At 37.8% G+C, this 71,275-nt stretch overlaps 6 protein-coding genes across 7 annotated transcripts; 3 read left to right on the top strand and 3 right to left on the bottom strand.

Moving 5' to 3' along the window:
* The first annotated feature begins 25,284 nt into the window (after positions 1 to 25,284).
* LOC138888327 (uncharacterized) lies at positions 25,285 to 25,935 on the top strand. Its single transcript, XM_070170178.1, has one exon. It carries the CDS (start codon positions 25,285 to 25,287, stop codon positions 25,933 to 25,935), a length of 651 nt encoding a protein of 216 aa, XP_070026279.1.
* Positions 25,936 to 25,956: 21 nt separating this feature from the next.
* Positions 25,957 to 26,738, top strand: LOC104211562 (uncharacterized). The gene is made up of 2 exons (XM_070170177.1): positions 25,957 to 25,974; positions 26,070 to 26,738. Exons 1-2 carry the CDS (start codon positions 25,957 to 25,959, stop codon positions 26,736 to 26,738), a joined length of 687 nt encoding a protein of 228 aa, XP_070026278.1.
* Positions 26,739 to 29,604: 2,866 nt separating this feature from the next.
* LOC104211557 (transcription factor GTE10-like) lies at positions 29,605 to 37,864 on the top strand. Of its 2 annotated transcripts, none has more exons than XM_009760631.2 (10): positions 29,605 to 31,660; positions 31,769 to 31,817; positions 31,957 to 32,112; positions 35,171 to 35,238; positions 36,413 to 36,476; positions 36,606 to 36,674; positions 36,758 to 36,873; positions 36,979 to 37,045; positions 37,129 to 37,259; positions 37,336 to 37,864. In XM_009760631.2, exons 1-10 carry the CDS (start codon positions 30,323 to 30,325, stop codon positions 37,606 to 37,608), a joined length of 2,331 nt encoding a protein of 776 aa, XP_009758933.1. In that variant the 5' UTR covers positions 29,605 to 30,322; the 3' UTR covers positions 37,609 to 37,864. The 2 variants fall into 2 exon arrangements, with proteins under 2 accessions (XP_009758933.1, XP_009758932.1); XM_009760630.2 differs by having other exon boundaries at positions 30,184 to 31,669.
* A 56-nt stretch (positions 37,865 to 37,920) lies between these two features.
* Positions 37,921 to 46,324, bottom strand: LOC104211558 (3-oxoacyl-[acyl-carrier-protein] reductase 4-like). Its single transcript, XM_009760634.2, has 11 exons — positions 46,013 to 46,324; positions 45,787 to 45,929; positions 45,516 to 45,569; positions 40,139 to 40,219; positions 39,999 to 40,044; positions 39,829 to 39,923; positions 39,707 to 39,739; positions 39,350 to 39,484; positions 39,098 to 39,191; positions 38,333 to 38,415; positions 37,921 to 38,224 (listed from the first exon to the last, which is right to left on the bottom strand). The coding sequence occupies exons 1-11, from the start codon at positions 46,179 to 46,181 to the stop codon at positions 38,192 to 38,194; spliced, it is 966 nt and encodes a 321-aa protein (XP_009758936.1). The 5' UTR covers positions 46,182 to 46,324; the 3' UTR covers positions 37,921 to 38,191.
* Positions 46,325 to 48,088: 1,764 nt separating this feature from the next.
* On the bottom strand, positions 48,089 to 55,914 carry LOC104211559 (protein PLASTID TRANSCRIPTIONALLY ACTIVE 10). Its single transcript, XM_009760635.2, has 12 exons — positions 55,105 to 55,914; positions 54,727 to 54,786; positions 54,590 to 54,619; positions 53,714 to 53,787; positions 53,534 to 53,615; positions 52,753 to 52,826; positions 52,518 to 52,584; positions 52,276 to 52,368; positions 51,713 to 51,889; positions 51,593 to 51,643; positions 50,726 to 50,877; positions 48,089 to 48,713 (listed from the first exon to the last, which is right to left on the bottom strand). Exons 1-12 carry the CDS (start codon positions 55,846 to 55,848, stop codon positions 48,269 to 48,271), a joined length of 2,049 nt encoding a protein of 682 aa, XP_009758937.1. The 5' UTR covers positions 55,849 to 55,914; the 3' UTR covers positions 48,089 to 48,268.
* Positions 55,915 to 58,479: 2,565 nt separating this feature from the next.
* On the bottom strand, positions 58,480 to 62,852 carry LOC104211560 (lysine histidine transporter 2-like). Its single transcript, XM_009760636.2, has 7 exons — positions 62,405 to 62,852; positions 60,977 to 61,360; positions 59,791 to 60,184; positions 59,305 to 59,410; positions 59,116 to 59,207; positions 58,905 to 58,973; positions 58,480 to 58,820 (listed from the first exon to the last, which is right to left on the bottom strand). The coding sequence occupies exons 1-7, from the start codon at positions 62,590 to 62,592 to the stop codon at positions 58,722 to 58,724; spliced, it is 1,332 nt and encodes a 443-aa protein (XP_009758938.1). The 5' UTR covers positions 62,593 to 62,852; the 3' UTR covers positions 58,480 to 58,721.
* Between the last annotated feature and the right edge of the window lie 8,423 nt (positions 62,853 to 71,275).

Raw genomic sequence — 71,275 nt, 5'->3', positions numbered from 1 at the left:
CGGTGACCTCGTCTCTGAGGTGAGAGCGTGAGGTGAGAGAGACGATTGAGGGGGTGGGGGGGATCGTTCGGACATATTAATACAAAACATCATAGGATGATCTCAACTGTCTGATAAAAAACCAACGGTTGAGATCACTCCCCAAAACGACGTCGTTTGGGTTCTGACGAGGGCGGACCGGGTTAAGGGGAAGAGACTTGGGCCGACTGAGTGGGTTTGGGCTGGGAATTTGGTCACAACTGAGCCCAATTGGCTTTTAAAAGAGACAGCCCTCTTCTTTGTCATTTCTTTTAAATCAATTGTTCCCTCTTGCTTTATTTTTTCCTTTTTCCTTACTTTGTAATTTGTATATTTTTTGTTTTAACATGACAAATAAAATTTATGGACTAGATTAATACTAAAATTATTACTTGATTTTCCAAAATGAACTAAATTCTATTTTGTAAAACTAAAATTAAAACAATTTTCTACAAATTAAAAAGTGCGCAAATATTTTTTTTTTTTGACATTTTCTTTATATGAAACAACTTTAAATTACCAATTAATCACTAAAATATGAAAATAAATCCTAAATGCAAATGCGTATTTTTGTATTTTCATATAAATAAAAATGCACAAATAAAATGCAAACAAATATCATAAAATGATACCAAAATGCACAAAAAATTATAAAAATAAAGAAAAATTATTTTGTTTGAATTTTTGGGAATTATTCATATATAGGGCAAAAATCACGTGCTCACATTATGTTATGGGACTGAGTTGTGCGATTGGACGGGGTTCCGGGGGCCTCGGTTGAGTTTCGGACGTGCGGGAGGGGTTGAAAACACACCAGATTTTCTGGTGTTCGTGGCAGCAGTTGCAGGTCTCGCAAATGCAAGAAATTGTTCGCATTTGCGAGTAAGGCTTCACATTTGTGATGGAGCCTGGCCTGAGGCAGAGTTCGCATTTGCGATGTTTTGGTCACATTTGCGACCTCAGAAGAGTCCGCGTTTGCGACCTTGGCAGGGGAGGCCCATGTTCGCATTTGCGATAGTTTTGTCACATTTGCGAACCAGGTGTCGCAAATGCGACATCTGAGGCCTGTGCACAACTATTAATTTCGAGACATAGTCCATTTAGCTCATTTCCTTTCATCTCTTGGGAGATTTTGGAGCTTTTGGAAGAGGGCTCTCACCTAGCACTTTGAGGTAAGTAATTTCTACACAACATGAGTTAAATACATAGGTATGAGTAGATTAACATGCGAAAATTAGGGAAAATCAAGGGTTTAGATGAAAAACCTAGGGTTTTGATAAAAACAAGATTTAACCCCGAAATTTATTATGGAATGGAGTAAAAATCATATATTCTTGATCCTTAGGTTATGGGTAATGACTTTCTTCAAAAAAAATCGGAATACGGCCACATGGGCCCGGGGATAAATTTTAGGAACCCTGCATTTAGGGTTGGGAAATTGGTTTAATAATTAAAAACTTTTGAGCATGTATTGACTAGTTCTTACCCTATTTGAATAGTTTTGGATCGTTCGGCTCCAATTTGGAGGTTTGAGCGCGTTCTTGAATCGGAATATAAACTTCGGAGCGAGGTGAGTCTTCTTTCTAACCTTGTAAGAGAGAATTATCCCCATAGATGAATTAATTGGATATGTGCTCCTATTTGTGGGGGATACGTACGCACGAGGTGATGAGAGTCCGTGCGTAGCTACTATTATGCTTAATTACGGTTAGTTTAGGGCCCAAAAGCATGCTTTACTTGTAATATTGCAACCTTATTGTAAACTTAAAAATGCTTAAAACATATCGAACGTACAAATAAATTTCTTAAAGGCTAGACATCATTTCTTGACTTTTAAAAGAGAAGCTTGCCTTTTTTCTGAATAATTGATCCTTGATGAATTCTTGATTTAACTGTTTGAATGTGTTTATCTATTGTAGAACAGGCCGAACGCCTCGGTAGATTAAATAGATGCATCTATGGTTCGCGCCATTCGACCCTCTAGTAGTACACAATTTAAATATTATTGAATCGGGTTGTACGACCTCAGCATGATTTGCACATGCTTGTATTGTTTGGTTGGTGAATTTATAAATAATGACATTGCCTCCCTGGCTTGAGATATATGCATAAAGGATGAAAATGAACTTGGAAATTTCCTATTAATAAAAGAATTGATTACTTGCTTCATGTTATTGAATTACAACCATTTTTATGAAAATCCTCGATTTACTATATTATTGGTATATTATTATTGGACCACTAGTAAGTGTCGAAGCCGACCTCTCGTCTCTACTTCTTCGAGATTAGGCGAGATACTTACTGGGTACACGTTGTTTTTGTACTCATACTACACTTGATGTGCATTTTGTTGCACAAGTTCATGTGTGTCTAGTGGCCTAGTTTGGCGCAGTGGCATGGTTGATATGGAGACTTAGTGAGCTGCATTTATCGAGACGACCCGCAGCCAGCAGAGTCTCCTTCAGAGTATTGTATTGTATTTTCATTTCTGTCCAATTTGTATTCCAGATAGTTACTGTATTTTATTTCATTCCCTAGTAAATACTCATGCACTTGTGACACCGGGTTCTGGGATGATATGGGGTATTTTGCATTAACTTCTTAGCAGTTATATTTAATTTGAAATGGTTATCTTTTACTAGTAAAATTGAAGAAAAATTATAGTTTTCAGAAGTATTAAAACGAGAATTTAATTAGGTATTTTTGGTTGGCTTGCCGGACAGCGGTGTCCGGCGCCATCAAGACCCTTTGTGGATTTTGGGTCGTGATATCATACCTAAGGTAAATTGTTGCAAAGTAGAATTAAAACACAGAAAGAATAGATAAGGTAATGAACACGAATATGGCTTAGACATATTTGAACTCCCGAAGTGGGATATAAGTCATAGTAAGAGCTAGGTTACATAAATTCAGTAAGATTACTAAATAATGACCATTGTAATTTTAATAATGAGGATGATAACCTTTCTTAAGGAGGTGTGAGATAGAATGCTCAATAAGTAAGGTTATAAGGATCCTGAGTTTGAGGGCCATGAGGGAGCCGAATTTATAGATATTAAACCGTATTATGACGTATTGAATAGGATTAAATCAGAGGAACGTGAGTATCGGATAAAAGAAATATCCATAAGGTTGTAATGTCCCTATATGAAGGCTCTAGTATAAGTAAAACAACAATCACGAGGAAGATGATAATATATGGTTTAAGATGTCGACCTTTTTCCATAGTTAGATATTATTTACAACCCTGCCAGCATAAACGGTGAATGCTAAAATGAACTTGTATTTATATCTTGCTCTATTCATGAAAAATGGTTGCATAGTGTGAGTCCAAGTGTTTCCATTTACAGATATTGTACCTGTGTGGCATGTGTAGTGTATTTCCTGGTTGCATGCAAGTTGGTTTTAGTCAAGTGTTCAAAGAAGACTTTGGCAAACTTTTCGCAAGTCTCTAAGAGTTAACATTAGAGGAAAAATTTTTCTAAGGGGGGAGAATGTAACACCCCATACTCTCATGCTACAATGCATCTCAAGTGAATCAAAGTAAACTGGAGAGCTTAAGGAACTATACAAAGATAATGATGGGTTAAAACAAGTGTTAAGGAAGTATCATGAGGATTGGAGGTTAAACGAATCACAGATGTTATAAACCATACTTTCAGAGTAAACTAGGAGTGCTTAATATCCTAAGGAGGTTATGTTTTAAGGTAATTGAATCATATAATTTTGTATGTTTAGTTTTTAATCAAACAAGTTGTAAAACAAAACATGACAAAAGTTGTCGCAAGTTACATTTATAATTTGACCTAAATTTGGGTCTAATGCCACTGAGCTTTTCTCTAAATATACTTTGAGTTATGGGTTGATACACCCATCAAACTGAAGATCTATGAATCTACTTTCCAACACATTAAATCGTTCATCGACACGACATCGGAATAAAGAGATATTCACATTTTTGTGAGACTGCGCAAGCAGCTTCCTTGGGACCCACAAGTCGGTGGAAGCTTACCTTGTTATATAAAGTGATAACTTTCGTCTCTAAATATCATTTTCGACCAAATCAGACCTCCAAGTATCTCTAAACTCTCTCCAATCATATCCTAAAGCTTCATACACAAATCCAAGGCCAAACCACCTAAGTTATTCATCAAAAGTGTTGTAGAAGTGGTGGAGATCACTTATATATTGTTGTTGATGTATTGTGAGTTATTTAAAATTTAAGGAGAGTTGTTCTTGGAGTTTTTCTTGGTGTTTAAAGGTAAGCTCTTCTTCTTCTACACGAGTTTGATCATATCTAAGACCTAGCTAAGTTTTGGGAGATTCTCTCTCTCTCTCTCTCTCTCTCTCTCTCTCTCTATATATATATATATATATATATATATATATATATATATATGTGTGTGTGTGTGTGTGTGTGTGTGTGTGTGTGTGTGTTGTTGTTGTTGTTGTTGTTGTTAATATGTAACTTGAACATAAGAAGACGTGTAGATTAGTGTTTTGTTGCTAGTTAAGGACCGAGCTTATTGCTCGATGTATCGTAAGCTAGCTATTCCTAAGCTTAACCTTGTCCCTATAGTTATTGTTATATTGTGTTGTTGGGAAGTTCTCATATTGTTAAGGTGTTGGATATATGGATTAAGGGTGGCCTGTTATTGTTGATGTTGTGACCTTGAGGGAGGTGGAATAAATGGGGGGAGATGTTGTCCGATTCGCTGTAGAACAAGCTTGCCGCGTGGTAGCTAGTCGATGTGTTACTATTGTTGATAGTAGTGTTATTTTCATTGGTGAAGATTATATTGAAGAGGATACTTTTCCCCCATCTTTGTCGAAGGATCGACTTAAAGGTATGTAAGGCTTTCCCTTTCTTCTTCCAGCATGATTTCGTAGTGACGAAACCCTTATAAGAGGTTCAAGGGTACGAGTCCTAGCGTATGTTCTATGTTGATGGGATAAGAGCTCTAATAGTTCAATAGTTAATATAGATAAGAAATGAGTTACTAGCAGTTGTAATCCAAGGACAATTCCTAGAAATAAGTAGAGACCTCAGGGAACTTATGTTGAGTCTACGACAAGAAGTATAACCTTCGTTTAATGGTAAATTATAAATGGCTCACTAGTAGAAATTACATATAGAGCTTATGATATTATGAAACGGCAGAAGTAGTTTTCATTGGTTAGTGAAGGTAGCTATAGAAGATCCTTAATGCTAATAAGAGAGAAAGATGTAAATTAAGAGATGTGATAAGTTGCTTAATAAGAACCTCCCCGTAACTTTAAAGGTTGTGAATGAGTAAACTAACGAATGAAGAATACATCGAGGTCACATAAGTTATGCAACACAATATACTACCTAACTAGAATAATAGTGCACATGCGGAAATAGTAATGATATTCCATACATTAAAGGAAGTAGAGATTGAGTTAACGAATGTGATGAGTCGCTTGAAACAATATAAAATACGAGGCCTACGATATACCAAATGAATTTGTAAAGGTAAGATTATACGAATCTCGAAAGCCATTTACTAGTATGTCACGACGAATGTGTAAATTTGATAGTAGTTCTTAGTTTCCTTAAAGCTAATGAGTAGGGATTATAAGTTGACGAATACGAACTAAGAGTTACTGAAAGTACTAGAAGAAGTTATACGTTATAGGCACGAGTACCTAGCTTGTAAGATAGTGACTGTTATATGTTGTTGTAACATTATGTATGCATAAGTATGTTCCCTGTGAACGGTCTATGAACACGTAGGAGGATAATGAAGATTAACCTATGGACGGCCTATAAAACACATAGGTAATATAAAGGTTGGCTATGGACGGTCCCATGTGTACGTATAGTCTGACCCGAATATTTTGAGCTGTATGGATAGTCTGCTTTGCTATGCGTACGTGCCACCAAATAGTAATGTTGTAGTGTGCCTTACAGATGGTCTACCTTGATATGCATAAGAGCCACATTGTGTTCTTATAATAAGCAACAACGACAATACAACAAGAGATCACTGAGCAACGGTTGATTGAAATAGTTTACAATCTTATGATAGGTTGAGTTGTTCAATTAGATTGAAGGACCAAGTAGTCCAAATGATAGCAATCTAGCATGTCGATCTACAGTACGTGGTAAGCTCACTATTATTCTTATTTTTGAACAGACTATTTTTGTATTCATTCATGTTTTTCAGTTTTCAGAATTTATTTATATGTATTGCTTTCAGCCTTACATACTTGGTACATCTAATTGTACTAACATCCCATTGTTAGGGCGCTGTACTTCATGCTTGCAGGCGCAAGTAATTAGTTTGACTAGCCCTCAAAGTAGACATGATTGATATTCAACGGAAATCGGTAAGACTCCATCTCTTCCGGAGTATAGCTGAGTCTGGAGGTCATGATATAAGATTTTGTTATAGACTGACGGGTAGGTCGAGGCCATGTCCTGATGATATTTTGATGTTAGATATTCTTAAAGGCTTTGTAGACACAGGTTCAGTATGTACAATATTTTAGTGGCCTTATTGCCCTCATTTATGTTTTCTTTATGGATTGTCCAATATTGATACTCATAGTGGCCTCCTTGGCTCGAAAATGTATTGATGTTTTGAGTATGATGGCTAGTTGATATGGCGCTTGGCGGCCTACGATATATTAAGAGTTGCGGCCATGTTGGCTTATGTATGTTCAGGGTTACGTCCAGCATTCAAGATTTGCACAGTAGTTTGCTCGGGCCAGGCACTGGGTGCCAGCCACACCTCACCTAGGTTGGGGTGTGACAAGAGTTATAGAGAAAAATAAAAAAATTTAACTCCACTGTTCGTGACCTTGATGTCAGCCTCCCGACCGTTAGATCGAGCGGGATAACCATTCGACCGAGGTTTACCATCTTAATGAAGAACTTCAGCGTCGAGCGGCTTCCCTCACTATTGAAAAAATATATTCTATATAGCATGAGGAGTAAAACCTTGAAAGAGGCCAAAACGGGCGTTGTTGATTTTGATGCCGAAATCGCCAAGGCCCGTGAGCAGGAGACAACTATCCGGATGGGTCTTCCGGTCCGACCTAATGCCTCTGACTCTTCTGGATCCGGTTCTAAGTTCTCAGACCCGAAGGAGATGATAGAGAAGGCTAAGATGATGAAGGAAAAGTCTTGAGCCGGCAGTGGATCTGCCTACCTCTCTTGTAGGTGCAAATATTTCTCTTCCTCCAGATTTCGGGGATGCAATAGCTTAGCGTTTGCTTTCTTTTCATTTTTCTTTTCTTTTCATACTTTTGTACTTGTGCTGCTTAGCACATTTGTTGTATATAGAAGTATTTTTTCGTTTAAGTATTGCATAAGTTTTTATTTTTTGCGTCGAGTTATGCGAGGCTTCAGGTGTATTCTCCCCGATAGCATTTGGATTTCAGGTATAAGTTCTTCTGGAATCAACCCTTTACCATGAGGGTTTCATAAGAGAGGGACCTCTTATGTTTAAGGTGCTCTTGAAGAGGACGTCTCCTTTTCATTACGGCACTAGCATTTGAAGTACTTATTTAACTTTTAAATGATAAAATTAATTCATCGTTCAGATAGGAAATAAGATAAAAATAAACAGACTTTACTTATTTCTTCCATTTTCAAAAGTACATAAGCATTCGTTGTGCTAAAAAGAAATCGACATTACTTGTGGCTAACTTGTACAACTTGTTTATACGGGGCTGGTCGCGCAGTCCCCGGTCTAGATGATAAAACTTTGTTCCTGAATTTTGCAGTCCTGGTCAATGTGGCAGTTCTTGCCGTATTCTCATATATTCCCCCCCCCCCCAATGTTTGAATGCAAAAAATGCGAATTTGAACACTGGAAGTCTTGCGGCTTTGAAGATTCCACTAGTGGATTGTTAGATAATCTTTAGTTCGATAGCAAGCTTCACTTCCCTTTAGGAACTTTGTTATCGAGCCAAAGACTATCTAACAACCCCTAGTGGCTTTCACTCGTGAACGTTCAGGTAACCTTTGGCCCGATTGAAAATCTTACTTTCCGGTAGGAGCTTTGCTACCGAGCAAAAGATTATCTAACCGCCACGTAGTGATCCGTTGTCTGCATGCCATGTCATTTTAATGTCTTATTTCTGCCGATGAAGCTTCTTTCTTAGTATGATTTTCATTGTTGCCTCATTAAAAACCTTTACAAAACCCAATTGGGACAAAAACTGGACGAAGGGAAAAAGAGTGCATCACATATTATCAGTATAGGCGATGTTCGTCAACAATAGTACCTTTTGAGGTGTGCCACGTTCCAGTTGCTCGTCAACTTTACTCCGTCTTGATTTTTCAATTCGTATGACCCTTTTCCGGTAACATCTGAAACTCGGTAGGGTCCTTCTTACGTCGGACCTAACTTTCCTGTGTTGAGCTTATGGATGTTCTGAGTTACTTTTCTTAAGACCAAGTCTCCTACTTTGAAATAGCGGAGGTTGGCTCTTCGATTGTAATATCTTTCCATTCTCTATTTTTTGGATGTCATCTTTATATGTGCCAAGTCTCTACGTTCGTCAAGTAACTCCAATTTGACCAACAATGTTTGATTATTTGTTTCTTCATCCGCCCGGAAATACCTCAAGGTAGGTTCTACTACGTTCACTTGGATCAAGGCTTCTGCTCCGTATACAAGAGAAAAAGGAGTCTCTCTTGTGCTTGATTTGGCTGTTGTTCGGTACGCCCATAGTACTCCTGGTAGCTCTTCGGGCCATTTGCCTTTAGCTACTTCCATTCTCTTTTTGAGATTTTGGATAATCACCTTGTTTGTTAATTCCGCTTGACCGTTTACACTCGGGTCATAGGGTGATGATGCGATTCTTTTGATTTTCAAGTCTTCAAGGAATTTTGTGACCTTTGCGCCTATAAATCGTGGTCCGTTGTCGCAGGCTCTCTCTTTTGGTATCCTGAATATGCAAATTATATTCTCCCACAAGAAATCTACCACTTCGCATTCGCCGATTTTCAGGTAAGGACCTGCTTCAACCCACTTAGAAAAATAGTCAATTAAAATTAAAAAAAACTTACCTTACCTGGGGCTGGTGGCAATGGGCCGACTATATCCATTCCCCACTTCATGAATGGCCAGGGCAACAAAATCGAGTAGAGTAGTTCTGCTAGTTGATGTACCAATGGTGCATGGCATTGGCATTTATCACATTTCTGTATATAAGCCTTAGCATCTTGTTCTATCCGGGGCTAGTAGTATCCCGCTCAGATTAGCTTTAACACTAAGGAATTTGCGCCCGAGTGGTTTCTACATAGCCCTTCGTGGACTTCTCTCATGACATAGTTAACTTCGGAAGCCCCCAAATATCGGGCCAATGGGCCTTGGAAAGATCTTCTATACAATTGACCTCCCTTGAAGCTGTACCGAGCTACTTTAGTGCGCAGCACCCATGATGCCTTGGGATCTTCAGGAAATTTTGTGTGCTCAAGATAGTCAATAATCTCATTTCTCCAGTCCCAGACCAAGTTGGTCGCGTTTACCTCGTAATATTTGTCTGTGTCCAATACTGGATGCATAAGCTCTACGACGGTACCAGAGTCCGACCTTCATTTTCGTGGACGATCCTAGATTGGCTAGTGCATCTGCTTCCGCATTCTCTTCCCTCTGGATGTGCGTAATTGACCATTCCCTAGACCGTGCGAGCAGAGCATGGACTTTCACACATATTGTTACATGTGTCATCTTTGGCTTCGAAGATCACGTAGACCTGATTTACTACCAATTGGGAGTCGCATTTGATGTTTATGACCTCAGAGTCCAGTCCCCGGGCCAGCTCGAGTTCTGCAATCAAAGCTTTATACTTTGTTTCATTGTTAGTCAGAAGAACGGTCCTGATGGCCTGCCCTAGTGTTTCTCTCGAGGGCGTGGTTAGCACTATGCCGAGCCTGGACCCTTTCACATTAGAAGCTCCGTCCGTGAACAAGGTCCAAACTCCTGATGTTGATTCTGACACCATCACTGCTTTTTTTGGTATCCAAAGGGTAACAGTCCCAGACTGAAATCAGCCACAAAGTCTGTCACGATCCATTTCCATAATAGGTCATGATGGCGCCCAACACCATTGTCGGGCAAGCCAATGTGAAAAATACTAAATAAACTTTCATTTACCTTTACCCAAAAATAATTGAAATAATTCTTTAAGTTGAAATAAAAATCAGAAATGATTAATAAAGTCATAGTAATCATACAACACCAAAATGATACAGTCTACTAATGTGTGTGCCAAGACCTGGTGTCACAAGCTATGACAACTAGTAGAATATACAAAAGAATCACACTATCCTACTGTCCGAAACAGAATAGACAGCAAAAATACATAAGAAAGATTTCTTCGGGCTGTTGAACGGCATGGGAGGGAAGCAGCTCACCGTAGAAATCTCGGGTCCACTCAGGGATGCGCTCCAGACTGATAGCCAGATACACCTGCCTCAGATCCTGTACAATTAAGTGCAGAAGTGTAGTATGAATACATAAACAATATGTACCCAGTAAGTATCTCGTCTTATATCGAAGAAGTAGAGACGAGAGGTCGACTTGATACTTACTAGGGTCAAATAATATGGGAAGAATTTATAATAAGCATGGATAGCACAATTTATTAACGTTTTATAGTAATGAGCAACAGTTCTTTTTCCAAATGATGTCATGGTATCCATTTACATTTTTAAGGCATATATAAAGTTCAGTCCACCGAGAAATACTAAGTAAAGCATGCGCAAATAACACCGAAGGACGTACGGCCCGATCCAACATAAAAGTAAGGTGTGCACTGCCGAGGGTCGAACGGCTCGAACCATAGATGCATCTATTACCCCGCTCGCGAATCACACGTGCGACGTGGTCAAATATAAATAAGCTCATCAACAAGCAGACAAGAATATATATATATATATATTTGAGGGGTAGTTATTCACAGGAATATCCAAATTCTCTTTTAAAAGACCATACAGGATAAGGTTCCTCCACTAGTCTCATTTACCTTAATCAAAATAATTTATACGAATCTGAATTTATCATCAAGTTACAAGAATATCACGTAGAGCATGCTTTTGGTTCCAAGACTACCCGGATTTAACATAGTAGTAGCTACGCACGGACTCTCGTCACCTAGTGCGTACGTAGCCCCCGCATATAATACCAATTAATTCCATTATTACACTTATGGGGAGAATTCTCTCTTACAAGGTTAGAAAAGAGATTCACCTCGCTCCAAAGTGCACTTCCAATACCAAGAGCGAGTCCAAGCCCTCAATTCGGAGCCGAACGATCCCAAACTAGTTAAATGAGGAACTAGTCAATATAGGTTCACAAGATCGAATTCTAGCTATTTAAGCAATTTCCCAACCTTTAACACAAGTTTCCTAAAATCTGACCTTGGGCCCATGGGCCCGGATTTCGAAATTTTTCGAAGGAAGTTGTTCTCTATAACCTAAGGATCGATAATATATGAGTTCTAATTTATTCCATAGCAAATTTCATGGTTAAATCTAACTTTTACTAAAAATCCTAGGTTTTTGCTCTAACCCCATGATTTCACTTTAATACTAGTGTTTAATCTACCCAAGACAAAATCACTAAACTAGAAATAGGTAGAACACACTTACCTCAAGATGCTAGGTGAAGATCTTCTCTCAAAAGCTCTAAAATCGCTAATGGAAGAGTGAAAAAGTGATAAAAATGATTTAGAACCCGTATTAAATTAACCTCACCGCCTCAGCGATTTTCGCATCTACGGTCTGGTGCGGTCCCGCATCTGCGAGAAGAGGACCACATCTGTGAAAGGGGCTAAAATGGCTGGGACCGCCTCTGCAGTCATGAGGCCGCATTTGCGGCTTGGGAGCCGCTTCTGCGGTTCCTGGCCTGGCCTGCCCTGGGCTGTATCTGCGATGAAAGGACCGCTTCTGCAGTCTCGCACCTCCGGTCCACCAACTGCATGTGCGGTTATGACAGAAGCAGCAGCTTCAGCTCTTCTCAAAAATTTCCACTTCACTCGAGCCTCGTCCGATTGACGCTTGGGGCTTCCGGGGCCCGCCCGAACATACCGACAAGTATGAAAACACGAGATGGACCTACTCGAACCTTCGGAACACCAAAAACAATGCTAAATCTAGAAATCACCCCCTAAACCAAATGAATCAAACTTATGAACTTCAAGTTCTTAATTTTCCTCTAACGGGCCAAAACGCCCTTAAACTACTCGGATTGACTCCAAATTTTACAGGAAAGTCTTAAATAATATTTCGGACCTATACCGAGCTTTGGACCAACATACGAGCCCGATACCTATGAAATCAATCATTAATTATAAATCCTTAAAACTTCAGATTAACAATTTCAAATAAAAATTCATTACTCGGGCTAGGGACCTCGGAATTCGATTCCATGCATATGCCCAGGTCCCATATTTTCGCACGGACCCTCCAGGACCGTCAAATCACAAATCCGGGCACGTTTGCTCAAAATATTGACCAAAGTCAAACTTAGTCTTTTAAGAAAATTCTAAGGAATCAAATGAGCATATTTCACTCCAAACTCTTCCAAATCCTGAACCAACCGTCCCCGCAGGTCAAAAATTAGCTAAAGCAAGCAAGGGAAGTTTATTTAATGGAACAGGTTTCTAAAAGGCAAAACGACCGGGCAGGTCATTACATTCTCCACCTCTTAAACAAACGTTCATCCTCGAACGAACATAGAAAAGTACCTAAGCTGCTGAATAAATGTGGATATCTGCTCCGCATGTCCTCCTCGGACTCCCAGGTTGCCTCCTTGACTGGTTGGCCCCTCCACTGGACCCTCACTGCAGAAATCCACTTGGACCTCAATTGGCGATCCTGTCTATCAACAATGGCAACTGGCTCCTCCTCATAACCCAAACTCTCATCCAGCTGAATAGTACTGATGTCTAACACAAAGGACAAGTCGGCATGATACTTCCGAAGCATCGATACATGTAAAACTAGGTATACCCCCGATAGGCTGGGGGTAAAGCAAGCTCATAGGCAACCTCCCCAACTTGCCTCAACACCTCAAAGGGATCAATAAACCTTGGGCTCAACTTGCCCTTCTTCCCGAACCTCATAATGCCTTTCATTGGTGAGACTTTAAAGAGAACCTTCTCGCCAACCATGAATGATACATCACGCGCCTTTTGATCCGCGTAACTCTCCTATCTGGACTGAGCTATGCGAAGCCTCTCCTGGATCAACTTCACCTTATCCAAGGCATCCTATACCAAATCTGTACCGTACAACTTAGCCTCACCAGGCTCAAACCACCCGATAGGAGAACAACAACATTGACCATATAAAGCCTCGTATGGAGCCATCTCTATGCTAGACTGATAGTTGTTGTATGCAAATTACGCTAAGGGAAAGAACTGATCCCACTGCCCTCCAAAGTCAATCACACATGCACTGAGCATGTCCTCCAAAATCTGAAATGTCCGTTCCGACTACCCGTCGGTCTGAGAATGGAATGTTGTGCTGAGCTCTACACCGGTCCCCAACTCACTCTGAACTGCCCTCCAAAAATGGGAAGTGAACTGAGGGCCTTTATCTAACATGATGGAAACATGCACACCGTGCAACCGGATTATCTCCTGAATATAAATCTGATCATACTTCTCTGCTGTGTAAGTAGTCGCCACTGGGATGAAGTGGGATGATTTGGTCAACCTCAACAATGACCCATACTGAATCAAACTTCCGCAAGGTCCACGGCAACCCAACTACGAAATCCATGGTGATGTGCTCCCACTTCCACTTTGGTATAGACATCTGCTGAAGTAGGCCACCCGGCCTATGGTGTTCATACTTGACCTGCTAGAAATTCAAATACCTGGCTACATACTCCACTATGTCTTTCTTCATCCTCCGCCACCAATAATGCTACCTCAAGTCACGGTACATCTTCGTAGCACCCGGATGAATGGAATACCGTGAACTGTGCGCCTCCTATAGAATCCTCTCCCTCAGGCCATCAATATTAGGAACACATAAACGACCCTGGATTCGTAAAACACCATCCTCGCCAATAGAAACCTCCTTGGCACCTCCTTAAAGTACCATCTCTCGGGAACTGCCAAATGTGGATCATCGAACTATCGGGCATTGATCTGCCCCAATAATGAAGACTGAGCAACCACACAAGTAAGAACTCGGCTAGGCTCTGAAATGTCCAACCTCACAAGTCTGTTAGCCAAGGACTGAATGTCCAAAGCTAGTGACCTCCCCGCTGCTGGAATGAATGCCAAGCTACCCATACTCTTCGCCTTTCTGCTCAAGGCATCCGCGACCACATTTGCCTTGCCTGGATGATAAAGAATGGTGATGTCATAATCCTTCAGTAACTCAAGCCACCTGCACTGCCTCAAATTAAGACCCCTCTGCTTGAATATATGCTGCAAACTGCGCTGATTAGAATAGACCTCACATGACACCCCATATAGATAATGTCTCCATATCTTAAGGGCATGAACAATCGCGGCCAACTCTAGATTGTGCACAGGATAATTCTTCTCATGAACCTTCAGCTGACGCGAAGCGTATGCAATAACTCGCCCCTCCTGCATCAATACACATCCCAAGCCAACGCGTAAAGCATCGCAATATACCGTATACATCCCCGAGCCGAAAGGTAATACAAGAACCGGCGCTGTAGTCAAAGCTGTCTTGAGCTTCTAGAAGCTCTCCTCACAATCATCAGACTAACGGAAAGGAGCACCCTTCTGGGTCAATCTAGTCAAAGGTGATGCAATAGATGAAAAGCCCTGTACGAATCGTCTGTAGTAACCTGCTAACCCCAGGAAACTCCTGATCTCGGTCACTAAGGTAGGGCGTGGCCAACTTTAAACGGCCTCGATCTTCTTGGGATCCACCTTAATACCCTATCCTGACATAACATGCCCCAAGAATACCACCGACTCTAGCCAAAACTTACACTTGGAGAACTTAGCATATAGCTTCTACTCTCGCAAGGTCTGAAGAACTACTCTCAAATGTTGCTCATGCTCCCCTAAGCTACGGGAGTATATCAAGATGTCGTCAATGAAAATGATGACAAATGAATCAATATAAGGCCTGAACACCCTGTTCATCAAGTCCATATATGTTGTTGGGGCATTAGTCAAGCCAAAGGACATTACCAAAAACTCATAATGGCCATATCTAGTCCGGAATGCAGTCTTCGGAACATCCGAGTCCCGAATCTTCAGCTGATGGTACCCTGACCTCAAGTCTATCTTAGAGAACACCCTAGCACCCTACAATTGGTCGAACAAATCATCGATACGAGACAACGGATACTTGTTCTTGATGGTGACTTTGTTCAACTGGCGGTAATCAATGCATATCTGCATAGTCCCATCCTTCTTCTTTACAAATAACATCGGTGCACCCCAAGGTGATACACTAGGCCCAACAAACCCCTTCGCTAACAACTCCTTAAGCTGCTCCTTCAACTCTTTCAACTCTTTAAGGGCCATACAGTACGGTGGAATAAATATAGGTTGGGTGCCTGGAGCCAAATCAATACAGAAATCAATATCACGATCCGGTGGCATGCCCGGAAGATCAGAAGGAAACACATCGGCGAACTCCCGAACTACTGGAACTGAATCAATCATCGGAGACTCTACGGTGGTGTCCCGAACATAAACTAGATAAGTCAAACACCCCTTCTCGACCATATGCCGAGCCTTCAGGAAGGAAATAACCCGACTAGGTGTATCAACTATGGATCACTTCCACTCCAACCTCGGTAACCCTGGCATCACTAGTGAAATAGTCTTGGCATGGCAATCTAGGATGGCGTGATATGGAGATAACCAATCCATGACCAGGATGACCTCAAAATCGATCATATCAAGCAATAAGAGATCTGCTCTAGTCTTGAAACCGCAGAATGTGACCACACAGGACCGGTAGATCCGATCAACAACCACAGAATCACCCACATGAGTGGACACATGAACAGGAGTGCCTAAAGGCTCAGAAGAAATAACCAAAAATGAGAAAACAAAGATGATACATATGAATAAGTAGACCTTAGGTTAAATAATACCAAAGCATTTCTACCGCTGGTGGAGATAATACATGTGATGACGGCATCTGAGGCCAATGCATCTGGCCTGGCTGAAAGGGCATAGAATCTGGCTGGAGCGTCGGTTGGCTGGCCTCCACCTGATTGAGCAATAGTTGACTGACCTCTCCCTGCCTGACATCCACCTCTAGGACGACCCCTACCAGCCTTCCCTCCACCTCTAAGTAAAGCATGCACAAATAACACCGAGGGACGTACGGCCCGATCCAACATAAAAGTAAGGTGTGCACTGCCGAGGGTCGAACAACTCGAACCATAGATGCATCTATTACCCCGCTCGCGAATCACATGTGCGACGTGGTCAAATATAAATAAGCTCATCAACAAGCAGACACGGATATATATATATATATATTGGAGGGGTAGTTATTCACAGGAATATCCAAATTCTCTTTTAAAAGGCCATATAGGATAAGGTTCCTCCACTAGTCTCATTTACCTTAATCAAAATAATTTATACGAATCCGAATTTATCATCAAGTTACAAGAATATCACGTAGAGCATGCTTTTGGTTCCAAGACTACCCGGATTTAACATAGTAGTAGCTACGCACGGACTCTCGTCACCTAGTGCGTACGTATCCCCCACATATAATAGCAGTTAATTCCATTATTACACTTATGGGGAGAATTCTCTCTTACAAGGTTAGAAAGGAGACTCACCTCGCTCCAAAGTACACTTCCAATACCAAGAGCGAGTCCAAGCCCTCAATTCGGAGCCGAACGATCCCAAACTAGTTAAATGAGGTAAGAACTAGTCAATATAGGTTCACAAGATTGAATTCTAGCTATTTAAGCAATTTCCCAACCTTTAACACAAGTTTCCTAAAATCCAACCTTGGGCCCACGTGCCCGGATTTTGAAATTTTTCGAAAGAAGTTGTTCTCTATAACCTAAGGATCGATAATATATGAGTTCTAATTTATTCCATAGCAAATTTCGTGATTAAATCTAACTTTTACTAAAAATCCTAGGTTTTTGCTCTAACCTCATGATTTCACTTTAATACTAGTGTTTAATCTACCCAAGACAAAATCACTAAACTAGAAATAGGTAGAACACACTTACCTCAAAATGCTAGGTGAAGATCTTCTCTCAAAAGCTCTAAAATCGCCAATGGAAGAGTGAAAAAGTGATAAAAATGACTTAGAACCCGTATTAAATGAACCTCACTGCCTCAGCGATTTTTGCTTCTGCGGTTTGGTGCGGTCCCGCATCTGCGAGAAGAGGACCGCATCTGCGAAAGGGGCTAAAATGGATGGGGCCGCTTCTACGGTCTTGAGGCTGCATCTGCGGCTTCGGAGCCGCTTCTGCGGTTCCTGGCCTGGCCTGCCCTGGGCCATATCTACGATGAAAGGACCGTTTCTGCGGTCTCGCACCTGCGGTCCACCAACTGCAGGTGCGGTTATGACAGAAGTAGCAGCTTCAACTCTTCTAAAAAAATTTCACTTCACTCGAGCCTCGTCCGATTGACGCTCAGGGCTCCCGGCCCCCGCCCGAATATACCGACAAGTCTGAAATCACGAGAAGGACCTACTCAAACCTTCGGAACACCTGAAACAATACTAAATCTAGAAATCACCCCTTAAAACCAAATGAATCAAACTTATGAACTTCAAGTTCTTAATTTTCCTCTAACGGGCCAAAACGCCCTTAAACTACTCGGATGACTCCAAATTTTACAGGCAAGTCTTAAATGATATTTCGGACCTGTACTAGGCTTCAGAACCAACATACGAGCCTGATACCTATGAAATTAATCATTAATTAGTTTCTTTAAATCCTTAAACCTGCATATTAATAATTTCAAATAAAAATTCATTACTCAGGTTAGGGACCTCGGAATTCGATTCCGGGTATACGCCCAGGTCCCATATTTTCCCACGGACACTACGGGATCGTCAAATTATGAATCCGTACCCGTTTGCTCAAAATGTTGACCAAAGTCAAACTTAGTCTTTTAAGAAAATTCTAAGGAATCAAATGGGCATATTTCACTCCAAACTCTTCCAAATCTCGAACCAACCGTCTCCGCAGGTCAAAAATTAGCAAAAGCAAGCATGGGAAGTTTTTTTTATGGGAACGAGGTTCTAAAAGGCAAAACGACCGAGCGGGCCGTTACAAAGTCGGTCAAAACTTGTGACTTAATCACAGTCCTAGGTTTATACTCTATGTTAAATTCACTCGTTTTAACTGCCCACTTTGGCCAGCCTACCTGAAAGTTCAGGTTTATGAAGAATATTCCGCAGTGAAAAAGTGGCCACCATGGCTATTGGATGACGTAGGAAATAAGGCTTAAACTTTCGAGCGGCAACTACGAGAGCCAAGGCATATTTTTCCAAATGTCGGTAGCGAGTTTTTGTTCCCGTTAAAATTTTACTGACATAATAGATAGGAGACTGTGTACCTTCATCCTCACGGACTAAAATGGCACTTACCACTACCTCCGAGACAGCTAAGCAGACAATAGTCGTTCGCCTTCCTCTAGTTTTGAGAGTAGCGGAGGACTCGACAAATACCTTTCCAAATCCTTTAAGGACTGCTGACATTCTAGATTCCACTCAAAGTTGTTCTTCTTTTTTAGGAGCGAAAAGAAGTGATTGCATTTTTTTGAAGATCGGGAAATGAATCTACTTAAAGCAGCCAGTCTTTCTGTCAGCCTTTAAACCTCTTTCACGCTTGATAGCTAGTCAACGATGTCTTCAATGGCTTTAATTTTATCGAGGTTGACTTCGATACCCCTTTGCAACACCAGGAATCCCAAGAACTTACCAGAGCTAACTCCGAATGCACATTTCTCAGGGTTAAGCTTCATGTTGTGCTTTCTTAGGATGTCAAAATTTTCTTGCAAGTGTTTAAGATGATCACTTGTGTTCAAAGATTTAACCAGCATATATTCTATGTAAACTTCCATGGTTTTCCCTCTTCGCTTTTCAAGAATTTTGTTTACTAGCCGCTGATAAGTGGCTTCGATATTTTTTAGCCCGAAAGGCATCACATTATAGCAATATATGCCAAAGTTCGTTATGAACGAAATTTTTTCCTATCCTCCAGGTTCATCCTGATTTGGTTTTACCCGGAGTAAGCATCATGGAAACTCGTTAACTCGTGCTCGGCCGTCGTATCAATTATTTGATCAGTGTTTGGCAATGTGAACAAGTCTTTTAGGCACGCCTTATTTAGATCCTTATAGTCTACGCACATGCGAAATGTGTTATTCTTCTTTGGAACTACTACTATGTTAGCTAGCTAGTCAGGTTACTTTACCTCTCGGATTGAACTAATATCGAGCAAATGAGTTACCTCTTCTTTGACGAATTTGTTTCTAACCTCAACAATAGGACGTTTTCCCTACCTTACTAGAGGGATGTTAGGATCTAGGCTGAGTTTGTGCATAGCCACTTTCGTCGGGATACCTGTCATATCCGCAAGCAACCATACAAAACAGTCAACGTTAAATTTTAGAAATTCTATAAATTCTGACATGAGATGGGGGTTTAGTCTCGTCCCCAAGTGGAACTTCCTCTCCAAGAACTTTTTGAACAATGCGACTTGCTCAAGTTCTTCCGCTGTGGACTTTGTTGCGTCCATTCTTCTGGTACTTGGAAATACCTTGGTACCTAATAGGATTCTGACCTCCCCCTGGTTGACTTTGTTCAGCATGGGAGCAGGTGTCAGTTCTTGTAATTGCTTTGCTGCAAGCTCCTTCCCTTTGCTACTGGAAACTGAGATTGCATTCATCTCCCTTGTTGCAGGTTGGTCACCTCCTATTTTGTTTAATTCCCTCGGGAGTTAGGAATTTCAACAATTGATGATATGTTGATGGCACAACCTTCATCTCGTGCAACCACAGTCTCCCCAAGATAATATTATAGCCCATAGCGCCATCCACTACCTCGAAAAGGGTCATCTTCATCACCCTTCAGAATTCGTGGGTAGCAAGATCGCTCCTCGGTTTGTCACGCTTGCTAGGTTGGACCCGGCGAGGAGTTTTGTGGCTGAAATGATACTCCCAATGAGCTTGGCTTACTCCAGCACCTCCACTGGATAATATTGGCCGAACTTCCTAGGTCCACTAAAATATGTTTAATTTTAAAATCTAAGACATTTAAAGAGATTACCAATGCATCATTATGTGGCATCAGTAGTCCATTTGTGTCTTCCTCCATGAAATTGATGTAATCCACAACGACTTTCCGAAGTCTCTTACTATTGGTCAATAACACTTTCGTCATTTTTGACGTAGTAAATGTCACACCATTAATCTCTTTCCTCCAAAAAATCATGTTGATCGTCAAACATGGAGGATCTTCTCCTACTTTCGAAAGTTTCACGTTATCACAATTACAGACGTTATTATTTTTAGCCGATCACTCAAGAGTTCTCTGAGATGAGTGTTATTCATCAATGTTGTCACCTCCTCGTATTGATGTTGGCATTCCCCAATCTGGTAGTTGTTGGTCCTATGGTGTTCGCACCACAAATTAGCATTCATTTGAATGGGATCAGATCTCATTGGCTTTGGAAATCGTGCTTCCTTAATATTCCTCACAGTCGATACTAGCTCCACTACGCTGACATTGAAGTTGTATTTGGAAAGCCTAGGGTAGGAGGAGTCTCGGGAACCCGATTTCTCCTTTTCTTGTAGTGATCTGTTATTCCGGTCGCGATCAGCTCTCCTATCGGTTGCAAATCTATCCGCCGACCGAAAACCTCTACTGTGTCCTTCGGCCCTTTCATAGGGCAAAAACCTACCTCTTGAAGATCGTCGATCGGCATTGAAATCATCCTTTGACTTCTCCTTATTCTTCTCCCGGTCTCGACCTTTGGTTGATGCCGGAAAATCAAGCTGATCATCCTCAATTCTTATCTTTGACTCGTACCAGTTGTAAATATATGCCCATGTTGTTGCCTGGAACTCGAGCAGGCTTTCTTTTAATTTTCGGGAAGTGTCAAGACTTCTCGGTTCAGACTGTTAGTGAATGCTTCAGCTGCCCATTCGTCCGATACGGCCGGTAGAACAATCCTTTCCTTCTAAAATCTGATCACGAACTCCCGCAACAATTCGGACTCTTCTTATGCAATCCTAGATATGTCGGCCTTTCGGGCCTATACCCTTCTGGCCCAGACATGGGCCTTGATAAAAGAATCCGCGAGTATCTCGAAGTAATATATTGAGTGCTTGGGCAAAAGCGAATACCATGTTAGGGCTCCCTTCGTGAAGGTCTCCCTGAATTTCTTCAATAAGACCGATTCAATCTCGTGGGGAGCCAAATTGTTCCCTTTTACCGCCATTGTATAGGTGGTGATGTGCTCTTGAGTATTCGAACTTCTATCATACTTCGACACGTCTAGTATTTTGAACCCTTTTAGGATCAATTCTGGTACCATGCTTAGTTTGAACGGCAGTTGAGTATATTTCCTTGAATCCGGTCCTTTCAACACTGGTGGTGCGACCGAAATTTGATCCATTTAGGCATTTATTTCCGTCATAAACCGCATGATTTTGGTTTTAAAGGGATCATTCTCATTGTTGTTACTAGATCCGCTACCATTCCCCTCGTCCCTATCGAATCCGACTTCCCCCTTCGGGGTATTGTTGTCGACCCTCTGCATTATTTGATTTACAGGAGCACCAGGAGGAACTGGACCTCGTCCATTCGCATTATTGGAAGCACCCAACAACGCCTGGTTCAACTCCGTCATGACCTGGTCCCGTCGTGAAAGGTGACCCATAATGGCTTTTTGTTGCTCTATCATGATCCTTACTGTTTCAACGACGTGCTCGTCTTCAACATCATCAGGAGTTGCCTCTCGAACATGTCGCATATATTGTTCATTGTCGACTGGTGTGTCCTCATCCCCCTCATTGCGGGTATCACTGATTGTATCTTCATGCTGAGGCTGATTTTCATGGGACTCAATGTTGTGTGCGATGTTGACATCGTTACCTACCATTTTCTATGATTTTTGCTAAGAACAAAGAATCAAACAGGTTATTAAAAGGATCAACTCAATTATACAATTGTCTAGCCTCACGGTGAGTACTAAACTATTTACTCGTAAAACGGTATAGTTGAATTTGTACGTGGTTTATAGACAAGTGAATCGATTTTATCCCAAAATGATAAATAAATTAAACAAGAATGTAAGACTTAGCATGAAAATCGAGATAAGACAATAGAAATCTTGGTTCAGGGAGTAGAGCTTCCGGAGGCAACAGTAACAATATTAATAAGCAAGAAGATAAAATATTACTGAGCTTTGAACAATATATATCATAAGCTTCTCAGAAAATTCTCTCCCTTAAAATGGTTGTTGGAATACCTATTTATAGTGGTACCTAGGGAGCAAGGTCCTAGGATCGAGCCCCTCTTAAATGATAATTATGGAGGGCATTGAAGAATGTGTAACAATATGTAGTACATGCCATATTCTCTATAACGGACTACATACTTAATGCTATAGAATATTCTCCATTAAATATCACCGGGTGGCAGGCATTTATCTCGCTTTTAAGAGCATAATTCCTTTCGGGGACAAGCGATATTGTCGTCTTCGGACCTGGCTGCCTTCTGCCTTCGGCTACACGTGTCGCTTTATTATGCAAATATTTAATATAAACATATTTTATCCTATACAATTTCCTAAATAATTCCACACTTCACTACAATAATTCAAATAGGTATTCATGCAAACAATGAAACGATTAAGATAAATTCCTAGCAATAGATAAGGGCTTGAGAATAAACAAGTCCAAACATAGTAAAAATATGTGCACATAAAAAGTATTATGGACGTAAAGAAAATCTAAAAATTAGTAGGGTCTTGGACTTAATACAAAGTATGGGCTAGTATCTAATGGGTAGGACTAAATATAAGTTATACAAATCTCGGATGGATATTCGAAAATCTAAAATTCAAAAACCAAAATGTACAAAATTTGAATAAATATTTCTGGTTTTGCCCAATAGCTTGTTTTGATGATTGTTATGTATCGTTTATAATGCACCGTGTAATATTTTATTGTATCGTTTTGATGTATACAATAGTTGGATAGATTGTATTGGTTGCCGCCGTTTCATGATATCATGCACTAACACTATGAAGAATAAACTTGTAATATTATAAAAATAAGTAATGTACGAGATAAAATTATTATATAAAAGGTAGGGCAAAGGATATAATATGATTATTTAATAAAAAGACAAAGATGAGAAAAAAAAATAGATAGCGATGCAACTACACCAAATCAATCGTTTCATTAAGTGGCATTTTTTTATCATTACATAACGACATATATTTAACAATAGGTTTAATACATAGTTTACCACCCAACCTTTGGCCCAAATCCCCCTTACACACTTTCTGTGGACGATAATAACCTTACACAAGAAACCTTTCTAAAGTGTATCTAGTACCCACCTCCTTTGACCAGATCCTGTTAATAAGACATCCGTGTATGTCACGCGTTTGACTTTACTTAATTTTAACCCATTACCTTATAATAAATAACCCTACCCTACCCGACCCTAACTGACCCTACCAGACCCACAAGGTAAAAGCGTTAAAACCAAACTTACCCAAGCCAGTACTCAAAATCCGATATATCTAGAAGGAGCTACTATAAAGGCGATTCCGGCGACCATCTCAAGCTACGCTTTCATCGTGGATTTTCGGTGGATTTATGCAGTTAATAGGTTAGTAATTTTCTTCTCCTTGCATTACCCGTTTATTTTAGTAGTGGGTGGGTTGAACCTAAAGTTTTTTTGAAATTTCTTCTATTTTGCTTAGGGTTATCTGACTTTTTAAAAGGGGAATCTTTTGTCATTGTCGATATCACTGTGAAGTTGTCGTCTTGTTGCCTTTACAGATAGTTTTTTTATAAAAAAGATTTATCTTGTGTTTGCAAACCGTGTGTAATGTTAGGGTTTAACTGATTATTGTAATAGCATTGCTTTGAACAATGTGATATGCTCTTGTCTTTGTCTCCACTTTTATATTTCATCTGTAGTTCTTTATTTTCAATTGTTGCATATAGAAAGTCCATTTATTTGTCCCTTATTTGTTTGCAGATAATGTCTTTTAAAGTCATTGCCCTCAGGTGGTACCATGATGGGGTATTAGTTCTTGGTAACTTTGCTCGTTATGTGGGTGATAGTCAAACATTGACTTTAGATGTAGATGTGGATTTACTGTCTCTTATTGAACTGATGAACTACAGTAGGATCTATGACTTTCAAAATATGGCTGAGTTTTATATTTGTCCAATGGATAGGACAAATAAATTAGTAAATATTCTCACAGACAAGGATATTTTAGACATTTGTAATGAATTGGAATATAGGGATACCTTAGATATTTATGTGACTCATGCTGCCCCTTTATGTGTTGTTGATATAAATGAGGCTAGTAAAGGGGTTTGTGGGTCTAATAGTGGAGCTTTTAAGAGCACAACTGTCTTAGAAGAAGAGGAAGATAGTGAATCTGAATCTGCCCCTGCTCATGAACCTACCCCTTCCCCTTCCCCTTCCCCTTCTCTGTCTCCTGAACCAGCTCCTGCCCTTGTACCTTCAAGAGAATAAGAGAGTAGAGTAGATAGTGAATCAGACTTTGATAATAGTGAAGGTGAGGATGACAATGAGAATGATTCAGACTTTGACAATAGTGATAGTGATGAGAGTGATGGAGTAGATTTACATGTTCCTGATGATAAGGATTATGGATCTGATGTTCATGAAGAATTTGTAGAGTGTAGGGATGAACTGAGGAAGTATAGGAGGAAAAGGAGTGAAAAGCCAAAAGATAGAGGTGATATTAACATAGGTGATGCAAGAGTTGATATTGGTTTTGATGAATTAAGAACTGGTAGCAAGCAAGATAGGTACACAGGCTTAGTAGGGACAGATGAGCCTTACTTTGGGTCTTCAGATGCTGAAGATGAATTTGATGAAGAACATAAGGAGAAAATGGCTGCCAAAGGAGGAAGAAAGCCCTGATATTTGATCCAACTGTTAAGAAAATAACTTGGGAGTTGGGGCTGATTTTTTAGAGTGTTGAACAATTTAGGTCTGCTATTAGTAAGTATGCAATTCAGAAAGGAGTTCAAATTAAAAAGTATATTAATGAACCTGGTAGGATGAGGGTAAGATGCATGCAACCAAAATGTCCATGGATCTTGGCTGCAAGCAAAGATGGCAGATCCAACAATTTTAAGGTAAAAAGGTATTGTCTTGTCCACAAGTGTTACAAAACAAATAAAAACAAGCTTTGCAACTCCAGATACCTAGCAAAGCATTACAAGGATAAGATTGTGTGTCAACCAAATATGAAAATTTGGGAGCTAAAGAAACTCATTAAGGATGAACTGGACATGTATGTTGGTAGGTCTACTGTACATAGAGCTAGAGCAAAAATTCTAAAGGAGATAATAGGTGATGTGCATGCTGAGTTCAAGAGACTCTATGATTATAGAGATATTCTATTACAGACAAATCCAGGTACAACTTGTGTTGTGAAGGTAGAAGACCAAGGTGAAGGCAAGCTTGTCTTCAATTCATTTTATGTTTGCTTCTATGCTATGAAAAAAGGATGGTCTGAAGGTTGCAGAAGGATAATTGGCCTTGATGGTTGTGTTCTGAAAGGCATTTATAAGGGTCAACTTCTTGTAGCAGTATCAAAGGATGGAAATAATCAGATGTTTCCTATAGCTTGGGCCATTGTAGAGGTTGAAAACAGTTTCACTTGGACATGGTTTATGAAGTGTGTGACTCATGACTTAGAGCTTTAAGATGGAAGGGATCTTACTATCATGTCTGATATGCAAAAGGTGAATATATTCTTCTGTTTCTGTTTTCTGTCAATATTTATTTTTTCTAATTTCTGTTTCTGTTAGCAACTAATTAAATTCTTTTTATGTTTAAGGGATTGCTTAAAGTTGTATCAGAAGTGTTGCCTGAAAGTGAACATAGGTGGTGTGCCAGACATATATTAGCAAACTGGTCCAAAGATTGGAGAGGATTAGAGAGGAGAAACAACTTCTGGAGGTGTGCTAGAGCATCATGTGTGGTAGAACTGAATTTTCACCTGGACAGTTTGAATATGCTTGGGAATGGGATATGTGAGAGCCTCTTGAGGTATAACAATGAAACCTGGTGCAGAGCATACTTCAACTGTGACAGGAAATGTGATATAATTGACAACAATATGTGTGAGACATTTAAGGCTTGGATACTTGCTGCTCGGTACAAGACAATTATCACAATGTTGGAGGAAATTAGAGTGAAGATGATGGAGAGAATAGGAAAATTGAGGGAGTTTGCATATACATGGATATGTGATATATCCCCAATTGCTATGAAGGTGTATCAGGATAACATGGCCCAATCTATGAGGTGTACAATCAAGTGGAATGGTGAATATGGCAATGAGGTTGAGGATACCTCATTAAGAGTGGTGCTGAAGTATTGTGTGAATATGCAAGCTCAAACTTGTACATGCAGGTCATGGATGCTGAAGGGTATCCCTTGTGCTCATGCAATTGCTGCTATGCATTTCAAGAACATTGACCCAATTAACTACATATCTCATTAGTACCACAAATCCACCTATCTGAAGGCATATTCAATATTCATCCAACCTATGCCAAACATGCAGATGTGGCCAACATCTACCAATCCACCAATTGAATCCCCACCAATTAAAATGATGCCTAGCAGACCAAAGAAGAAGAGAAGAAGAGAAGAAACTGAACATTCTACTTCTGGAAAGCTTTCAAGAAGGGGTACGGAGATGGCATATTCAAAATGTGGTGGATATGGACACAACAAGAGGAGTTGCCCAAAGAAAGTAAGGCCTGCAGATTCTACTCCAGCAAATGCTTAATATATACAAAGATGTGGAGGAAGAGGCAGAGCAAGAGGAATAGGAACTGTTGGCAGAGCTTCAACTACAACTACTTCTGCCCTGCTGGTAGAGGAAGAGGAACTGCTGCTAGTAGAGGAAGAGGAACTGGTAGTGGTAGGGGAATCTCTGGGTTTGGACTATTTCAATCAAGCGGCGGGTTCACAAGTTTTTCTGTTAGTAGTTCAAAGTTAATTTTATATCTTGTTTGCTTTAACAACTTTACTGAATATTTTCTCTTTTTGGCAGTGTGGTGGAGGTAAGCCAAGAGTGGTCTCTCATGGTGGTGAAAAGAGGTCCTCGACAGATATTCTGGAGTGTACATACAAGCCAAGAAATGGTGTAAAATAGAATGGTAGATCAGTCATTACTAGAAGACAACTTGAAAGAACTGCTGCAACTCGTTCCAGAACTGCCGCATCTAAATCCAATTTAAGTCAAGCAAGTTCATCATCCCAGACATCCAAGAACAACCACTGAATTTTGTTATTGTCACTGTTAATTTATTTTGGAACTGCTGTAATTTCCCTTTGGAACTGTAATTTATTTTAGAACTGTTGTTAGGTTAATTTGGAACTGCTATTTAAGTTTGTTGTTAGTGTTGTTATTTTGTTAAGGCAGCCTGCTATTATTTTGGTATGCTGTAAAACTGGGCAACGTATATTTTTGTTAAGGTAGACTGCTGCTATTAGGTGACTGTAATGAACACCTTTACTCTATGATGAAATATATTTTTAGTGTTGTTTGATAATTTCTGGGCAGATGTGTCTTTAGTGTTGTATGAATGTTGTTATTTTGGTATGTTGTTAAGCATTTGTGCTGTCATTTTTGTATGCTGTTATTTCTGAAAAATTTCAGTATTTGAGCTGTATATCAGCCACTATTTGACTATGTTTCAGTGTTTTATCAGTCACAATTTGAGGTGTGTTTTAACTGCACTATCAGCTCACACAGCAACAAAGTCAAACGAAACAACATTAATAATTGCCAAAAAAATCATTCAACTCACACAACAACAAACTCAAACAAAACAACATTAACAATTGCCAAAAGATTTCATTCATTTCTAACAAAGGGATACATAATCTACCAAAAAGCTTCATTCATTTTCTTACATTATATAACAATCTTTAGAACTACCTAACACAATCAACTTCAACACAATTGCAATTAAAATCAGCACACATAATCTCCTCCAATTTCTTTGATTTCTATTTCCTTCAACAATGCATCAAATGCCCTCTTCTTCTTCTTCAGCAGCCCCAAAATCACCATTTTCAAGTGCTCTGGAGTTGGGGAGTCAAACCACATAAAGAAATTACATGCCGATCGACTGTCCCTCTAAAAAATTGAAGAGAAAAAATTATTACGGAATATAAAATCGATTAGAAAAGTACAATTGATATTTACATCATAAAATGGACATCCGTAAAATCGATGACCCGGATTATCAACACTCCATGACTGTATCACCACAGCTTCTTCATCACAATAACAAAATTTTCTCAAATTATGCATTTTCCCAAATCTTAAAATTGAGCCCTAGAAATTTAACCCTAATGACAAAAAAGAGAATGAAGAAATAGAAGAAGATTGCAATATTGGCTTTGAGCTTCAAGAAGAGGAATAAATTTTGGCTTCAAGAAGATAAAATTTTCTTCAATTTAGAGCTTTCAAGGAGGAAGAAGATGATGAAGATCGGGTCCTAGTATAGATGGAAATGGGTTAAGACCCTTTTAATCTTTTAAAAAGGGTCGTTGGAATGTGTTTTTGACCGTTTATTAAAGATAGAAATTGTCTTGAAATACTGTCCACGCGCTTGGTCCAGTTTGTATTACACACGCTTAGACCTGGTCAAATGAGGTGTGTACTAGGCAGACTTTAGAAAGGTTGCGTGTGTAAGGTTATTATGGTCCACAAAAAGTGTGTAAGCGGGATTTGGACCATAGGTCGGGTGACAACTTATGTAATTTCCCTTAACAATACGATACAATAAAATTTAAGTAGCAATCAAAACAAATATTATATTTAAAGTAGGATACAATATAACAGGTAACAACCATCTTAAACAAGGTGTAAATTATATTCATCCCCAATAACCACACAAATGCTATTACAGTCAAACCTCTCTATAATAATCTCGTTTGTTTCAAATATTTTTGAATGTTATAACGAAGTGCTATTATAGATAACATATATTATAACATAACTTAAAAATTGGGTTTGGAAAAGTTTGGTTTTTATAGTAAGTAGTTGTTATTTAAAGTCGGAGTGTACGCCTATTACAGTGTAACACATTTTCTCTCGGAGCGCGTGCATATACTTCTTAATTAATGATTGCCGCGTAAGATTGATAAATTAACCCAACTGGAAAAACAATTTGACAGATCTGAAAAGAGTCATAGCCGCGAGTCTGAATCTGACGGTCTGCATAGAAAATTATGGAAAACCGTCCGATCAAATAAAGAGTAAAAACTGACGGTTTAGATTAGTTAATGAGCGGCGGGCTGGGCTGCAAATTACCTTTAAGTAGAGGGGTGGCATCAAGAGACCCAACAAGACAATCACGTAAGTACTCTCTTTCTCCCTCTCTCTCTCTTTATATATATTTCATTTCATCTCTCTATTTCTCTCTCTAGCTTTAGCTTTTCCTCTTTTCCAAATCTCTTCTTGTGCCTTTATATATTTATTTCGCAACTCACAAGCGTAAGCATAGAAGGGTTTTACCTTCTAGGGTTTGGTCCTTGATTAGGGTTGGTGGGTCTGACCCGAACCGATAAGATCTCAGGCCTTTATCTAGGGAGATCCAGGTTTTCAATTGGATTCTTCTTGGGTTGTCGTAATTTATCCTTTTAGTTTTAAAAAAATTAGGGCTTTAATTAAAAGTTGGGATCTTTTTCTTTTGGGTTTGTCTCTGAATGAAGGGAATTTGATTGAGGTTAGGGTTTCTAAATCTGTTATTCTTTTATTTATTCCCAATTCTTTAAATTCATAACCCAGAATAAATCAGAATTCTGTTATTGAGTTACTATACAGGAAATGAATGTGAATATATTCTGAGCTATCACAAGGCAAGTCTTAAACCTGGATCTTGAACAAAGGGGAAAGCGACGAATTAATTGAACTCAGCGTTGCGCGAAATGGTGAAAGTTGTCGTATACCAATGCTATTGATATCTTACATAATTGTCGACTTGGCATGTTCGTGTGTAATTTGAGGGGATCAAAATGTTGAGAAGAAATAGTTGATATGTGCGGACTTGGGGGGTTATCCACATGGCACCTACTGTTCCAATAGATTACGTTGGGCAGAGAGAATCCAAGAAGTTGTTTAAAAAGGATTCAGGTGATATGATGGGAAAATCTCGCAAGGTTTTTAAAGGTTACGCGTCTGGGATTGTGCCAGATTTTTGCAATGCTGTTGAGACAATGGCAGAATCAGAGGGTTTTGGGAGCTCAGGACGGGTTGATACTGAAAGGACTGCTTCGGAAGACTCTTGTGCACCTAAAAGGAAATCCTTTTGTTTGAATGCTGATGGTTATGATCGATTTGGTGTACCTATTCAAGTAATGTCGTTGTCCAAGATGTCACGTTCTGAGAGAAGAGGTTTGGGAATTAGGTTGAGGAATGAACTTGAACAAATCAGGGCACTGCAGAAGAAAATTACTTCTGTCGACTCTAATATTTCGGTTCATTCACCTGCTAGCAATATTCATAATTGCACCGATGGGCAGAGGAGGTCAGGATCAGAGATATCTCAGAGGTGTCTGACTGAAGCAGTGGTGCCTCCTGGGAAGAAAAAGGCTGTGCTGGGAAGAAATGGACCTCTTACTAAAGGATCAGGAGCTAAGCGGCCTAAGCCAATGAAACAGGCCGTCCCTTCAGATACCAGCACTGTCATGTTGATGAAACAATGTGAGACACTGCTAAACCGACTGATGTCACATCAGCATGGTTGGGTCTTTAATACTCCAGTTGATGTTGTAAAGTTAAAAATCCCCGACTATTTCACTGTTATTAAGCAACCAATGGACCTAGGGACAGTCAAATCAAAGTTACATTCCGGAGAATATTTGAGCCCTTTGCAGTTTGCTGCAGATGTGAGGCTCACTTTTAGAAATGCAATGACATATAATCCGCCAGGAAATGATGTTCATTTCATGGCTCAAACACTTAGTAAATTTTTCGAGGTTAGATGGAAGCCCTTAGAAAAGAAGATTCCTATAATAGAAGAGGAACCTTTACCTTCTAAATCGAGTGTTATCTTAGAAACTGAAACTGATACTCCTCTAGCAATGCCGCCTTCAAAGAAGAAGAAAGTTGCTCCGCTGGATAGCAAGGTTAAACCAGAGCCCGTAAAGCGAGTCATGAGTGATGCCGACAAGCATAAACTCACTGCGGAGATTGAAGCTTTACTGGCTGAATTACCTGAAAATATAATTGATTTCTTGAGAGAAAAAAGCTTCAATGGAAGTCAAGTTAGTGAAGACGAGATCGAGATTGATCTCGATGCTCTTAATGATGATATCTTGTACGAACTACGGAAGCTTTTGGATGAGTATCTGCTGGAAAAACAGAAAAAGCAGGCAAAAGGTGAACCCTGTGAGATGGAGGTAAATACAGTTATGTGGATGCCTAATGTGTTGCTTCATATGCTACATTACATTAGTAAATCCTTCTTGTGTGCAAATTATAATGTCATATTTTTTGTTGTTCTGCAGCTTCACGATGAGTCTGGATTCAGCAATTCATCCATGCAACCATGCAAAGGTGAGTTTAGTCCGTAGATGTGAAGAATTTGAGCTTTTGAGTTGATAAGTATGATTGCCTAGTTTCTGGTTTCTGATTCCTTTGGTCTTTCCTTTTCTCTTCCATTTTCCCTTTTTTTGTGTTTTCGTTCTTTATACAGGAAATGATCCGGCAGATGAGGAAGTGGATATTGGTGGGAATGATCCACCTGCTTCAAGCTTCCCGCCTGTGGAGATTGAGAAGGATAGAGCTCGCAGGAGCAATAAATGCAGTAGTTCAAGCAGTTCGAGTAGTGATTCTGACTCTTCATCTTGTGGTTCGTGCTATTAAGAACGTTTTAACTTGTGACCTTTTTGCATGTTTATTACTAATTTTGTTCATTGTGAATAATAAGAAGTTGTTCCTTTTATCCATGCATGCTCACTGTCTCGTCCCATAATGGACACCTGAGAAGAGAAGTACTTCAGCTATGACCTTGCTTATTTTTACTTGTTTTTGCATTTTCTGGAAAAGTCTGCATGTGTTACATACTTGATATCCACTAATTTATTCATTTATTCCACTAGAGCTTCATCCGTGGGTCGGTCTAGGGGTTTGATATTTAGATGTTTTTAGCTGGTTTCTGTATGTTAACCAGAGGATGGGGTGGAGAAGGGTAGAGGGGAAGGCCCGTTATCCACTGAGTTCTGAAATTGTGTGCCACTTAGCCGTTGGGGATTTCTTGGTTATCAAAAGGAAAAAATAAGAGAGGATGTTTGTTTATATTGTTGCTCATTCTTTCTGTGACATGTATACCCCTGTTTTTCTAATTGGTTTGATGATAGAATCTACAACCACTTTATTTCTTACAAATGCCTCCCACCTTAATTTGTAAATGCTAATATCTTGAGTAATTTCTCGATGCCTAGAGCCTGAAGTGTTTGTGCATAGAATTGTGCTAACAACAACAACCAACCTACTGTAATACCACAAGAGGGGTCTGGGGAGGGTAGTGCGAGCAGCCAAAAAAAAAAAGATCCTGTCCTGTTCTTCCTCCATCATCAAACCTACCATTGCCTCCATATGTACACTGCTACCGTTCTCCCTCTCTTTGACATTTCTACACACGTTTCGGAACTATTTCTAGAAATCTTGTCACAAGAACCAAACTATTAGAGGCTACCATGCTCCAGTTTAAGCACGAGGAGAGGTCTACTGCATCCTGCTTGTTTTTCGTTTTCAGCAAAATATGACATTGGCGGCTTTCGAACTTTTTCCAGACTTCTTGTCTTTGCCACCATGAGTTTCTAGTGCATACCATTTAAAATTTGCGCTTCTCTTTGTCATGAGGAAAAGGGTACTGAGATCGTGGATGCCCTTCCTATCATTTATTGATCATGTTTCCCCACTGTATTGTATGTATCAAATATGTATTTCTCTGTATCTGCTATGTAGGATTGACTTTACAACTGGTAAGCTCTTAGAAGTTACATCCCCCAGTTGTCTTCACAAGGAAAAGGCTACATGCATTATGGATTCCCTCCCTATCACTTTCAGTTATTGTTTACCCTATATATATATATATATATATATATATATATATAGTGTTCTGAAGTAAATAGGGTATCAGAAGGTTGATTTGGCTGGGATATTCTTATATCCAAGATGGAGGTGTTTTTTAAGGTTAATGTAAATATGGTGATAATTTATGATATCAAACTAATTGTGGGAATAGGAGGCATAAAATGTCAGAAGGAAATCAGAGGAATTTAAGAATGGACTGATGCAATGACAAAAACTTTTGGTGCATAAATGAATGACCTACGGAATAGGGTGTTAATTTTTTGTTAAATACTACTCATCAAATGCATGTTTATATTGGCTTTACTCAAAAGGTATCACTTTTTGCTTATAGTAGCAGCATCTTGTAGAAAGGACATATCTATGGTAGAATGTTTCACTATTCTGAATTATAATTTAAGAAAGGTGTCAAAGTGTAATACAAATAAGAAAGAAGATAAAACATAAACATTGAGAGAAATAACTGGATTGCTCTTTCTATTTGAGAAATCAACTTCTTTCAAGTTCTACAAAGAAGTTTGTTTTACATCTTGCTCATCAATTTTGAACCTCTACCACTTGAGTCATTCCCATGTGAAGCTTAGAAGCTTTCTGCTCCCCCTTGCTCTTTCATGCTGCTGAACCTTTTGTGAAAAAGAAATAAAACTTGGCATTAGTACTTTGACATTTTGACACTGAAGCACCTTGCTGCTGTCATGATAAGTCAGTAGGCCAGCGAAAATGTAGTATTTCTTCCGGCTAGGTAAGAGAAACTCCTTGTGAATTTTTCCTGCAGGCTAGATAGGTAATGTAGGTAATGAGAAATTCTTAACTTGATTTACTATGTTCTCTTGGGTTTCATCTCCCCTTTTTTGAGCTTGGGCGTGAGAGTGGTGTGGTGTCTCCATGTTGCATAAAATTGGCTGAACCAGATATAACTATAAGTTTGACATTTAAGTAAGTTAGAGCTCTTCTATATGAATGACAATGAGGCTTGATGGTCTTTGAATCACATTAGCAATATTACGTAGTTATCTGCGGTAACTATTTGAACTTTCAATTACTATGAATATAAAGTGTTAGTTAGAAGTTTGAATGCGGTGCCTTCTGTCATCAAAATTTATTGTTGCACAAGTTGGCAGATGTAGATGTATAAAGAGATATTAGTGAGTATGATTTTTTGGCTGAAGAGCTTGAAATTGAAGTGTATTTGTCTTTCAAAACGAAATCATGCTTTATTTGCTATGGCCTTTAGATTCTAAACTTTGTTTCTAGATCTTCTATTCTGAATTGTTGTGTGAACTTCCTATGGTAACAAATTTTGTTACATGCTCAAATGTGTATGTGCCTGGACCATACCTCTTATCATATTCTAATCCTATTGGTTAATGTCCTTCTGCCAAATAGATTTCAGAATATATTTGAATAGAGATTGTGATGCCCGTCATTTGCTTGTTTTTTCTCATTTTTCTCTTATTTGGGAGGATATAGCCAAAGTATTAAAAAATCCAGATGTGTACTTGTCTAAGATTTGCTTAATCTCTCTCCCCCCCCCCCCCCCACACACACACAAAAAAAAAGAAGAAAAAAGAGTTACTTTGTCCAGTAATGAGTTAGATTTTTTACACTCCGTATTAATGGAGAGAATTAGGTCGAATAGCCATAGATGCCTTTCAAAGTGCATGTTAGAAGGTTGAATGGTTTTGCTTTTATATGTAGGAAGTCTGGACTGTTGGAACGTTAGTATTGTCTTGACTGCCATATTTACTGTGAACGTAAGGCGCTATGTATGGTTACTTTCTAAAGCTGTTACCACTTGTCTTTCTCTGGTACAGATTCCGGAAGCTCATCTGGTGATGAATCAGATGCTGGTAAAGATTCAGTTCCTAAAACTGTTCAGAAGGTGTGAATATTGTGGCCTAATTTTATTATTTATGTGGTTCTCTTATCTGATGTAGTTATTATAAGGCTGAATACATATGCAGCCCCTTAAACTTGTCCAATTCTTCATTTAGACACGTGAACTAAGAGTTGTTCCTATTGAACACCTAAACTCAAACCAATGTATACCTATTAGACATAAAGAGTTGACATGGCACAAACAGTGAGATTCATTTACTTTGGGCGCGTGAAGATGTTAAAATTCAGCTTACATGGATTTAACAGGAAAAAAAAGCACCCAAAATATATTTACTTAATTCTAAACAAAAAGGAAAAAAAGAATGAGCTTCAGGATGCTTCATCTCGTCGGACGTCTGGGAAACTTGAGAAACAATAATCATATGGTGGAATTCTCAACTAAGTATAGATCTGATTGTGGAAAGTAGTTGTCCTTATGGATTCTAGCGACCAAAAACCCACCTAATGATTATATGTTTGATCTTTGATCTTTGGCTTGCCGTTTCCGGAATTAGGTGTTTAACGGATTGCTAGAGATTTTTTCTAGAAATCTCTCTTCCTTATATATATATAGAGAGAGAAAGAGATAGCCTTCTATTTGCATCCTTTGTAAGCAAAACTTGCAGAGAAGCTCTCAATTAAAGCAATACACAGAAATTGCAGCACCCCCACCTTTCATGGAGGTTTGACGATGGCAAAGATAACATGAAGGAGAAAGAATTTAGACGACTAAATCGCATAAAAACCTGAGAATCATTCCTTATCAGGAGAAAGCCATAAATTCAAAGAAAACCCGAAATATGGGGAAGAAGACATGGGGGGCGACGAGCAGCAAGGGAGGTCGTTGACAACCAAGAACAGAAAAGATGGGGAGATTCTGGGAACAAAATTGCAAAGAGTTTTTTTTTTTTAAATTTTTTCCAGATGTAGCATATTGCTTTGTCAGATTTGCCATGTCAGCGGCATGTGACAATCACGCATTTTGTTTTGGGAGAGATTTGCAGTTAGATGTTTAATAGGACACATTGCTTTGAGTTCAGGTGTTCAATAGGAACAACCCTTTGTTTCGGTGTTTAAATGGAAAAAATGGACAAGTTAAGGGGCCACATATGTATTTAGCCTTATTATAATAACTGATGCCTTCTATTTCCTTCTAAATTCATGTTGTTCTTCCGCAGGCAACAGCGGCTTCAGGGGGGAGAACCGAGCAGGAAGATGAGCTTGATCTTCCAGAGACTAAAGGTTGTCAGCCTGTGGAATCAAATATCATGATTGTCATAGCTGCTTTTTCCCTTTAAATCTGTGGGTAGTGGGAAGATTTTGATAGCTATTTTGGTCAGTATGTGTGCTGATAGTGTTTGTGTCATACAGATTCCCTGGCTGACCTGCTGAATTCCGAGAAAAAGTCCATTTCTGCTGAGCCCGATGATCATCGAGAGGGTAAGCAATGGTAATAGATGAAGAAAATGTCTGGTACTAGTTTTGCAGCATCATCTCACACATCCTGTGCTGTAACCTTTTAGAGGAGAGTGCTGAACCTGAGAGGCAAGTCTCTCCTGAGAAGCTTTACCGCGCAGCTTTGTTAAGAGGTCGGTTTGCGGATATCATACTAAAAGCTCAGGAGAAGAGCCTTGAAAAGGTCTGTCAAACTTTACCTGCTGTTGCCTGTGTTAAGTTAGATTCTTTAGTTCCATTCATCCAGGGTGTCCTATTGTTTAGCTAAAGAATGTTTTTACAATTTTAGGGTGAAGTGCGGGACCCTGAAAGGCTAAAGCTCGAGAAAGAGGAGTTTGAAAGGCGAAGGCGAGAAGGTTTGTTTTTGTTGTTAGCATGCATGAAATTCCACGATGACATCTCTGAAACCACCTCTTTATTTTTTTATCTGCTTATTCAGAGAAAGCTCGCTTACAAGCGGAAGCTAAGGCTGCCGAAGAGGCTCGTAGGAGAGCCGATGCAGAAGCTGCTGCAGAAGCCAAAAGGAAACGAGAACTTGAAAGAGAAGCTGCCCGTCAGGCACTCCAGAAGGTAAAGACAGATGGGGTGGATTTATTGGGATCATCTTTTACTGTCACTGTATAACTCATAAATCACATGTTCGCAGATGGAGAAGACTGTTGAAATCAATGAGAACAGTCGATTTTTGGAGGATCTGGAGTTGTTTAAAGCTGCTCCAGATGAACAGTTAGAGAGCTTCATTGAGGAAACGAGTCCTGGTCATTCTGAGAATGTTCTTGGCAGTTTCAAATTTAAGGCAAGTAGTAATCCGTTGGAGCAACTAGGGTTATATATAAAGGATGACGAGGAGGAAGAAGAAACTGAACCACATAGCGTTCCTGCCGTATCGAATGATCCGGAGGAAGGAGAGATTGATTAATGTCCCTTTCTTTTGAATCCTTGCGCGTGGTGCTTTGATATAAATTTCGTTTTGTGCTGCCAGGGCAGACTGGAAGAAATAGGGTTGGGAGTCCACAAATGAGAAGCATGAGCTTTTAGAGACTTTGGGTCTCCAGTGAAAGTACTAGGGAGTGGCTAGTGCTAGGCAGATACAGTTTTGTTGCATGATTACATAGTTTAGTACTAGATTTCAGCTATATTTAATTTAAGTAAAAGAAAAATGTTGTTAAAAGGTGCATCGGTTTTTCGTCCACAAATATCATTCCTGCCCGAATCTTCCCTTTGTTGAGTATGACCATAAAATAATTCACGTTCAATAACTAATGGTGCGGAACATGTATGTCGTCCAATCCAAGACCCAATTTTGCCTACCAATTCTTTACAAAATTTTATACCCCAGTTGGGGAAAAGCTAAGCAGAAAAGTAATCTCAAAACATAAGATGGAAAAAAAGGAAGCCATCTGCTCCTATGATAGGGCAGAGTAACCTATTCCTACAGCATGGCGTAACCTTTTAATCATCACACCCGCGACAAGGAGACATAATGGGGAAGCTGAAAAATTCTACATAACCATTCCACCATCAATAGTAAGAACCTGCAAAGACAATAAATGCAATACCCCTTTATATTGTGTCAACGAAGAAAAAAAACATTTAGTAATGCAATGGCCCCTTTATACGGTAGAGTAAGATGATTTCAATACCTGTCCAGTAATATAGCTGGCTGCAGGACTTAGTGCGAGGAATTCCACCAATCCAGCAACTTCTTCTGGTTGACCATATCTTCCTGTCATCGCAACAAAATTTGTCAGTAGATTTAAAAAACAAATTACTGATCTTACTGATGATAGTCAATCAGAAGTGAAATATCATCAACTTTCATAATGTATACAGAAAAAATACTCGTAGGACACTGCAAAACCTCACACAAACGAGTATATTTATGCATCACAACACAATCTTTCTACTCAGAACATTATCTGTTCATTTGAATGTATCAAGCTCTGGACCAATTCCTGATAGTTTTGCAGCTCCAATTTAATATTGCGTATGTCTAAATTACGTCAGATTTGATGGGTCAAGATATTTGTTGGTTTGGGATCTTGCAGTAAATGCACATAAATATATTGTGAATTGTATTATAGTCCCGTTCAACTTGGGAGTCTTAGGTGGCAACTGTGAGAGTTTGGAATTTTTCCTGAAAGTGATTGTTGTGAGGAAAATAACTGTCAACCCAGAAATTCTTGCAAGTTGAAAACACCCTTTGTTGAGTTTTTCAAGAGCTTATTAAAAAAAATATGTTTGAATATTTTCGCAAACATTTCAAAGAACCTCCAAACACTCGCACAACCGCCACCTAATCAGTTGTCTAAGAAGTCAATTTCTATATGTTTCCATATTTGATGTGCAGGACAATGTCGCATATGAGAAATAGTTGTCAATCGTAGTCTAAGGAGATTACCCCTTACCTAAGGGAACACTAGCCAAAATTTTCTTCTCAATGTCATCACTTAGCTTAGAAGTCATATCTGATGCAATGAATCCAGGGGCCACAGCATTAACCTGATGAAAAACGAAGATTGTGGGTAAATAGTCAGTAGCTTGTCCTTGTTGAAAAGAACTAATTCCTTTCTAGTTGACATTCCAATGTCCCAAAGTTGCTTATATTAAGAGAAGATACTCACCGGAGTGAATAATCAGTCGGATTAAGGAGCACTTACAGTTATATTCCTGCTGGCATATTCTTTTGCGACACTTTTGGTTAATCCAATCACTCCTGCTTTTGCTGCACTATAGTTGGCTTGCCCAGCATTGCCAACTAAACCAACAACAGAGGATATGTTGACTATTCTCCCCTACAAATATTTAGAGAAGGTTTCTAGGTAAAATTCTGGAGTATATGGAACAATATAAAAGAATGCATTATGATTTGTATGAATAAGTACAGCTTCAAATTGACTGAAAAGGCAAAAATCAAACTGTGGGTGGTAATTTATGCAGCAGTTAGCTAAAACTTTAACCTTGCCAGACTATATCATTTTCGATGAATTGCAATAGGGAAGGCGCAAATAATTTACCCTTTTCTTCTTCATCATAATTTTAGCGGCAGCCTGTAACAAGGAAAAAGATCTCATAAAAAATGTCTTCTTTGAAAAAGACTCAAGTTCAAGTCGAATTAAAACAGGGCAACTGTATAGACCTGTGTGCAGAGGAACACTCCAGTAAGATTCAAGTCGATAACCTCCTGCCACTGAGATTTCTTCATTCTCATCAACAAAGTATCACGTGTTATACCTGAAAAGAAGAACAAGACAATTACTGAGAGGTCATTCTAATAAACTAACACAAGACAGTATAACTTTTCTGAACCTGCATTATTTATTAAGATATCGACTGTTCCCCATCGATCAACCACCTGCATGCATGATCCTTACAAGGTGAATTTATCCAGAAACAACTGCAGTAAAATACATATAAAACTAGTTTCACCAGAAAAGGAGTTTGCTTACAATTTTCATCATCGATTCTACATCTTCTTCTTTTGAAACATCACCACCAAAAGTCATCGCTTGGCCACCACATAATTCAATCTGCCAACAAGAAAGGAAATTAAAATTAATCTCGGGGAAGATGTCAAACGGCCTCAGATGAACTTTACCGCTGTTATCAGATTGCTGGTTGAAACAAGTACTCCTTCAGGTAGTGTTTAACATTATACATAGCACTTAACAAAAGAATTGGAAATCATTCGTCAAACAAGTATTTAACAATTACTACCATTATGCGCAAAATAAAAACTTAGTCCTGCGATATTTGATAGCATCAGCTACTAAATAGAAGAACAAGCCAACCTTCTGGTAGCACAAATTAAACAAAGCAAGTATCATGACTTAACTGGTACGAGATATCTCCAAATGACTTTGGTTGTCAAGATTACTCAGCCTTTCATAAAAAAGAGAGTAATCAATACAAGTGCTCCAAAAAGGTATTCTAGCAGCACTATTGGGTTTCAGTATATGAACTCATCAGATTCGTTGCTAGCTATTTTCTCATCAGAGCAATTCTGAATTTTATCTAAAATACAGAGAGCAGAACCACTTTGTCCATGGCTTACCAGTGTCTGAAGTTATACGAGACCTTGCTCTCCACTTCAGAAGATGTAGAACTGAGAGTATCCCTTAAGGCATCCAAGTACATATGATGTATTTGCCGCAGGTCCTATTAAAGTCCAAACAAGAATTTCCTACTTAAATTTCTGCAATTTCAGAAGTATTACTACTCTGGTTTTCTGATTTCTAGCAAACTGATGTTTACTTAGTATACTAGCTATCATGATTATATATAATAATTGTGGAGGTGAAATACAAGGAGCAACAGCTTGATACAGCATGTTGTAAGGACCCAAATCTGAGTGGAGCTCAATCATTTTAAACCTAAAAATCTCCAGTAATTCTAAGTGACATATGGCATCATTTTCAGTTGTTGGCCGGAAAACAGCATAAAAGTTGCCACAACAGAAAATAATTCAAATGGAACTGTTACCTTTACATGAATGCTCCTAATTTCTTATTCTGATGCTTTTACTCAAACATAATGTGTGCAGCAATGATCAAACCGTGAAAGACACAGCAGAAGTTTAAGAAATATGTTTGGCTTTAAGTATCATAGAATGCAGGACACCACAGAACACTAAATAAATGCTAGGGGAAACATCAATAGTATTTATTTGCTCTTCTAATTGGAGATGAAGGGGAAAAAAAGATATCAATGAAATACCCTTCAGGAAAGAATTTTATCTGGAATGGAAATAAAGAGAAGGGAAGCTATCACTTCGTTAACGGGAGGGTTTTGACACAAAGCAAGAAATCGGGCTTAGGCATAAGAAACTTGAGACTACACAACAAAAGTCTACTCATGAAATGGCTTTGGAGGTTCGGCAGGGAAGATCAAACTCTATGGCAACAGGTCATCACAGAAAAAATATGGGCTAGAGGGACAATGGCTTCCTAGAGCAGTGACAACAACATATGGGGTTGGTGTCTGGAGGTCCATCAGGGCTATTTGGCCTCTTTTTGCTCAGAATATTGCTATTGTATTAGGGAATGGGAGGAAACCATCCTTCTGGAATGATAATTGGCTAGGACATGGACCTCTGAAAGACCTTTTCAGTGACATGAAGGTTTTGAGTCTGAATCCTGAAGTCACAGTGGGAGACATTTGGGACCAGCAGGGATGGATTTCCAACATTAGAAGAGAACTAAATGACTGGGAACTGCCAAGATTCACTGAATTTCTGAATGCTCTTGATCAGTTCAAGGGGACTACAGTGGAGGGAGGATAGGGTTAAATGGACAAGCATAGTAATGGATCTTTTGTAGTGAACTCAGCATACAAACTGCTCAACCAACAGGGTCAGCAAACTCAGCTGTGGAGTTGGAAAACAATATGGCAAGCCAGAATACCAACTAAAGTAGCCTGTTTTGTATGGTTAGCAGCCAAGGATGTTTGTCCAACACAAGACAATCTGATGAGAAGTGGTATGCCATTGTGTTCAAGGTGCTATCTATGTGGAAATGACGCTGAAAGCAGTAGCCATTTATTCCTAACTGTCAGTTTGCTAGAGTTCTATGGCACCTATTTTTCAGTATGAAAGGACTGCCATGGGCCATGCCCAGGAGTACAGGGGAGTTACTTGCTTGCTGGAATTTCTCTGGAGACCTGAGCAAAGAAAACAAATGGTGGAAGACTATCCCTGGGTGTTTATGGTGGACCATTTGGATGGAAAGAAACAGTAGATGTTTTGAAGGAAACAGCAACTACTTATAGAAGATCAAGATGAACTTTTTTTTTTTTGTTTCACTCTGGTGTAAGGAAGATTTTGTACAGGATGTAGATTCAATGATAGATATGACAGGATCAATGTAGTAGGAGATTAGTGGTGGCAAAATCGATAAAAGAAAGCAGTTATCCACCCATATTATCCATCAAAAAATGGGTTGGATAATGAATATTTTAAAAACGGGTCAAATATGGATAAGAACCATATTATCCACTTAGAAAATGGATAACCAATGGATAACTAATATGTTTAATTTTTACATTTGTAAAACATCAAAATTGGGGGTTCCTCAAGTTTGAGAGACTAGGAATTCTCCGAAAAGCGATCATATTCAAGAAGTCAAGGATAATATGGATATCCATATTATCCGCCGGTTAACTCGTTTTTTATCCGTATCAAATATTGGTCGGATGGGATAATTTATCCGTTTTTGACCCGTCCCATATTCGACCCAACCCGCCCGTTTGCCACCCCTATAGGAGATAGAAGATAGCCCTGGTTTTTGCTCTTTTTGATATCTGTATATATGGCCTTAGCACAGCCTTTGTGCTAAAATTATATACTCCCTCTGTTTCAAAAGATTGTCACTATTTCCTTATTAGTCTATTTCAAAAAAAAATTGGCATCTTTTAATATTTCCTTAATAGGAAGCATTTATAGCCACACAAAGCCTATGGTTTATTTAAGACCACATATGTATCTCAAAAGTCTTCACTTCTTTATTAAAGCTTGTGTCAAGTCAAACTAAGACAATTTTTTTTAAACGGAGGGAGTAATATGCTACCATTCTCAAAAAAAAGATATCAATGAAACTATATCGAAAGCCGATGAAATTCAAAGAGAATAATTGAAAGGTCAGTTGGGAAGGTTACTCGTGGCACAAGAAGGGATTCAGAGACAAAATACAAGCACCTGGCTAAGAAAGGATATAATAACGGCTAATATTTACAGGAGATAATACATAAAAAAGAATCAACGGATGACCAAGAACTTCCAGAGCAAAGTGGATTAGACTATCAGAGAAGACAGTAACCCACTACTACCAGAAGTTGTACTCTAAGATGGAGAATTGAAGACCACTATTAAGCAGAACTCCATTTTCAGAGAATCAAAGATGAAAGGGAAATATGAAGAGCAATGGCATTATATTGCAGAGCAACTTCACAGCTTTGGGCAGTGGTATCCTCATTTGACACCTATTAGGTATTTTCAAAGAGAATGCTAGAGAGTATAGTAAGCTAGAAGTAAGGAACCTTGGGATCAAGATGAAAGTAGCATGGAAAGCTAGTCACCTTCTTTGAAGGAATGGAAAGGAAAGACCAAGAGGATGCTTCAAGGTAGGAAGAAGAGCTTAAGAGTTGGTAGGAGACCAAGGGCAGCATATATACAACAACAACAACAACAACGACCCAGTAAAATCCCACAAGTGGGGTCTGGGGAGGGTAGTATGTACGCAGACCTTACCCCTACCCCAAAGGAGTAGAGAGGCTGTTTCCGGAAGACCCTCGGCTCAAGATAATAAGAAAAACAAAAAGGAGAGAATATTAGTTTCACCACAAAGATTATAGGAAAAATAGGAGCATAAAATGCAGAAGGAAAAATGCAAAACAAAAATGATGGCTAGTAAATAGGTCCTACACCGAAAAGAGAAAATAGTAAGACACTGCAACGCCCCTAGCTATTTCAAACAAAAACCCTACCAGACTAGGCTCACAACAGTACAAGGTAACGCAAGACTCAGATACCTCCTAGCCTACAACCGTAATACTCGACCTCCATAACTTCCTATCAAGTGTCATGTCCTCAGAAATATGAAGCCTCGCCATATCCTGCCTGATCACTTCTCCCCAATACTTCTTAGGCCGCCCTCTACCTCTTCTCGTGCCCTCCACAACCAGTCGCTCACACCTCCTTACTGGAGCATTTGGGCTTCTCCTCTGTACATGTCCGAACCATCTGAGCCTCGCTTCCTGCATATGCACCTTCTCCCGAATATCATCATTTCTAATCTTGTCCATCCTAGTGTGCCCGCACATCCACCTCAACATACTCATTTCTGCTACTTTCATCTTTTGGATATGTGAGTTCTTAACAGGCCAACACTCAGCCCCATACATCATCGCTGGTCTAACCACCGCTTTATAGAACTTACCTTTGAGTATCGTTGGCACTCTCTTGTCACACAAACGGATGTAAATATTTTTTATTACCATCTAAAGCGAATTACTTGAAATGATATTTTAGTTATCAAAAATAGAAGAACAAAAAATAACTGTAAGCTTTCTGAAAAGATACACCGCATTTTCTATTTTGTCATGCACAGCTAATGTTAGTACTATTTCTACGTCATTAGCCAGAAATGCTTTGAAAACTAGATCCCACATGCATTCCAACTTTATGGTATTTTGAGTCATGCATTCCAACTTTATGGTGTTGTTGGAGTATTCTCTTTCCTGCCTCAGAGAATAGGTCAGGTGATAGAGTCCAGCTTTTCAAGATTTGATGCTGACCAACATGCAGAAATTCCTCCAACGACTTGGAGATTCATATTTCACTTCAGGTCTACGAATGGAGAAGACAAACAAGAAGGACAACAGCTAGGAGAAGAGATATCAGATCTTAAAGAAAGAGCTCCCCTTATAAACTTGAATTTTGTGTTAGTGTAGCGGATGAAAGTTGCATACTGTGGTCTTTCAACTCATATTTTCCCCAAAAGAAACAAAAAAATGAAAAAGAAGTGACCACCCCAATATGGACCATTGAGCACTCAGAATGGTGAAAGAAGCGTAGAAATACTCTTCCAAACATCATTCTGAAGTCAGAAATACAGTTCTATTGTCTCAACTTTTAACCACAAAAACAGATATATCACATGGCATTGGAGGGATTTAGTACAACAACTATGCCTTAGTCCCAAACAAGTTGGGGTGATGGGTCAGCTATATGAATCATCACTTCGTGATTTAAGCTCAACTCATATCATCATACCAAATTTGCAGTAAAGCAACAAATGACACCTAATTTTTACTGGAAAAAGGAACACAGACCTCTTTGGAAACTTGTTCTGCCTCCTTTGAAGATCTCGCATAATTCACTAGGACCTGAAAACAAAATATCAAGTGGGTTGAAAGAGTGCGCAAGAGACTTTTCCCAAATTACTCCCAATTTGAAGGCCAAAGGGTCAAGAATTATCTAACAATAACAATAAGACAGTAAGCCAAAACCTCATAAGGCGATTAACTAGATAAATCCAAAACTATGTGAAAAATAATATTGCAGTAGTAATGGAACATGATGGACGAATGAACAAAAAATGACCTTGCAACCAGCCTTTCCCAAAGCCAAAGCAACGGCCTTCCCGATTCCTCTAGAAGCTCCGGTAACAACAACGACGGGAGCTTCCAGTTTTGCGGCACCATCAACTCCAGCTTGCTCGGTAGCTGCCATTTCAGCTCTTACACCTGATTATAATATCACGATCGCATTATCCATCAACACACATTAAAACACCTAAAATGAGGCAGAAATATGTGAAGTGATGTACCTAAAAAAGCGGGAGAAGAGGAAGAGGACCATCGGTATTGCAAGGGAGCGGATAGGGAAGGGGAAAGGCGGATATGCGAGAGTTGGCGGCGGACGGAGGAGCATGCAGCGGCGGACGGAGGGAATTTGGCGGTGGTGGTGGCGACGGAATTGAAGGCGAGAGAAGCCATCGAACGGAGAAAAGTCACCAGGTAGGAATGAAAGGGAGATGAGATCAATGGGTTTCCTTTAATTGCAATGCTCCGATGAAATCGAGGCAGAATTAAGGGAAGAGCCTCTGTTTCCAACTATGCTAATTTTGGGATTTTGTTATAATTGGATCTTCTAAATAATTAAGTTAAATATGCATTATGTCTAAATCGGGGTGTGATGTTAAACCTGAATACAGAATAATAAAAACAGAGGATATATGTGACCCACACCCAGCTAATATGGAATTGAGACGTACTTAATTAGTATTGGTTGATTGTTAATGCTTGCAGTTCCAGCAAATTAGGTGTGTCATTAGTGAAAAATTGAAAATGCACTCTACTATTGCTAGTCAAATATTTAGAGGAACCACCACCAAAGATGTGGTGAATGGATTGGACTGTTACTCTCTTAACCAAAGGTTTCGAGTTCGAGCGTTTCCCCCGAATGGGATCCTACGCGACACGAATTCAGATATAGTCGGGTTCCAATGCAGGTACCGAACACCGAATGTGAAATCAAAAAAATATATTTAGAGGAGGATATTCGATTATTACACGAATTCAGATATAGTCGGGTCTTCAACTCTTGAATGCTTTCAATTTTCCAATGACATTTGCCATAAAAGACAGTAAATGAAGAATAAATACTTGTTGATCTAAAAAGATAAAGAGTGATTTATTTTGTTTTATTCAAAGGAACTAAAAAGACTTAATTTCCATTTGACACCACCGAAGATGTGGTGCAGTGGATGTGACTGTTCTTCCCTTAATCAGAGGTCTCAGGTTCAAGCCCTGAGTATAGAAAAATCCTTGGTAGGAAGCGTTTCTCCCCGAATGGGGCCCTATGCGGCGATCCGAATATAGTCGGGCTCCAATGCAGATATCGGACACCGGGTGGGAAACCAAAAAAAGAAATCCATTTGACACAATCTCTGAATTTACTAGATCCAAAATGACTTACAAATTTATATTTTTAGGGGTCGTTTGGTTGCCGGTTAGAGGGATTATTTTTTTTAGTTTGTTATATTAGAAATTGATATACGCTACATAAATTTTAAAGTAAAATACTTATTTACTGATTTTGTCTCTAACAGATTGAAAAGAGGAAGAGCCTAGTAGCAGCGGCCAGCGAGGCATCATTATCTCCATGCTTGTTCTCCAAAGAGTTTGATACAAATCAATCTATAGAAGGAAGCTTTTTATGTGTAAAATGATAGGGGTAAATTTGTTATTTCAATATTTTATCCATATATATCCCGCAAAAAATAATACACAGATTGACTCATAACTTATACATATATTATTTATGTAGAATTATAAAATGACAACCAAACACAGTATTAGTTATGCTGAATTTTGTACAAAATAACTAATGGCTATCAAACATTGCCTAAGTTATATTGCCCCCAATACATGGATATATATATATATATATATATATATATATATATCAGTTTTGCGTTAACAAAAATTCATTTGATGCCCCCTGTCTCCTCCTCCTCCTATATATATATATATTTATTTATTTATTGGCTAGCGAATGAAATTAATTTCAGCCGACCGGCCAATATTGTATTTTGCCCAATCATCTTCCAAATGTTAAAAAAAAAAAAAAAAATCCTTATTTCTTATTAGTACTTTGGGTAATGCAATAGATAATAGAATCAACTCACAGAAGCCATGCTTACACCAATTCTTCTCCTTATTCCACACAAACGGAAACTGCAGGTAAGCATTAGTTATTTTAGCTATAATATCAACACATGTTACTGGCTTCAACTGTAGCTCAAACCTGTGAAAATTACCACACAGCTACATGATAGCTTGCAAGATAACTTTCAGGAACTAGAAAAATAACTCTCAGCAAGACCCAACAAGGCTGTAACTGAACACAATATTGTTTGCTTTTCTATTGATGGCAACAAGTACATTCTTGAAGATTACAACAAATTTCACAGCCCCGTTTTTCAGTAAGAATGAGTAAGCCCACTTATTGCCTTCGTCTTGATAATGTCCCTAGCTCTGTACAAGCTACCAATACAGTGTTGCTGCTATTAGTCTCTTATCTATGACTTATCTTCAAACATTCCTTCATCTGATAGCCGAGATTCAGTCCCATTGACGTAAGGTTGGTTGGATACATTCGCACTTGGGTCGCCAAGGATGCTGTAATCAAAGTCTTCTTCATCATCATCGTCATCATCAGTACCAACTTCATCACTGTCAGAATCCTCATCATACAATTCCCGCACTATTCCTTGGGCCTCCATCTGCATCCGCTCCTTGACAGCATCTTCATATGCCATTTCATACCAAACAGTACCTTTACCAACAATAGATTTATTGTGAGCATCCGTCATTCGCTCCTGCTTGCTCTTCTCTGAGTTCTTTGGCTCACCCCAGTAGTCATATCTATACAAGGGACTGTCAGGATCATACTGATCCTTTCCAAAAGCACTTGGATCCACATACCTACCGGGCTCTTCCAGTGGAAGCCCCAGTGCTCGCCGACTGCAAGAGCATCAAGCAAGTACACAATCAAAAACTAAGTTTAGAGATTGAATTTTCACATCAGAGAGACAAAGTTGGATCTCTTTAAATGTTACTAACATAGATGAGAAAAAAAAAACAGCTCGGAGAAACACAACCATTGTTTTAAAGCAGATGAGAAGACAAAAGAGACATGTCGGTCAGAGTCCATATAATCTATAATGCTACGGCCCTCATGTGTAAACATTTAATACATCAAGGACATAAATGGCTACAAAGCTATCTACCCAATCACTGATCAAACAGAAAAGGCGAACCATTCTATGACTCAATTAACATGAAATTTATCTGTGCCACTTGGGTGCAGATGAGATACTAGTAAAATAAGAAACAGCAAAAGAGCTGTAAGACATAATAGGTAACATTGACATCAATGGCAGTAGATCAGGTAGTCAAATATTCTCATTTAAAGAGAACGTCAAGTTAACACTAAATGCTTTCAACTCTTTGACCAGACATCAATTTTATTTTTAATATACACGTCATTCTTGTAAATTACTTCTATTCTGTCTTCTATTTTCTCTAGGTAGGTTATGTCTGGGACTTTGCTGGTAGCTTATTATTATCCCTTCAAATACTCTTACCACGATAACATCAAAAACAGACTATAAGCAATTGCATTTTAGAAAATTGTACAACGTCTTGTGATAACAATCCAGTGAACAAAGGAAAAAAGATAGAACTTTAGTCATCCAATCCCTGGTTATTGCAGACTCCGTTAATGAGTCACATGTCCTTATAAGACCATTCTGACTTTTATGTGTTGACAGTCATTCTTTTGTGTATAGGCTGACCACCGTGTCCATACTTCGTTAGCAGCCTTTTAAAAGGTAGGTAAAACATGACAGTATAATGTGACTCGTGCACTGCATACACCATGACATGTTAACTCACTGACCAACTACACCGCAATCACAAACTAGTTGAGGTCAGTTGTACGGACCAAAATATCTTGTTTGTCTTTTAAGACAAACTAAAGGGAGCAAAACTTTTAGTAACTAACTACTGGAGTATTGGATATTCATAAACGAATCTGAAGAATTCTTGAGATAACTAAAGCATCAATTATCACTCAGTCTCCAATCTTATATCCAGATCCAACCGCTGCACCTTTAGTGATGCTGCTAAGCTCTGTAAATTAACGCGATACAGATAAAACCCCACAAGTTAGACATGATGAGGCAATTCAGGTTTGAACAAAAACCAACCGAGAAGGTAAACAAATCTTTCAGTAGAGAAATTAGTACTCCCTCCATTTCAATTTAAATGACACACTTTCCTTATTAGTCCGTTCCAAAAAGAATGATACATTTCTATATTTAGAAACAATTTAACTTTAAACTTTTCATTTTACTCACTTTACCCTTAATGAGAAGCTTTTATGGCCACAAATGTCATGGCCCCACAAAGCCTTTACCCCTTAAGCTTTTAGGACCACATATTTCAAAAGTCTTTTTTTTCTTCTTAAACTTTGTGCCAAGTCAAACTACATCATTTAAAGTGAAACGGAGGGAGTATTATATATGAATGTCAATTGCATAATAAAACTGTGAAGAAAATGGAGCTTGGGCCGAACTCAACCTCAACAGCTAGATCATGAGGTGAGGATTGCCCAAGATTATATAAGGAGAGAACAATCCATCCCTCAACCAATGTGGGACACTTATCACCCCCTTGCACGCCAAGACTGGACATTTGGGGCATAGACAATGTAACATGGGGGTCCACAATTGGGTAAACCAAGAGTTGGGATGGGTCTTGGCTCCAATACTGTGTGAAGAAAATGGACCTTGGGCCTAACTCAATCCCAAATTCTAGCTCATGAGCTGAGGATTGCCACAAACAGCCCATCCCTCAACCAACGCGAGACACTTAACAAAAACAAATTATTCTCTTCATTCCTGGGGGTTAGGGTTGTGGGGAAAGGTTTTCCTGGCACTGTTAAGTTAGGGGAGAAAGGCCAGTGGGAATACCAGCTTATATCTCTTAACAGAGCCTCTCTTTCTTCAAGGGACCGACGCCAATGGATAAAGTCATATTCATCCATTTCAATGTTTCGTCTCAGCTTGGGAATTTTGTACACCTCTCCTCGTTCTTGTGCTTCCATTCTTAGTTTATTATGGTGCTGCATTACAATAACAAAAGCCACACAAAGAGGACATATCTTGTCATTAGATGCCTTTAAGAAGAAATTTTTTAGATACAAAAAACCTTTTATATGAACAAAGGAAACGATAAGCAGAATTTTTCTCATGTATATCTGTTGCTCCACCTCATCTCTGTAAAGAAAATTTTCTTTAATAACTTAACAACAAATGCAGGCTCTTTTTAAATTGAAACTTTTAGCAGGACCAAGTCATCGTGTATCCTTAATATGATCAGATTATCATTTTTTGTCTATACTTATCCCCAAGATATATAAACCATTGTTGAACTCTACATTACTAAAAGCTGATTATTCATTGTAATGAATTAGACAATTCAGTCTACCCTGCTTGTACACCGCAGATGTTTACTTTTAATATGACATGTAATATACCAGTAACGAATATTCCTACTCTCCACAAAAGTTCTCTTCCCAAGGTCAGACATTAGATTGAGATTCTTTAAATTTTCTTTAACATGTTCTCAAAAGGTTCAAAATTGTAGCATGTATTATGTAGTTTCTCTCTTTTTCTTTCTTTAAACAAGTGTATCATGTAACTTCTAAGTCTCTAATTTTATTGTCAAAGGCTAGATTCATAAGCACCTGATTTCAATCTCAAATCGACTAATTCATCCCTACACGTAATAACAGTGGTATCACTAGTCACAACAAAGTAATTAATATTATCTCAAACCTGACGCTCAGCAAATGCAGCTTCCAAGTCAAGCTCTTTTACACTGACTTTCTGCAGAAGTTACAATCTTGTCAGATAGATGCATGACACAACAGAAAAATGACTTGATAAGCTGCTCACCGTAATCATTTTAGGAAGCAACGCTTTCTTATAATAAGCTTTGGAGTATTCAATGCGATTTTCTTCATCAAAATCTTCATCATCAGTTAACTCTGTCAAGTTTTTGCCTTTATATTTAACAGGATTTGCCTCCATGTCATCCAGAATCATTTGTTCAGCATTATGGATCTGCCATAACTGCAGAATAAGATATAAATGTTAATCAGGACTTGTTAGCTGAGATGGTCTAAGGTGATCCAATACGCATGTTGCTAAGAGATAAATTTTGGGGTCAGCAGTTTAAAAATATGAAGACATGGATCAATTACTTCAGTAAAGGGGGTTAACATTGATCAGTTTGATCCATTTTTAAGCACATTCATACAACACATAGCAACTTCAAAGGAGATTTTAATCAACAACATAGTTAAAGTTGTCAAAAGAAGCTTAAGCAGAATTTTATGGCTATTATAGTTATATAGACATATTGCAATGGCTACTTCAACGTAACTAGTTTGAAGAGCTCATGCAGAACTAAGCTCCAGCTTTCAAAGCTGTATAAATGCTTCAACAAAGAGGCATACCTTGTCCACGTAGGGGTGATTTGATAATATTGGTTCTTCTTCGACTTGGACTCCAGGGTCTTTTCTAGGAAGAGGTTGTCTTCCACAGTCACGCTATGAAGTGAAATGAGACAGACAGAAAAATCATAAAATAGAAGATAAAGTGAATCCAACATCCTACGAAATATGAACCAAATCATGCATCATATAATAGGACCATTAATAGGAAATACAAAAGCCGGCCAAAATAAAATGGTCCTTACGCGCAATTCATCTAGATTTGTATCCTCATCGCGGTGAAATATAGGCGCAAAATCAAATCTATTAAAGCTGCAATCATAACACTCTCTGTTAGTGTCAGAATATATGACCCAAAACAGCATCTATGTGTTTCTGGAAGCATATTATGAACAATGACTAAATTTGGGAAATGAATGTCTTAGAAAGATCATAAATGCACTTAAAAACCAGAAAATTAAGATTTGCAAATCTACATACATTAGGTGATCTATGTTAGGATCAATAAAGCGCATCTCAATAGGGAACCGAAACCTGTAAGGATCACGTTTAGCCTGAAAAGGAACAAAAAAAATATTAAGGCATCAATCCACCGTAATTGAGATTGTCTCAAGCATCTTAAATATGAAAATAGTTGTGAACCAGAAAGGAGAAGTGAAACTACAAGATATACATAAGTAAGTTTATACATGAGCATACAAGATCAGATGTCCTGCCTTTGTACTTTATAACAGAATCCAGAAAATTATCTCAATTTCACAAAGATGGTTAAAAGAAAGAAGGTAAGAATAAGCGCAAATGAACCAAAAAACTGATTGGGCTACCTGCTTTTTTCCGAGACAGCCAAATTAAGAGCAGCTATATGTTTTGTAACCTAAACTCATACACATGCCTAATATAATTGTGTATATTGAATGACATCCCAGAAATAAGGCTCCTACTGGCCCCAACATCTAGCAGATTTTCTCAATAATGCATGGCAATCAATGTATCGATTCCTATAACCTCTGAATACATATGAAGATAGGCTAAATCTGCAATCTGGTGTTTAACTAATACACTTAATTCCAAGTTCAGTGAGAAGCCAAAAACTAACAAGATAACTGATGATAAGTGCATAATGGAGCATGATTCTCAGCAGAATAGTGCAATATACTCCGTAGCCCAAGTGACTTGCTAGTCAAATGATATGATATTGACTAGAAACTCGGATGTTGTTCTTTGATGTACAGAAATTCCGATTATATTAAGCATCACTCACCAGAATTTCAACTATGACGTGCATACCAACTTTTATGTGATGGCGGATCCAATACCAGTCATTTCGCTTTATTGGCACCCACCTGAAATGCATTGACGAAGAAATCATCAAACACAATAATCTGAAGTTCTCATCTATACGTCCGGAATTTGGTTATACGGGTCATATGAACAAGCTTACCCATCATGAACACCTCCAATGTCAACAAATGCTCCTTGATAAAGATGTATAGCTGTCACCTTACCTGCACAAATCTGAAAAAAAGACTTCCTATAAGCTTGCCTTTCGTTAAAACTCATGTGTCGCAATGATTAATAAATTGATATAATTTCCAATTGAATTGAGCAATGCAAGACATATTACAAAAAGTAGCTTTATGTCCTTTCAATCTGAAATGGATAACACTAAACCTCGATGAGGTTTTAGTTTTGTGTTAATTTTACAGTTTCCTAGATTTGGTGTGAGACATAAATTTACAGTTTACATATTACAAAGACATTGAACATGCATGTCAAATTGCTCTAGTAATTAAAACTAGAGAGAAAATGAATGTGCACCTCTAGATAACAAAAGATCGTATCAAACTTTGACAAAAAGGGTTAGCATGGGATACCGGCAAAAAAAATGTGGCTAAAGTAAAATTAGAATATAAGGTTCTATCATTTCTCTTCAAAAGTGCATACATGTTTATTTCTACCGCCAAACTGTAGGAGAAACTACTCAAAGATATAGTGATAGAAACTACAGGGAGAAACATAAAAGAACCAAAAGACAAAAGAGAAAAAAGGTGGAACTACAGACTACAATAACATTAAGCTCGTTCGGTTGAATAAAAATATACAAGAATCAAATTATCCTGCTCAGACAATTTTTTTATCAGGATTATCCCGCTCAGACTTTTAAAAGTAAAATATGGCTAAAGCACTTCGTAATCTCTTCAATAACTGCACAACTTTTCATATTCATCCATCAAGATGTATGAAAACAGAGTTCCTAATAGTCAAAAGTAAGATTCACGATATTATCATCAGAGAAAGGGAAAAGAAAGCAACTTACTTGTCCTGGGTAGTAAAACGGGAGTTCATACTGCAACCAAATGAATAGGGGAAAAGTTATGACAAAAACATCCATCACTAACCCTAAATAAAGAGCAAAAATATTCAACAGCAACAGGAAATGCAACACTATCATACCATTCCATCTTGGTAATCCTTTCCCCTTTTTCTCCTCCCAGGATAATAATCCTGGTCATACTGCACAGACATCACAAATTGCGCATAAGTAGTACAATATTAAAGATGAACAAATATACATTCTTTTTTAAGCATTTTTTCAGACAAAAGTGAAGCGCGTAAAAAAGAAAAAACTTTACATCAAAATAATCAACTCAATGTTAAAGATAAAAGCAAGTAGCAGACTTGAACACTTATACATGCTACCTCTAAATACATTATTTGAGATAGCACAACAAGAATTAAAGACTTCGGCAATGCATTAAATTTAAGTTGTCATACTAATAGCCTAACATTAACATAAAACCTCATTAACGGATACAAATAACCCTGTATTACCTTATAAGATTCTTGTTCCAATCTATCCTTATTAGCAGCAACCCACTCATTGTACTGCTTCAAGAACATCTTATACCGGTCCAACCCCATATCATCAGTTTCCATTTTCACCATCTCCTCCACTTTATCATAGTCCACTCTCACTGACTGCAACTTATGGGCTTCCCTAATAAACTCCAATTCCTTCTTATCAACCTCCCACCCCCTCGGCGGCCAATCCCTAGGCGGTACATGACGAACCACTAAAGGCCCAGCCCACATAGTACTCAAAGGCTCAGGAATTTCGCCTTTAATCTCAAATTGCTTAGCGTAATACTCATCTTCCGTTATACCCATTTCTGAAATTTTCTTTTTTCGGTAGTTTGGGCTAAGCATTTTAAAAGCTTCAATAGCTTCAGGAGATTGAAGGGCGACTTCTTCACCTTCGTTAAGTGATTTTCGGGCGAAATTAGCTTCAGGTGAGAGGATTTCTTCCCATGGAGCCCAACCACGGTCGACCCAGTTTTTGCGACGAGCTTCTTCTTCTGATTCTTTCTCTTTGGGCCCAAATGCTTCAAGGAATGCGTCGTCATCACCTACTGGGAATTCATCTGAACTGAAACAGTTAAGTGTAAGAGGTCGGGAAGGCTTGGATAAAGAACAGGGGAAGAAAGAAAAAGAATTGAATTTTGAAGATTGGGGTTTAAGGAGGGTTTTAGAAGATGGGAATGTGAAGAACAAAGAAGAGGTTTGAAGAATTTGCATTTTCAGATTGGAATGCCTCCCTCTCCCCTAGATTGCTTCGTTTTTGTATAGATAAAGTTGGTTTGTTCAATTTCTTTTTATTTTCTTTATTACCATATCTTTGCTCCTTCAAGACTTAATTACTGGCATGCATCAATTATGAATACCATAATTTTGTTGAAAATAATGGAGATTAATTGATTTAAGACTACCTTGTCACGTTTTCACATTTTTAAGTTTGAAAAACTGCTTATTTAATTCTTATTTTAAGATAGAAAAAAGAAAGGGGTGATTATTGGATACTGTTACCAGATATCTATTGAAAATGTAAAAATTGCGCGGGTTGCCCTATTTGGTCGCCCTCGTTTAATCTATACCTATTTTTTTTTTAAAGTTTTAACTTATACCCACTTTTTAAATAATTTCAGTCTCCTTTCTCCTCCTCCTTCGTTTTCTTCTTCTTTCTTCTGTTGCTATTGGTACTGCTATGAAACTTCAGTTCATGGGATGATTGCCATAAGTATATTTATCAGCTTATTTAAAAACAAATTATAAATAATTACGTAAGTTAATAGATAATAATTTGTGAATATTTCCACGTACGGGAAGTTTAAGGTCACACTTAGTGATTTTTTTCATGATAATTCTATTCTTTTCACGTTTATTGTTTCCAAATTTATGATTTAGATACTGTTGACAATGTGATTATTTATCTAGTATGTTAGAAAGCTTTTTTAAAAACTTCAGCTTATATAGTGCTGAAGTTTTTACAAATAAACTAAATAACTTCGGCATTTTCTGCTCAAATTTTTGAAAAAGCTTTATGACAAAACTAATGAATCCAGGACAAAAAAACTTCAGCTTATTTAGTGCTGAAATTTTTATAAATGAACTAAATAACTTCAGCATCTTCTACTGAAGTTTTTGAAAACTAATAAATCCAGGACAAAAAAACTTTAACTTATTTAGTGGTGAAGTTTTTATAAATGAACTAAATAACTTCAGCATCTTCTGCTGAAGTTTTTGTAAACTAATGAATCCAGGAGAAAAAAGCTTCAGCAAATAGAGAACAAAACTTCAGCTACTATGCTTAAGTTTAGCAATTACAAACAAAAACTTCAGCAAATAGAGAACAAAACTTCAGCTAATATGCTTAAGTTCAGCAATTACAAACAAAAACTTCAGCACACTTGGTTCAGCAATTTTTGCTGCTTCAGGCCCGTCTACTAGAATGCTGAAGTTTTGCATGATTGTCTTTGCTACTTCAGCTCCGTATGCTGAAGTTACGCGAAAAAGTGGATACGCTTGCAATTTTTTTTTTGCAAAGTGAACACAAGTTAAAACTTGACCCAAAAAGTGAGTATAAATACAAATGCCCCGTTGAAAATTGGTTACAAGAGATCCAATTGGTTCTCTATACATTGCAAATGTGCATTATCATTTTTATCATGTGTTTGGTTAAAAATTTCTTTTCAAGTATAGTAATCCCGAGATTATTTATAGCATTATTTTAATATTATTCTTAATATCGCACCCCCCGTGGGAAAATGAGCTAATCCTAATATAAAACAATCATAAGATTGCTAACTAGAATATTATGAAACAGTAAAATTTTTGTAACAGAAAACAAAAACAGAAAATCAGAAGTAAAGCAAAATCTCAAAATAGAATCTGAATTAAATTTTGGAATGAAATCGAGCTCACTGAATGCACAGTGTGTTCTTAAGAAAGTTATTCCCCTCAAATACCCGAGGTGTTGGAAATTAATCAATTAATTATTGACCGAAGCCGAGTCAAGCGACGACGGCACGAGGCTTACCTTATTTCCAACCCAATTAACACCAAGAGAAGTGCTTTTTTAATATAAGCATATTCCATTTTCTTTCCACTATCAAAGCATAAGGGAATAACTCAACTTCCCTTCACATTTCTTCCATCTATTTCTCGTTCACCAACTTCGAATCCCAACAAAGACAACTTAAAAACTCTTCTTCCCAAGTCATTTAAGAAGATCAAGGTTAAAATTTAAAATACAAACATGTACAACATGTAAAGGTTCATGTACTCTGAGAATTTTTTTTGACTCTTCTCTTGCTGTCAAAAGTGCTTACTCATGGTCTATCGTGCAGTTGATGATATCATTCTGGACTAGTTTCCAGGCATACGCCAACCATACATACCGCTTTCTCGTTCAGGAATTTCTTAAGATTAAGGTTCGAAAGGACCAGGCGGCGATGCAGTATGAGGTGTAAAATCAAACACATACTCTATATTTTATCCCCGTATATTCCATTTTTAATTCAATAAACCAAACATCTACCAAAAACGCATATAATATTTATAATTCCGACACAATACTTTTAGTATAACTTGAACCCTTACATTCCTTTGTTGCCTCAACGATATATAAAGGTCAAATCTTTCATGTTACTCTTCGAGATTACATGGTATTCATACTAAAATCAAATAGAAACAAAGATTACGTAGCTTTTCTATTGTTAACTTGTGGAGTACTACAGCAATTTTTGTTCCTCAGATAATTAGAGAAGCTAATGCAGACAGAGAATGTGGTGAACACATAGATATAAAATAAACTAAAGCACGGACTCATTCTCTGACAAATTGATTAATTAACTTTAAGAGATTGTGCAATAATAACAATCCTTTGATGAGGTTATAGGTCACCAATGTAGCTTAAAAGATTTGACAAATAATAAGAGCCTAAATCTCAACCCAACTTCCTTAAGCAGGACTGTCTAACAGTATATAAGATATTAAATATAGTAGTAATACAGCTATGAAACTAAAATAACTAAATATTATTTAATTTAAAACATCGTCTGACAAATACTAAAAATCTTTTGTCACGAGGAAATTTATCTAGTTTTCTATAATCAAGAATAGAACTTGTAGTCCTTGGCTTGCAATATGATTTGCCTCAAGGCACCAATGGGAGCTAAAATCATCAGAAGAACACCAAGTATGATGCATATCTGCATTAAACAAAGTACAATTAGCAATACAATCAAAGCCTATCAATTCTCAATAGAATTAAATATGCAAGTTTTGTAACATACCCAATTAGTGAACCAAGACAAGCCAAACTTTTTAGGTTTGTAGATTGCAAGCCACATGATACAAGGAAGCTGCAACAACAGTGTAAAGGCATGTCAATATCTGAGAGATTTGATTTTATCGATCCATCGCAAATGTTATTTTAGTTATATGACATTTTTTATATGAGATCCAGTAAAAATTGAGACGAAGTTAGATAGAGAATTGACTTACGAAGTAAGTGGTCGGAGCAAATGCAAATCCTCCAAAGAAACCCAGTAGCCCACCAAAGAATGGGAATGTTATACCAAGAAACATTGTTAGGGCTGCACAACACAAAATAAGAAAACAATAAGTTATGTCCAAGCTTTAATTTACTGAGCAAATTAATCAACATTTAAATTGTTGAATGCTGTGACATACCAACATAACTAGTCCGAACAATAAACCGTAGCGTTTTAGTTGGAGTGAATTTCCTTTGCTTCACCAAGTAAGATTCCACCATGTCAAACACACCCATTGCAAACACCTACAACATCAAGCAAGTAAAAATAACAATTAGTATAGTTTAAGCATGAGATACCATTATATTATGCTAAACTTTTAAAGTAGATTAGGCGCACGTCACGAGTTTAAAAACTATACTGGACCAAATATAAGTGTAGAAGAATTATAGAGGGCCGAACTCATTATTCACCAAAAAAATTCAAACCGTGCCCTGAGCCGTCACCCTCAACCAGAAGTATGGAATTCGAGCCTTACGAGTTACGAATGAAAATACTTCTGGTAATAAGAACCATTTTTTCTTTTAATGGGCTCTATGTTGTGCGAATACGAATTAGTCGGACCAGTGAGTTTCGAGTATCGAAATATTAAAAAAAATTAAGGGTAACGAAGAAGATTATTGACCTGATAGCTTCCAATAACATGGACAACAACGAAGGCGTTAGCAATGATAATAAGCCAAGCAGGTTTCTCAAGGGAGATCAAGACATTATCCTCAACACTTTTCCCAAAAACTGCATAGCCAACAAAAGCCACAGGAAAGTAACACAAAGCCACAACAATGTAGGCAAAAATGACTCCTTTCCACATAGGTTTCTTGGCTGGTTTTTCAGGAGAAGAAGGCATAGTTGCCTGAATTTCCAAGACAACATTATGACCAGCAAATGCAAAAGCAACATCTCCTAAAGCACTCAAGAAACCAAATACTCTTCCTGTAGTTGTTGATGCCCTTGGACTGTAATCAACCTCTGGTGATATTCCTTTATGTACTGATGCTCCCCAACCTATGGTTGAATAACTGCACAATTTATACATAACCAGAAAAAAGAACTGTAAGTCAATAGAGAAAAGTTCTTTGAAAAAAAAAAAGACAACTTATACTATAAACTGAATGTAAACAAAAGGGACCTTTCCACAAATAGCTGGTCGGATCCACTGTTTACTTTTCCTATGCATAATTATACAATGATTGGACATGGTTATACATATACTATACATGAATTATAAATATAGTATTGTACATCTGCCCAGCTATTTTTAGTTTAAATGGTTGGATGTGCGGCTATTTAAATTAATTGTTCTAAACAAAAGTGATACTATTATATTATAACAAGTACTCTATCTTATATTTCAGGTTAATCACTAACTCATTCATTATTATGGACACTTACATGTAATATTCTTTACAACAATCTGGTTGGGTAAACATCTTTTGGTACTAGATTTTCTGTAGGAAAAACTTATAGGAATCAATTATTATTATTCCTTTCCTCTATTGTCAGTGAATAAACGTTAAGCTATTTTTAAAAAAATCTACACTTTCTGTATATTGAAAGTTAAACAAGTAATGATCTCACTTTTTATGAACAAATACATTAGTTATCCAACCTAATAGTGTAAAGAACTAGGTTATTTTATATCGTCAGCATATAACAACAACAAACCTAGTGATTTTCCACAAGTGAGGTCTGGATAGTTAGTCGGTGCACTAAGTTCCCGCTATGCGCGGGATCCGGGGAAGGACAATTAATCAGCATATATAAAAAAATAAACCGAAAAGAAAAAGCAAGTAATTAAGTAGAAGAAAAACCTGAGAGACATGATGGCAGCAAGGAAGGAGACAAGAGTGATGGAGTTGAAATTGGGACAATGGGAAAGGAAGAAGTGAATAGAACTAAACATCATGATAAAATAAGTGGTTTTCAATGGTCTACAACTAGGACAAGCTGTATCATATATCTTTTTGATGGATTTGCCACCAGTGACCATATACACTATGTTCACACCAACTTCAACCATTAGCTGCTGAGGAACCACAATCCAAAGACCAAGTTTTTCACCAAATGCATGTTGCCCCAGCTCATGGTATCTGTCAAATCTTTTACCTGGAACCATCTCATGCATCTCTACCATTTGCCATAAGGTGTATAGTGTTATCACCCATGATAATACCATTACTGTTGCTCCAGCACCCCTGTCAAAATATTATATAATATGAAATTAATACTCCACTAACAAAATATTTAGCAATTACGAAGCATCTAGTAATGGCGCATTCTTTTTATGTATTAAGTTAATTATAACTAAACTTTTACGATAAACATTGAGAAGCATTGGAAGATCGTGGGTGCAATTTTGGATTCAACCGAAATTAGCTTTGTATATAGGTGTCACTGCTAATATATCACAATTTTCTAAAAATATATACATATATATATATGGAATTATTGCCAAACTTTTTGGGTGCCGGTGACCCTCTTGGAATAGCATAGGTCCGTCTCTATAAACATCCCTCGATTTTAAAAAGAATGAACCTTTTACTAATATTTGTGGAGTCAAACACGATTTTTTTAATTATATTTTTTGCAAATAGTTTTTTAATACTGTGAATTGTTAAATATTGTGACTTATAGTACCTTCTATGCAATTTCTAAATATGTAAGTTTTACTTGAAACAAACTAAGGGAATCTATGTCCGAATTCATATAGAAAATTAGTCAATTTGACCCTTGTACTTCGAAAAGATTCAAACAAATTAAAACGGGGTGGCGTAATTGATAGCATCACGCATGTTAAACTACACTGATAATAGTAACCCTTGCATGGAAAAGGAACAAGTTAAACTCTCATAATATAAGTTCTATGCTTGTAGCCTTGTAAGATTTATTTTTAATGTATAGATTAGTAACTGCATGCTTGTTTTCCCCACCCATCATAAGAAAGAAGAAATATACTCGTACGTGTTTGTCTATGACTAGACTAAACTTTAAGCCTGGGAATTGGGGTAACGTTTCAATTAATATCATAAGCAATAATCAAAATATAACACAAATTTAAGATCTAGAGCAAGTGAGTTTAGGATGAGTACTATAATATTATTATATGCATATATTTTGAAGAAAATAGATCATAATCTACATGTATAGTTCGTTAAATTATTCATATTCATACAATTTGTCCTAGATCCGCCTCTAGATATATAATTTTGGTATAGTGAAGAGGTAGTAGAGAAACATACCAACCCAACTGAGACATGGCATAAGGGAGGCCAAGAACACCAGCACCAACCATGGCAGTGACATTGTGAAACGCCGAATAATACCACTTTGCATTCCTTGATGATGTGATTGGTAGCCAATCGTTCAGATCCTTATTACTGCTTCCCTCAGATCCTGATCCTCTCTTTTTCTTCTCCTCTCCAGTCATCTTCTCTTAATTTCCTTTGTTTTCTTTTTCTCTGTCTCAATTTTCTGGATATATATTCCCTTCTTAGAGGATTATTTGAGTTGTAATTGTAATGTATACGTAGAGACTGGGGACTGTTGAAAGTGTCTAGAGCGTGATGACCCTCTCCCCTTATATAACAGAGTTTGTTTCCTTTTAAAACTCTATTTGGGATTGTATCATGACCCTTTTGCCTTTCTATTTTATCGTTATAAGGATTAAAGTTTCATATATTATCCAAACTCTGCCGCTTTAATTAATGAAACATCAATATATAATTAACCTGCTCATACTCGGAGTTGGATACTAAATTTAAAATATTTATACCTTATCCCTGCCGCATTATTTTTCCCTAAAAATAGTTGCTTCATGCAAATAATTACGATTATAATTATCTACGCTTTCGATGTATTTTATCTTAACTAAAAAATTTACACATTGGAGGCAAGTAGTAAAAATCCTAACCTACCAATTATACACGCTATTCTTCCCCAAATACCTTATTCGATCAAACGGATAAAATCAGCACAATATTCGCGGGTAGGGTGAAAGTAAAATGACCCCTGTAATTCGTTATTAACATATAGCATTTCAGATTCTTAAGATTCTCCGCAGGGGAGGATTTTGTTCAACTTTTATGGTATCAACAGAATTTCTTGAGTTAAGTTCTACTAATTCAGGAAATTCTGTTGATATGGATTATGGAAGTGAGTTCCCACAAATAATAAATGACCTATATATCCCCAGAATATAGGAAACAGAATACACAACAATCCACGATTGATTCCCTTTATACAAAGATAGGGTGGGAATTCTACTTAATTAACCAGTCCATGCATGCATATATTCACATACAACAACAACAACGACCCAGTATAATCTCACAAGTGGGGTCTGGGGAGGGTAATATGTACGCATATATTCACATAGTGAATGTAATATACTAGAATTTGTAATCGAGATTAAGAAGAAGATAATGAGAAAAAACGGGATTTATTTATTAATCGTAATAGAATTGGGATTACAACAATGTTAATTCTACAATGAAAGCGACATTACTCCATGAGTAACCTGAAAGAAGAAGAAGAGAAGGAGGTTAGAGGTGAGAAAGAGAGTTAGCAAGAGAGAGAAAAATCAGTTGAGAAGTTGTAAGTGAATTTACCAGAAATTGTGTGCCGCTTCACTCTAACTTTTATGTATTAATAAGCTCTTTACTATGCTGCTTGTGGACTGAATTGTAGTTGAGCCTATTCCAATCTGCCTGTAAAAATTGCACGGGGCGTCCTATTTGGAGTTTGGACGCCCCGTTTTAACCTGTAGCCGCTTTGTCTTTCTATTTGCACCCGTACCCGTTTTTTTTGTTAAAAGTCATTTGAAAAGACTGTTTTGCCCTTCTTTATTAAAAGACTACTTTCTCTCCAAGTATACACTAGTCCTCTACTGTCTCTGTCTCTCACTCCTGTTATCCGCGTTTTTTGATTTGTTCTTCTCTGAAATCAAACGGTTTTCGTTGTTGTTTTGATTTTTCAACTGCTAGTCGTCGTTGTTCCCACATTACGATTTAATCACAGGTACATTGCATTAACTTTCTAGGTTTTATTTTACGATTTAATTTCTGGTTTTGGTTTTGATAGTCATGCATTAGTTTTACTTTTACGATTGTGTTTTTAGGTTTTTTGAATGAGTGTTTATGTTGTTGATGAAAATTCTATATTTATGTTTTTTGAACGAGTATTTAAAAATTTTGAGAGTTAAATATATGATACTATTTAAGAGCTGAAGTATTATTTGTTTTATAATAGTTCAATGATACCTTAGATAAACAGAATTTGTGTTTTGTTTTTTGTCAAAACTACAACATGTTTTTTTGCTGAATGTTTTGTGTTTGTAACTGGTGAAATCCAGCTTAAGGAGCTGAAGTTTTTGTGTTTGTTACTGGAGTTTTTGTTTTATAACTGTCGAACATCAGCTCTAGAGCTGAAGTTTTTGTTTTATAACTGTCGAACTTCAGCCTTTTTAGGTATTGAAGTTTTAACTGATCTTTTTGATAATGTCCTGATGTTATTTTTTGTAACTTTTACTTTTTTTGAACAGATGGCTCCCAAAGCACCTAAAGATCCTAATGCAGCTAAAGTAGGCAAAACACCTAAAGCACATAGACAATCTATAATACCCCCAGGTCCTTATGTCTCTGCTCCTCCACCTACAAGACCAAGGCAAAGATATTTTGAGTTTGGAGATTGGTTTAACTGTAAGGGTTACTGGAAGAGGAACCATGATTTGAAGAAATTAATTGCAACTTTCTTGACTCCTACACAACGGGATAAGCTTACTAATGGTACATTTCAATACATTATGGCTATGGAGAGTTTCCAATGCAGCATGAAGTTGGTTCATTGTCTGTGTCTTTCTTGAATATTCACCAATGATCGAGACTCTATTAGTTTCAAGATTTTGGTCATGATGTTTCCTTCACTCTTGAAGACTTTCACATTATGTGTGGTTTGCGGATCACAACACATAATATTGAAAAACCAATTAATCGAGAGAGCAATATTCTGAAGCGGTATTTTGGTAAGTCCAAGGGTGTGACTTTGAAGGATATTCGAAGTTTTATAACTCGCAATGAAATTCCAAAGAATGTTGTGAATCACGTACATGTATGCGAGAGTGATGATGATGATGTTGTTAAGCTTATAGAAATTCTTGTTGTAGAGTCTATTTTGTTTGGAAAAAATACTGAGTCATGTGTGATGGAGGAGTATGCATCTATTGTTGAAGATGATAAGGTTTGTGCTGAATATTCTTGGGGTAATGTGGCTTATGAGAAGCTCATTTATTCACTGAAATATGCATTGGACAAGCAGAACAAATTACATACAACTGAGTATAAACTTGGTGGATTTCCATATCCGTTATGTGCTTGGTTCTATGAGCGCTTCCCAGATGTTCGGGAGAGGTATATAAGAGAGGATGAGTACCTTGATACCCCTCAGATTCCCAGGATATTACGTTATGTATGTGTGGGAGAGCCTAAATTTGCTGAACTTTATTATATGTTCAGTACTCATGAAGTAAGTTACTTTTTTTGTCTTTGTGTTAATATGTTGATGTATTAGTTTATTTCTCCTCATAATATACTTTTTTGTATTAAACAGAGATATCACGACTTTAGGGTATTGGATATAATTCCTACAGAAGAGGAATTGAATTCAATGCCTTTAATTCGTTCAAAGGTAGTTAATGCAGTTCCGTCAACTGGTGAATCACCGCGTACTCTGAGTCGATCAAAAGAAGCGAATCGAATTCTTGTCATTGGTGAATCACCACGTAGTCGGAGTCGATCAAAAGAACCAAATCGAATTCTTTTTATTGGCGAATCATCTCGTACCCAGAGTCATTCTACTCGTTCTACATCTGACTTTGATGACAATGAATTACTTGAGACAATATGTTCTGTAAGTTTTGATCTGAAGTTTTTTGGTTTTGTTTTTGTAAAAGTACAACATGTTTTTGAGCTGAAGTTTTCTTCTATATCTGAATTTTTGTTGTTTATCTATTCTAGAGGTTAACGACGGAGGTTTAAAGGCATGCAGAAAAAGAAAGAAGCACGATCGTGAACAAAGTTTTCGATAAGTTTAAAAAGGATGAGCGATCTGCTATTGTTGATGCGGTTTTTGTAAAAGTGATGGTAAACTAATTTATAGAGAAGTCTTTTTATTTCTGCTGATGTTATTCAGATTAATCATTGTTAGTAATTGTTTTTCTAGGAATATTTCGATGAGAAGTTTGAACAGTTGTTAAGATTGTCAACAAATCAAATGAAATGGACGATGGCAATTGATTTGAGTAACCATCGAGAATATGATAGGGTGATTGACTGTTACGAACCTCCATCAGATATTAATGCATCAGATAAGGTCGCAGATGTAAATGTTACACGTGAGGAAGCGTCTTTTGAAGGCGATCAACATGTTCAGAAACAAGTTGAAGAGGAACGTTCCAGTGCTGATATATTGAGCAGAGATGTAAATGATGAAGAATAGTTAGCAACTGAGAATGTTGGAAGCAAGCAATGTGCAAATAATCAAGTTAAAGAACATGTTGCTCATGATCCATCGCGTAAAGTCGCAGATGATAATGCTACACGTAAGGAAGCGGCTGGTGAATGTGATGAACATGTTCAACAACAAGGTGCAGATGATCAAGTTGTTGGTACAGAAAAACATGCATCGAGTTGTTCTTTGCAAAGCGATATTGGACAGGGCAATTTGTTTGATGGAGCACTAACTATTTGCAAGGAAATTTTAGGTGGTGATACGCAGGAAATTGTTACTACAGGTATAAAGTGTGAAGTTTAAAATAGTTCATAAAAATATATAACAAAAAAACACAAAACATGAAACAAAACTTCAGCAAGATTTTTTTTTGTAGCTGTCGAACTTCAGCTCTAGAGCTGAAGTTTTTGTTTTTGTAACTGTCGAACTTCAGCCTTCTTAGAAATTGAAGTTTTAACTGATCTTTTTGATAATGTCCTGTAGTGAAATATTCACTACAAGTATAAATTTTTACTATGTTATATATATACAAAAATTAGTTGATCTACTCCCCCTCTTTATGAACATGCAGTGGAAGTTGAAACTAGTTGTGCTTCAGTTGACACAACTCAAAAAGTCTCTGATGATGCTGAATTAAATGAAGGTAGAGTTGAGAAAAACCTTCTAGATAATACTCCAATGCTCCTCGACGTTGGTGCACAATTGAATGAAGCTGGAATTGCTGATATCGAGAAAGGCATGCAGCATGGGGAAACCACAGCGAAGACAAACGTCAAGGTATTCTATAGATCATGAATTTATTACATTTGATCGAAGTATATTTTTTACAGTTTGAAACTTTACATATTTTATTTTCTTTGTTGTGTTTTTGAATGATTTTTCAGAAAGACTCGAGGCAGCTCAAAAAGAATTTGGTGAGCTTATGCAGCTATATCAAAGTCAGTCATTGACCTTCAGAAGAGAATTGGCTGCCAATCATTGGGCTCATGGAAAGTGGAAAAAAGATAGCGGCTATGAAACTCCAGAAGAACAACAAGGACATGATTATGGAGATTTTGAAGAGACTGTATATGAATATTTTGATTAGAGGATTGGTTGCACATGATTTGTAATTTGTGAATATACATTAAGTATTTTTTTATTTCACTTTTGTTCATACAAATATGTTTCTGTCTTTTATTATGAATTTTAAGTACATTTTTGTTGAAAAAACTTAAGCATGAAGTAAATGACTTCTGTTTTTTAAATGTTGATGTTTTTAGAAATACACTAAAAAACCTCAGCACATTGAGCTGAAGTTTTTTTGAAAAAGCTGTACAAAAAAATATTGAATCCAACAAAAAAACTTCAGCTTATCAAGAGCTGAAGTTTTTAGAAATACACTAAATAACTTCAGTAGAATATGCTGAAGTGTTTTGAAAAAGCTGTATGACAAAAACTATTGAATCCAATACAAAAACTTCAGCTTTATCAAGGGCTGAAGTTTTTAGAAATACACTAAAAATCTTCAGCACATTGGGCTATATTTTTTGCATTTTCTAGCTACTTTTTGTCATTTATCACCTATATCACCTACTTTTTGTGGCCTTATTTTTTACTATTTTTTTATTGCATTTACCAACTACTAGCATTTACCTCTTACTTGTTTTGCCACCTACTTATCTTGTTACATTCAATTTCTCTGAACAAAAAACAGTTAACAATATCTTCAGCATTTATAGATATTAAATTGATTAGGTGCACTCTTTAATTGGCTATATTAATGATCTCTTCACTTGAAAATTTTCATTGTTATCCATAGACTTCTATCATATTTCTTTAAATTTATATTCAAAGAAAAACAAGAAATGTTGGCAGAGACATGCTTATTGGGTGTAGCAGGGAGTTCATGGGAAGCAAAGATAATGAAAGAAAAGTCTAAATACTTCATATGTGAAGGAGAGTGGTCAGATCAAACACTCGAGCTTCTGGACAATTTTCTCTTTTTACTAGTTGATAAATCTAACTTTTAGTAAAATTGTCCTGGGGCTCGAGTATTTGATGTGGCCACTCTCCGTCACATATGAAGTTTTTTGGACTTCTCCTTCATTATCTTTGCTTCCCACGAATTTTCAGCTGCACACCAGTAAGCATGTCTTTGCCAACATTTTCTTATTTTTTTTTATGAAAGAAGACGGGAGTTGCTAAAAAAATTATAGTACTAAACTTTGTCAACCTGTGTGTAACAGAAAATGCTTTGGTGGAATTAAATTTTGGTGAAATAGAGGGTGACTGTCTTATAGATCATGGTGCTGTAGCGAATTTGCATGAACGGCTTTTCACACTTAGTGAGCCCTCACAGATGCACATATGTGGAAAATGCAATAATATGGCAAATGTAATTCAGAGGTCCGTACAAGTTGGTAAAGAAAGGTGCTCGTATTGCCGTTTTTGTGAATCAGTTGAAGACATAGTGAAGGTTCTGTAGACATGTGATTTTTGACACTCCCCAAAAATTTTCACATTTTAGCTCGTAAATATTTAATTTAGGCACAATATAGATATTTAAGTAATTTTGACTCTTTTACTTTATTTTATTACAAGAAAACAAAAACTACAAAAATAGGTTCATTAATGTTTTGTAGCCATTTTTAATCTTAAAAAAAATACAAAAATAGTATCGTATTTTTATTTTAATATGATATTTGAAAATACCAAAAATAGATTTGTTTTAATGGTTAGTTTTATTTTAATAATTTTTTGAATAGTAGGATTAATTAATAAATTGGACCGTATTTTTAATCTCGTTTGCAGGGAAAGAATAGAACTTGGGCTCGAGCAACCCATTTTTAGGCCTAATTTTGGACCTAGTCCATAATTTCCAAGCCCATAATTCCTAGGCTCATACCCCTTAACCTAAAAACCCTACAATCTACAATATAAAAAGAAGAAGAACAATGAAAAGAAAAAGGGAGAGGAAAAAAAGTTACGCAACCTTTTGAAAAAGGGACGATCCCTTTCATTTTCTTCTGGAGAAATCAACACCAAAAGAAACGATCCCACTCCCCTTTGGATCGTCTTCTTCACGAAACCACCCCGCCCCTCTCCCAGTCTTCATCCTTCGAACACGACCCCCCTTCCATCGGTCTGGAATTCTTTTTCTCCAAATCCTTTCACCAACCTAACGACCGGAGGGACAAAGAAAAACAGAGCAGTTGCAGCTTCTTCAACTCCTCTCGCCCACCAGCGGCGAACTCGCCGAAACACACACATACAACTTCCTTCTTGCTTTTTCTTCAGCAACCAAGCCAAAGCCATCGCTCCGACCCCTGAACGCTAATCGTCAAATGACCCCATCTCTGCCTGAAACTTGCCAGAAAAATGAGCTCCACCAGCTCGTCGGACTAACGAGTTCCAGACGCGACCCCTTCCCCAAGCGACCAAACCAGCTTCTTCATCACTAGAGCTGGTCGGGAGTCCGATGACAACCTTCGAGCTCTAGAACTAACGAACAAAGGTGCTAAAACAGTGAGGAGTCGCAAAACTCATTTAACACCCTTTTCCAGCAAGTCTCGAGTTTCTGGTTGAGCTTCGATGACTGAGTTTCGACGACCGTTTCCCTTGGTTCCTTGTCGATGTCCATTCACTGGTTCTGTTTAGTTAAAAGGTCCGATAGATGTTCTTTGAGTTGAAATTTAGAGTTGTTCATTTTTGATTGCCGGATTTGTTGGCTGGGCTTCGATTTCAAGTAGTTGGATGCCTGTTCCCATCATATTTGCCCAATTGCATTGAGTCGCCTGAATTTGTTATTACTAATTGCTTCCTGGCTTCACTGCAATCTACAGCCGAACCTTTTTTCTCATGTGTGTTTTTGACCTTTTCTCTGTTTCGAAGCAGAGTATTTCCTCTGTTTGGAGACTGTGTGTGTTCTGCTACAGCTGCTGCATAAGTGACCAAAATTTTATTCCTTTGGTCATTTGAACATAGTGTAATTGGTGTAGCTGTTTCGATGCTTTTCTTTATTGAGTCTGCATTTGCAGCTGATACATATTCCTCCCTCCTGCTTTCTATTTTAGACTGAGTGACATTCTCTATTTTTGTCATTGGATCAGTGTTAACAACATTGCCATTTGAATTGCATTATAGCTATTTCAGTGCGGAGTTTAATGCGAAATTGATAAATTTGTTTGGTTAGTGATTATTTAGATCCACATTGTCTAAAATGGATTTGGCTTTTAAAGGAAAGATAATTTTGGAAAGAACAGTGAATTGCCTTAGAAACATGCGGGTTAATCAGAAATTGGTTTGAGTTTAAACGCGAAAGAGAAATTAGACTTTAAAGGTTTTATTGCTTCTGTATTATTGTTTTACTAGCTAGCAACACGTTTCTGGGCCATGGGACTTGGACTTAATATTTTTAAAGAATTTGAGTTGAAATGACCATGAATTGAACTTTTATTTTATTTATTTTTTTGTTTTATTTCTACTTTTCTTATTAACCGTTAGCAACATCTTTAGTCTGAGGTGAGTCATTCACAATTTAATAAAACATGTCCCTCGTATTAATTTCATAACCTAGATATAAAAATGACAATGGTTCGTAGTTTGCTTTTGGCACGTTTAATATA

This window comes from Nicotiana sylvestris, chromosome 3, assembly GCF_000393655.2.
Source record: "Nicotiana sylvestris chromosome 3, ASM39365v2, whole genome shotgun sequence".
In the NCBI taxonomy this organism is placed as follows: domain Eukaryota; kingdom Viridiplantae; phylum Streptophyta; class Magnoliopsida; order Solanales; family Solanaceae; genus Nicotiana; species Nicotiana sylvestris.
The sequence above is the reverse complement of the archived record's forward strand: the minus strand, read 5'-3'. Positions and strand labels throughout refer to the sequence as shown.

Excerpts from the sequence above, each read along its gene's own strand:
- LOC138888327 (XM_070170178.1), top strand. The coding sequence starts at position 25,285 with ATGAGGGTAAGATGCATGCAACCAAAATGTCCATGGATCTTGGCTGCA.
- LOC104211557 (XM_009760630.2), top strand. The coding sequence starts at position 30,323 with ATGGCACCTACTGTTCCAATAGATTACGTTGGGCAGAGAGAATCCAAG. Across the intron at positions 32,113-35,170 it reads TTCTGACTCTTCATCTTGTG|ATTCCGGAAGCTCATCTGGT; the intron begins GTTCGTGCTATT and ends TCTCTGGTACAG. Across the intron at positions 36,477-36,605 it reads TGATCTTCCAGAGACTAAAG|ATTCCCTGGCTGACCTGCTG; the intron begins GTTGTCAGCCTG and ends TGTGTCATACAG.
- LOC104211558 (XM_009760634.2), bottom strand. The coding sequence starts at position 46,181 with ATGGCTTCTCTCGCCTTCAATTCCGTCGCCACCACCACCGCCAAATTC. Across the intron at positions 40,045-40,138 it reads TAGAATCGATGATGAAAATT|GTGGTTGATCGATGGGGAAC; the intron begins GTAAGCAAACTC and ends TCATGCATGCAG. Across the intron at positions 39,740-39,828 it reads GAGTGTTCCTCTGCACACAG|GCTGCCGCTAAAATTATGAT; the intron begins GTCTATACAGTT and ends TCCTTGTTACAG.
- LOC104211559 (XM_009760635.2), bottom strand. The coding sequence starts at position 55,848 with ATGCAAATTCTTCAAACCTCTTCTTTGTTCTTCACATTCCCATCTTCT. Across the intron at positions 53,788-54,589 it reads CGTTTTACTACCCAGGACAA|ATTTGTGCAGGTAAGGTGAC; the intron begins GTAAGTTGCTTT and ends TCTTTTTTTCAG. Across the intron at positions 51,644-51,712 it reads TGCTTCCTAAAATGATTACG|AAAGTCAGTGTAAAAGAGCT; the intron begins GTGAGCAGCTTA and ends TAACTTCTGCAG.
- LOC104211560 (XM_009760636.2), bottom strand. The coding sequence starts at position 62,592 with ATGACTGGAGAGGAGAAGAAAAAGAGAGGATCAGGATCTGAGGGAAGC. Across the intron at positions 59,208-59,304 it reads TGTTCGGACTAGTTATGTTG|CCCTAACAATGTTTCTTGGT; the intron begins GTATGTCACAGC and ends TGTGTTGTGCAG. Across the intron at positions 58,821-58,904 it reads TGTCTTGGTTCACTAATTGG|ATATGCATCATACTTGGTGT; the intron begins GTATGTTACAAA and ends TGTTTAATGCAG.